The 71,870-nt window shown below is 47.2% G+C and overlaps 1 protein-coding gene across 1 annotated transcript; it reads left to right on the top strand.

Moving 5' to 3' along the window:
* The first annotated feature begins 12,911 nt into the window (after nt 1–12,911).
* NGFR (nerve growth factor receptor) lies at nt 12,912–66,050 on the top strand. The gene is made up of 7 exons (XM_035135948.3): nt 12,912–13,176; nt 33,198–33,336; nt 53,068–53,427; nt 56,285–56,362; nt 58,007–58,223; nt 60,575–60,735; nt 64,592–66,050. Exons 1-7 carry the CDS (start codon nt 13,117–13,119, stop codon nt 64,891–64,893), a joined length of 1,317 nt encoding a protein of 438 aa, XP_034991839.2. The 5' UTR covers nt 12,912–13,116; the 3' UTR covers nt 64,894–66,050.
* Nucleotides 66,051–71,870: the final 5,820 nt, after the last annotated feature.

Raw genomic sequence — 71,870 nt, 5'->3', positions numbered from 1 at the left:
ATGACCTCATGCTTTGAGGTATGCAGACATGGAAACGACGGCTGTAGTTGAGCTAGGATGGCAAATCTATCTCGCCACCGAGATGGTGAACAGATGAGCTGTGCGCCTGGTCGATCTGCTGTCCAGGTGCTGACTGTTGATGGGCATCCAAGATCCCTTCACTTCCTTCTCGTGGTTCTTCATCTTCAAACCGGCCTTGGACTGGACAGCTCTCCCAAGAGAGGATTCGTGTCTATGTAAAGACATGTAGCCACCCTCATTCAGGTGTGCATTAAAAATGTGACCCACGCGAAGTGTGCGTGGATATTGCCTACTGAAAATGAAATAGAGGCCCACCCTCTATGAAGTAGGACACCTGCCCACTTTAGGAAAAATGAGCAGACGCATGAAACTCCTGACTCCACACCAGAAGACAACCAAGTTCAGCGCCACCTAGTGGCATAACAATATAATAGCACGGTCCGCCCAACATCTCCCACCCCACATCACACTGCCAGTTCCCCAAGTAACTCAAAGCCTTGAAGTCTGGCGCAGGGATGTTAATGTACAGTTATCATACCTGAATGCTTTCTCCCATGGGGTAAATAGAAGGTTTTTGTAAAAGGTAAAGGTAAAGGGACCCCTGACCATTAGGTCCAGTCGTGACCGACTCTGGGGTTGCGCGCTCATCTCGCATTATTGGCCGAGGGAGCCGGCGTATAGCTTCCAGGTCATGTGGCCAGCATGACAAAGCCGCTTCTGGCGAACCAGAGCAGTGCATGGAAACGCCGTTTACCTTCCCGCTGTAGCGGTTCCTATTTATCTACTTCTACTTGCATTTTGACGTGCATTTTGACTTGCATTTTGACGTGCTTTCGAACTGCTAGGTTGGCAGGAGCTGGGACCAAGCAACAGGAGCTCACCCCGTCACAGGGATTCGAACTGCCAACCTTCTGATCGGCAAGCCCTAGGCTCAGTGGTTTAACCCACAGCGCCACCTGGGTCCCAGGTTTTGGGGGAGGCCTTAATGAAGAAACTAGCATCATACCATAGGTTTGGGAGGCCAGCTGCCTGGAGGACTGTCTTGTGATGACCTGCAAGAACCCAAGCAAGGAAGCTTAGTGGCTGAGCATGGGTTCGAGCCAAATTTTAAGCCTGACACTCTAACCACTCCACCACACTGCCTAGCATTGGTCTGCACTGCTGCTGCTGCTGCTACCAATCCTGTTTCTACATGTGAAGCATTTCGTGACGACCGCAGACCTTTCATCCAGCATGCTTTCCTTCCCTCGTTTTTACAAAACAACAACAACAAGCAACGTGGGAACAGTTTTAAATTATCAAGCTCCGAAGGGACTTCATTCCGTACTAAGCTATACATAAACATGTAGTTTAAACCTCGTGACTGGAGCGGGGTATGTGTCCTGTGTTTGAATGTTTGTGTGTGTTTGTGTTTGTGTGTGACAGAGAGTGAGAGAAAGAGAGAGATGGAGAGAAAGGATGAAGGTGATTCGCAGTCTCTTTGCTCTCAATCGACCCTGCAAGCTGCTTTTTGAAAAATAATAACGGCTCTTGGGCTCTAATATGTGCTTTTGTGCATTTAGGCCCTAAATCTCCCAGGGGTCGAACCAGACATCCACAGAGGTTTGCTGCACATTCCAGGAAATACAGACGCAGCGGGAAAGGGAGGGGGCAGGGGAAGAGGTCTGAGATCAGTTTAGCTTCACCCTGTTCCCTGTATTCAGGCACTTCCTTGGCCCAGCTGGGTCCCCCGAGCACCTGAGTTTGGGCTGCCGCAGAGGAACCCCACGTCCTTTAAGCTACAGAACTCCAGAATCTAAGGCATGTCTCTGCTAACTGGATGCCGGTCTCTGAGCTCCCCCTACCCGCCTCTTTCACACCTAAGGAGGCGCTTGATCTAAGCCAGCCACCTCCAACTCAATTTCCAAAGAGGCATGACCATGTGGGAAGCACATGTATGCGTAGCTTAGGAGCGGCTACAAGACTTGCGTTTTAGGTGAGTTTTTCATTCTTTCCAGGACTATAACTAGGATCCTGGTGTTGATGTGCAGGTGGGAGGATGAAGTGATACCTGGTTTCAGAAATCGCAGGACTTGGAGATGCCCCAAGGTCTTCTGCTGATCCCAGTCTGTGCCATGTGTTAAAGGCGAACTGAATTTGCTCAGTTGGAAATCCAATCTCCCAGTCCCAGATTTGTGGGAGCCACTAGTGATTATTCTACATCAGGCATCCCCAAGCTTTGGCCCTCCAGATGTTTTGGACTACAATTCCCATCATCCCTGACCACTGATCCTATTAGCTAGGGATCATGGGAGTTGTAGCCCAAAATATCTGGAGGGCCGCAGTTTGGGGATGCCTGTTCTACATGTAGTGAGGGCCGGCGTGCCAACGCTAGGGGGTCTTTGGCCCCCTCAATATTTGTTGGAAGGGGGCAGACGTAGCCCTAGGCATAAACAGAGTTTAGATCAGCAAGTTATAGAACAAACTCATTCATTTAAATATTGGGGTGTTTTTTTTCAGTGAACTCCTTTCGTGGAAATGGCATACCGAGGCAGTGAAATCTAAAGCACAGAAAACTATTGGCGCATTGATGACGTTTTATCCTAATAAGGGAAGGCAGCTGATCAAACCCACTGTATTTTCTTTTGAAAATAGAGAATTTCAGAGCTAGTCATCTGACTAAAGGCATGCTTGTTTCCTCCCAAAAGTGCTTTTATTGAGTTGTAATTTCAAGTGATGCCAACTGCAATCCAGGATAGCTGCTATAACAGATTCTGTGTTTGTGGCCAATATCAGGGGGAAGACATTATTCCCTATCTATTAATCCGCCCTTTATATAGCAATCCAAGAGAGATTTCTGGAACCTTTGTCGACATATGGAAGCAGGAATACCTTGTTAGAAACAGTACAATTTCTTTTGAGTGACACTAATGGCTTTGTGACACATAAAATGGCTCTCTTTGCCTGCAAAATAAAAAGATTAAAAAGAAGGAGTTTGATAATATTGCGGTGAATTGTTTTGGAGACTCTGAGACTTCCATCTGATGTTGAGTTACCTAACTCATGGTACCTCTAGTTTTTCTTCTGTTATGTTATCACTATGGTTACAGACCCCCCCTAATCCCCAGGAGCAGCGCAAGATACCAGGGGCTGCAGGACCTCTTACCACAGTCTGTGTTCCCTTTTGGACAATGAAGCACAGTGGAGCCCTTATGATACAGTGGAACCTCAGTTGTCGAACGCTTCAGAAGTGAATGCATCCGTTTTCAAAAGTGCCTCAGAAGTCGAATGGCTGGTAATAGCCAGAAATTCCATCAAAGCTGGGAGAAATTCGGGGATTACATGAAGAGACATTGTCCCACATTAAAAACCTGGATCTATTTCTAATATTCTGTACTGTTTGGAAAAATTATATTTATATGATGAAGCACTTGAGAAGCATTTTATGATAATGGAAGCAGTAAAAATTTAAAATTTAGTTAACCCGAAATGAAGATAAGTGGAATAATAATAATAATAATAATAATAATAATAATAATAATAATAATTTACTATTTATACCCCACCCATCTGGCTGGGCTTCCCCTGCCACTCTGGGCAGCTTCCAACAAACATTAAAATACATCAAATATCACAGATTAAAAACTTCTCTAAACAAGGCTGCCTTTAGGTATTTTCTAAATGTCAGATAGTTGTTTATGTCTCTGACCTCTGACCTCTTATGGAGGGAGAAGGTGAGTGTTTGTTTGTTTGGTATGTTATGTTATGTTCTATTTTTGTACTTTTTATGAATGGTTTAATATGATTTAATATAATCTACAACGAGTAAATGCATAGATAGGAATATATAATGGATTTGTGTATTAGATGGTATTTACAATTTTATTTGTAAATTTGTAGGTTTTATAATTTGTGAGATTATGTGTATTGATTTGAAATTTAATAAAGTTAATTAAAAAAAGAAAGAAGTCGAACAGCTTCTGAGGCGCTTTTCTCCATTTTCCCAATGGATTTTGCCGACCGGCAATCGCGCCTTCGTTGTCAAATGTTTCAGAAGTTGAACAGTCTTCGAGAACGGATTACGTTCGGCAAACCGAGGTTCCGCTGTATATGGTTTGTTTGTGGGATATTTACAATGCAATTGAACCAACAATTCATGCCTTGCTAGATGGGCAGATGCTAGGAGCTGAAGCTCACAGTTTTCCTGTTAAGTCTGCTAGAGAGAACTTCGTGAGAGACACTCCCACTGTGTCCTGACAGGGGAAGGCGATAGCCTAATAATAATAATAATAATAATAATAATAATAATAATAATAATAATATACCTCGCCCATATGGCTTCTGGACGGCTCCGAACAGAATTTTAAAAACACAATAAAACATCATACTTTAAAAACTTCCCCAAACAGGGCTGCCTTCAGATGTCCTCTAAAAGTCAGATAGTTGTTTATTTCTTTGTTGGACGTTACATGCAACTAATTTTGCCAGCCTGAGATCAACCCAGGTATACAGGTGTACAGGGATTGTACACTTGTTGAATCAGGTGTCTTCTAAAAGTCAGATAGTTGTTTATTTCCTTGACATCTGATGGGAGGGCATTCCACAGGGAGGGTGCCACTACCGAGAAGGCCCTCTGCCTGGTTCCCTGTGACCTCACTTCTCACAGTGAGGGAATGGCCAGAAGGCCCTCAGAGCTGGACCTCATTGTCTGGGCTGAACGATGGGGTTGGAGACGCTCCTTCAGGGAGCTGTCTGGGCACTTTCTCTCTTGCTTCTCTTGCTTCTCTTACTCTTCCACCATCATCAAGCCAGAAATGTGAGAACAACTGCTAAGTCTGAGCTACAGCTAAACAGGGCTGCCTTCAGATGTCTTCTAAAAGTCTGGTAGATGTTTTTCTCTTTGACATCTGGTGGGAGGGCGTTGCACAGGGCGGGTGCCACTACCGAGAAGGCCCTCTGCCTGGTTCCCTGTTACTTGGCTTCTCTCAGCGAGGGAACCGCCAGAAGGCCCTCGGCGCTGGACCTCAGTGTCCATGAATGAATGAATGAATGAATAAGTCTCATAAGCACTCTCAACAAACTACACTTCCCAGGATTCTTTGGGGGAAGCCATGGCTGGTTAAAATGGTATGACACCCCTTTGAATGTATAGTGCTGAAAGGGTCCGTATCGGGTAGTTGTGACCCAAATATGGTTTTTATATTGTGATTTTTGCAATGTTTTGCTTTTAACTTTCCTAATACGGTACCCTGCTTCGAGGGCAGATCCAGCCAGGCTATTTTGCTATCTCAGCCAGAGCAGCAGATCAATCCCAGCCCAGGCAAGTCGAAGTGTGCGTTACCCACAGCCAGCCAGGCTATTTTAGCACCTCGGGTAGGAAATCCCAGAAGTACCTTTCTCCTTCCCTGGCAGTAAGAATACAATAACAATGCAATTAATGGATTAACCAAGAATGCCTGCCTTTTCATGACATCCAGAACTCGCTGCCTGAGGTTACTCTTCCTGATGTCAGGGCTGCCCAATGCTGGGGGAAATCGTTTGGGAATGACATTTCAGGATATTAAATATTGCAAATAAATGCATTTCGTCTGTGGGTGGAAGGACTGCACTTTCCTGGTCATGAGGGGAATGAACTCTGCGTATGCTCAAGAGCCATATCATTTAACACAGGCATAGGCAAACTCGGCCCTCCAGATGTTTGGGGACTACAGCTCCCATCATCCCTGACCACTGGTCCTGTTAGCTAGGGATGATGGGAGTTGTAGTCCCAAAGCATCTGGAGGGCCGAGTTTGCCTGTGCCTGGTTTAACATGTTCCAAAACCAAGTCCAGACACTGGAAGCAGGCTTGGGTGCTCAGGTACTCTCTCTCTAGCCTTTGACCTCTTTGTAATTAATTTTATGCAGCCCGAATAATCGGCATCATGTTGTAGTCTCTAATGTTTTGAAATTTCTTAATATTATAACCAGTTTATTGAGTAAAGCGCTGTAGCCAGAATTGGAAGCCCTCCTAACACTGTGAAAGGGGGAAATTGTGGAATACGCCACAAAGCTCTGCGGAATGAGACGTTGGCAACACCCTTGGTCTCTCGCACCACCACTAAAGCCCTTTTGTCGTTGCTAATCAGAGCGGACAGATCTATAAAAAATATATAATAATGACAGCAGAACAACTGCCCGGTCAGACCGATAACCCCACAAGCCTCAGCGGGTCGATCGTTCCTGCTTTTCAGAGGAAACGCCGTATGAAGCAATCGATAGGACAGAAGCCCTTATTCCAGAGAAGGATGTCAACTCTGGCGAGAAGGCAGGCAAAAGCTGCCACTTTCCAGCAGTGAGAAAAAGAGATACATATTGCACACGGACCGTCACCCCGTCTGTGCCCTCTCTGGTTTTTCTCCTGCTCCTTTCCTTTTCTTCTCCGCAAACGCTGAGAGGCTATACTATATACTGTTTGCTGGCAGCAAGGCCCGGACGGTAAGGAGGGTTATAAAAAAGTGTTTTTTTTACGACCGGCATCTGAATAAAAACACACCCACCCTTCATGCCGCTGCAGTTGGTTTGGGCCACCTCATTACTCGGAAGATATTGGCTAGCTGGAGAGAGTTGAGAGGAAAGAGAATCAAAGAAAGGTTGAGGAGGGCACAGGGAGGAGGGTCTGATTTTGTGAAGGGGGTTGGGGGGGAGAAATAAAAAGGACAAAGAACAGAACTTCTGGGAAGGAGAAGACGAGTTCAGCCACATATTGTGAAACGCTCAAGCGGGGATTGGAGGGTTGTTTTATCTACACCATTGTCTGGTTTTCGAGTCAACTCTTGGCTCTCCTATTGCCACCTGACTTTCCACTAACTGATCCCTAGTATTGCTGTCAGGTAATGGAATCACATGCCCCGCATTACAGAGGAGAGTCTTCTATTTGAAGGTCTGTGTGGTCTGAGTCTGGTTTAAAGACAGAGGAAGGGCCGGCCCTAACATTTGGCAGAGGGAGACGGCTGCCTCGGGTGGCAGGTGCTTGGGTGGGGTAGTGAAGTGTTGGAAGACAGAGCTGTGTAGGCCATGGAGTCTGCTCTGCATCTCCTAAGCTAGCGTGCTGCCGTCAAGTGTGATGGAGGATAGTGTCCCATTGCCGGTGTTGATGAATGTGGACTTGGGTTAAGTATTGCAGTTCAATCACTTCTAGATCTGGATCTGAATATTCTGACAGCCATTGCCAAATCCACTCTGCTTCTTCTTACATTGCAGGCTTACAGAGCCAGCACAACATTTTATTGCCTTTATGCAATTGAATTATATTTTAACCAGGTGCCTTATAGTGCCTTTTAAATCATTTGCATCACTGTTATATCCTGTTGCTGCTTTTATTTGGTTTGATGCTGTTTTGGTCTTTTTTTAGACTCCATATTTCTAATTTTACTTCTTCCTTGTCATTTTTTTTTACAGTATTCATAACATTAAAGTTATGTTATGACAAACCTAGACAACATCTTAAAAAGAAGAGACATCACCTTGCCTACAAAGGTCCGTATAGTTAAAGCTATGGTTTTCCCAGTAGTGATGTATGGAAGTGAGAGCTGGACCATAAAGAAGGCTGATCGCCGAAGAATTGATGCTTTTGAATTATGGTGCTGGAGGAGACTCTTGAGAGTCCCATGGACTGCAAGAAGATCAAACCTATCCATTCTGAAGGAAATCAACCCTGAGTGCTCACTGGAAGGACAGATTGTGAAGCTGAGGCTCCAATACTTTGGCCACCTCATGAGAAGAGAAGACTCCCTGGAAAAGACCCTGATGTTGAGAAATATTGAGGGCACTAGGAGAAGGGGACGACAGAGGACGAGATGGTTGGACAGTGTTCTCGAAGCTACGAACATGAGTTTGACCAGTGGAAGACAGGAGTGCCTGGCGTGCAATGGTCCATGGGGTCACGAAGAGTCGGACACGACTAAACGACTAAACAACAACAACAACAACATTAAAGTATGCATACTCAAGAAGGCTAGTTGTATATATAAACTGTGGGAAGATTTCAGTGATCCATTTAGCAGTTTTTATTATGATATTAAATGGCACAATGTTTCGAAATAAATAAATAAATGGTAGTATATAATGGAAATGTAAGGATGCCATCAAGCTGCAGTTCACATGGCTGTCAACAGGTGGCCACACAAACTGCAGGGCGGTGACAGAACAGCAGGCAAACAAGCAGGTAGTGAATGAGCAGGCAGAATGAGCAGTGTGATTTACGAATAAAAGAATGTGATTTCGACCGGAGGAAAGCTTGATTTAGTTTGCATTTAAAGACACACCTCTCTAATCTGCACTTTCCTAAACGACATGTGAACCGAAACACAACCACACTTTAATGAATTTCTCAGCACAGTTCTCCAGCCAATGCAGATTGCAGCAGTTGAGGGGGGCATATAATAATAATAATAATAATAATAATTATTATTATTATTATTATTCTTTAATAAATTTTATTCATATCCCGCCCTTCCCGGCCAAGACTGGGCTCAGGGCAGCTAACATCAAATATATAATATGGTACATTAAAACATAAGATCAAACAATCGGTTGAAATGCAGCTTAAAATCAGAATAAAATCCAATGGCAACCCACAAATTATAAATATAACTATGGGGTTGGGAACATTAAGTGCTCACCAGGCCCGGCTATTTGTGCTGGTCTCATATGAGCTATGCTGGCGTGCTATGGTCCATAGGGTTCACGAAGAGTCGGACATGACTAAACGACTAAACAACAACAACATATGAGCCAGTGAGAAGGGTTAGAGGGGCCCCTTACATGCAAGGTCTTGTAAAAAAAAGAGGGAGGGTCAGACTGGACCCAGACCATAGGCCTGGCAGAACAGCTCCGTCTTGCAGGCCCTGTGTAAAGATGTCAAATCCCGCAGGCCCCTGGTCTATTGCAACAGAGCGTTCCACGAGGCTGAGCATTCCACAAATTGCTCAATAGTTTACACAATATTATTTTCTCCTGTACACCACTTCCAAACTAGATACTGAAGTGTTTCATAAAAAGGTTAAGTATCAGACCTGTGGAATATCTTTACAGTAAATGATTTTAAATATTTTTGTATTTACGTTTTGTAGGGGAGAACGTTTTTCTCCATTGTTTCCATTGGTTGCAATTCTTTTAAAAAAACCAAAACAAAATAGCGTGTATCTGGGGTAAGGCGACCCCACGAGTAAATGCAGAGCTGAAATTCCCGACGATACAGCTTAGGTTGGAAGCCAGCCTTGTATCTCTCTCGACAACATCATTCAAATGTGAGAGGTGCATCCCCGAAGAAGCCATTTTAGGTGATGTTGTGTAGCTAGCCTATCAATTTTTAAAAACGGCTCTCTCATTTCCTCTCTGCTAAAGCCCAGTTTTTTAGGGAGTGTTTTCCAAGAAAGCAGAGCGCCTTCTGAGTTGGCGTTCAAACGGGCATTCATTATTAAAGCCACAAGAAAAGCCACAAAATGCCTGATGAGCAACCGGAGAGGTTGTTCGAGCCGACTGTTCATGCTCCAATGTGCTGCTGCTGCTACTACACCCAGGATCCCTCCTCCCCAGAAATGCTTTGTTGAGAGAGATGGAAGGGTGACGGCGGTCTGAAATGTCTGTCTTTAAACAAGTGGGTAATTTAGCCATTCAAGGCTGAGTGATTGGATCTGAGAAGGCCGGGCCTTTCATGAATGAAAGAGACAAGGCAGAGCAGACAAGATCCAGTTTGAGCCTGCGCACGGAAGAGGGACGATTTTTGTCGAGTCAGACAATTGGATCCTTGTTTCTGTTATTATTGATCATACAATGGATTCAGAAAGGAGTTGTCTGAGATTGAGAAAGGGAAAACGTATTTCAAGATGGTGTGTTGTTTTTTAAACCAACAACCAGGGCTGGTCTTTTTTTTTTTAATAAACTTTATTTCATTAAAAAAACATAAAAACAAAACAGAACAAAACACACAAATAACATATCATCAAAATCAAATAATATCAAACTAATAATATCAAATCATAATACATCATAACAAATCATCCTCAAATCAAATATAAATTAAATCAAATTTAAATCATATATCAAACTAAATTTAACTCATTCAAACAAAATTAGCAATACTAAACAAAAATAACACTGGACAAAAATAAAGACCCGCGACCTTTAAATTGAAATATATAAACAAAAATATCTAAATCAAAACATAAATGGCTTACAAATAATAGGTGAATAAATCATATATAAATCATAACTTAATGCAAATTAACCTAATAGACATACTCATTCTATAGAAAATTAAAACAAGAGAGAGAAAAAAGACCAGGGCTCTTAAACCCTCTACTTCCCCCAACCAGGGCTGGTCTTACCATGAACCATCATGAAGCAGTGGCTTCGGGCAATATATTACAGAAGGAGACCCCTTAGCCTGCATTCATGCTCAGGGTACATCGCTTAAATAAAGGAGCACCACTTCTGAGCATGGTGAGGTTGCATTTCAACGTTTTCTGATCAAATGCAACAACAACAACAACAACAACAACAACATAAACACCCCTCTGTTTTCCTGCACGTTTCTTAGATATATTTCACCAGCGTTTATAGCATCTTTCCTGCATGTTGTGGAACATGCTGGAGGCAGAAATCCTAAATGACATTCCCCTTCCACTAATTGACTGGGGTGGGGCACAGAGCGTCTCGTTGAAGCGGGTATGAAAGTGCCATTGGAGATGAAAGGGAACTGCGCAGAGCTTGCGCAGGAGAAATGGATGTCTTGTGGCCTAGATTTCAGGGTTTCCCAAGCGGGTCACCAGATGTCTTTTTTTTTTTTTACTACAAATCACAGAATGGCAGTGCTCCCAATTAAGGCTCAACCCCCCCTCCGTCCCTGTTAATCTATGTCACTCCTACGTCTTGTAATATGAGCTTGTACCCTCTATGCTTTCTGTTCTGAGACTTTCTGAGCTCTTCTCGACTTGGGGAAGGTGCTGGAGGAATGCTGTCCAAGGACTGTGAATCTGTTAACCCTCTCTCTCCCAGTGTTTCTTCTCCTAGCTGTTCCCCATCCAGTATTTCCCAGCTTCTGCTTTCTGAACTATGTCCCTCTGCAAACCACTGTTCCAAATCTATACTGTCCTCCTGCTCCTGGGAAGATTCGGGATCAGGGTCAGGGGAGGGTGTGGCTCCCACTATTCCTCCTCAACATGGTCCCTGATGGGAGAGGAGAGTGCTCTTGTGCTCAGGTCCCGCTTGCAGGTTCCCGCAGGTATCCTGTGAGAGCAGGAAGCTCAACTAGGTACACCACTGACCTGATCCAGCAGGCTCTTCTTGTACACAATAAGCCCGTTTCATGCACACTCACACACCCCACACTCTATCCTCCATCCCGCAAAGCAGGGGACATTGGGGGCAGAGTTCAAAGACACATACCCAAAACACTCAAGGAGGCTACGTAGCAGAATTAGCGAGGGGTGTGACCTGGGGAGAGGGGAAGTTGCTAAGGAGTGATTGCAGATTGAAAAGAATCTAACGCAGGGGTCAGCAACCTTTTTCAGCCATCCCTCAGACTATGTGGTGGGCCGGACTATATTTTGGGGAAAAATATGAATGAATTCCTATGCCCCACAAATAACCCAGAGATGCATTTTAAATAAAAGGACACATTCTACTCATGTAAAAATACGCCGATTCCCGGACCGTCCGCAGGCCGCATTGAGAAGGCAATTGGGCCGCATCCGGCCCACGGGCCTTAGGTTGCCTACCCCTGATCTGAGGGCCAGATAATAACAATATTTTAAATAATTTTATCATTTATACTCTACCAATCTGGCAGCCACTCGGGGGGTTGGGGGGGGGGTTGCAACACATATAAAAACACAACAAAACATCAAACATTAAAAACTTCCTGAAACAGGGTCGCCTTCAGATGTCTTTGGAAAGTCAGATAGTTGTTTATTTCCTTGACATCAGATGGGAGGGAGTTCCACAGGGCAGGCACCACTGCCGAGAAGGCCCTCTGCCTGGTTCCCTCGGAGCGGGATCTCAGGTTCTGGGCTGAACGATGAGGGTGGAGACGCTCCTTCAGGTATACTGGGCAGGATATTTGAATAAATATACACAACAGAGCTTGAAAGGTCAGCACCAACACTTTGAGCTGTGCTCAGAAACGTACTGGGAACCAATGTAGAGACTGATACAGGAGAGACATGTTTTGTTGCAGCTGGGGCAGATGAAGGTGTCTGGCTTGGCTATTACAGACGCACTGTGGTGTTTCTCCTCTCTGCTCTCTTCTCAGCGATCACTTCTCCTCTGGTCATTGCTGTGGATACATTGTCTGCCTGTCTGTCTGTCTCCAGGCACTGCGGTCGTCTGCAAGGGATTCTGACACGGCAGGGTTAATGTTGCTATCTTTCAGGACTGGTGTTATATGGTCTCGGGGCTGCTCCGTCACCACTCCGGCAGCTGGATTAGTTGTAGTTTCCGAGTCACCTTCAAAGGTAGCCCCATGTAGAGCTTATTGCAGTAGCGGGGTGGGGTGGGGGACATTTCCCCACCCCAAATCCCCCTTCCCCACTGTACCAGGTGGCTGCCAAGGCAACCCACTCTGTCTTCCACTCTTCCAAAGCAACTTTGGGAAAGCTGCCGGGGCGTGCCCGATGTGAATCTCTCCCCACCTTCGGAAGAAATCAAAGCCAGCTCTATAAAATGAAGAGATGGAATAAGGAACGCAATGAAACCAATTCATGTTCTCCCCTGTCAGTTCTTCAGCTCTTGCTGGGAGCCTGAAAGCGGGCGGCACCCTGATGCCACTGTTGTGTGCGCGCGCCTCCCCCCCCCAAAAGCCACCCAGCCAGTGGGCTGAGCGCGCCGCTCGTTTTAATAGTAATGAGGGGGAAGGGGGGCGGAGCTTCCCAGTTACAGAAAGCAGGTGCTGCCCCGGCTGCAGCTCAGTCGCCCGCTTCCTACAGGGGACGCCGCCGCCGCGGCATCTGCATCGCGCTCCCTCTCTCGACCTGAGACGCGCGCGCGATCCGCCCGAGGAGTACCGGGAAGGGGATGTGGAATAAGCTTCCCGCCTGTCCCCCGCTTGCCTCTGCTTTCCTGCAGCTCTGACGGTCATGGAGAAGAAGGCGAAGAGGCTGGCGCTCCTGCTGGGATCGCTGCTGCTTCTTTCCGGGGTGAGTGGGTTCGCCCTGTAGATCAACTTAGAGACGGGGTGGGGTGGGTGCGGTGGGGTGGGGTGGGGAAGAGGCTCGGCGACTCACTCCCATCTTAGAGGGCAGGGATGGGGAGAAGATCGCCATTGACAGTGCGCACGGATTGAGACGGGGCGTCGATCGGATCTGCCACCCATGGGTGCTGTGTGTGTGTCCAGTCTGGGGTGCAGAGATGGGATGGGGCGGGTGGTAGCGGTTCTCCTTCGGGTCCGCTGGACACCAGGATGCTCTGTCTCAGGCATAGGAGCCAACTCCTTAGGACCAAGGTCCCTTCGCCCCACCTAAAATATTTGAGGGGGCCAGGCCCTCCGACAGTTGATGGATACTGCCATTCAAATAGTGTGTGTGTGCACTATGTCATGTGATCAATTATCACCTCCCCCCATATTTAATTCAAGTTGGCACCCCTAGCCACTGGGGTTTAAGTTTTTCCTTTTGGGGGGGGGAGGTGGACCTGCTGGGAGGCGCCCACCCCTCAGTTCGGTCCTTAGGGGTAGGGGTGGGGGGTGGGTTGCTAATCAGCCGGGAATGAACTTTTGCGCGCGCCCAAACCGATAGCGGGCTGCTGTCCTCTGCGCGCTTCCTCGCTAGTAATGCTGCGATCCCGGGTGTCTGGCGCCCACGGAGTTCCAGAGGAGGCGCGGCGAGGATTGCGCTGTGAAGTCAGGGAGAGTTGCTTTCTCTGCGTAGACACGTGCAGAGGATCGGGCCGGATGGAAACGCAGGGCAGGGCAGCGCCGGGCTCCCTGGCCCCACCCTAACCACACCCCACGTCGGTTTGGTGGACCCCCCCCCCCAAGCAGAGATTTGTCTGCTGGAGGAGAACATTTGGGGCGACTATGAGAGTCGCGGGAGTAGGGGTGGGGCAGAAGAAGAGGATGAAAAGTCCTAATTTGACGTTTCAAAGGGGGGTGGGGCGGCGGCGAGGATGCGATCTATCACTTACAGTGTCCGGAATGATAGATCTTGTTTTATATTGTCCTCTCCGGGACGTATTAAATGGTTTTGTGCGCGCAGGGGGCGCAGCAGGGAAACGAAAAAGAGCGGCGCCGAGAGAGAGAGAGGGGGGGGGAGAGAGATTGAGGCACGGTTCCGCCTTTTATGAGACGTCTAAGGAGCTCTGACTAGATTCCAGTTGGGGGGTGATAAAAAGAGGAAGCGCGTTTGCGTGCTCGAAAGTGCTTCCAAGAAATCATAGCGACAATGTAGGCATCTCGCTGCGCTTTTCCTGCTTCTGGAGACCCCTCTGTAACCTCAAACCTCGGTGATCATGATGGGGGGTGTGCGATCAAAGATGGGCATCCTTTGTCCGGAAGCACAAAGGTGCCCTGGACCATAACTGCAAGGGGGGTAACAAATCCTTACCCACCCACCCTCCAAGGAGCTGCCAGGGTCATTTCAGTCTCGCAACAACCTTGTCAGGTAGGGAAAGTTGTGAGATGAAGCCTTGCTCAAGGATATCCACCTCTTGCAACACATTAATAATAGCCGTAGTAGCCCTGAGGTTGATTTTACATTGGGACCACCGTCATCTTGTTTCCCTGAATCGCTCTCCTTCACTTTTGGGTGTAGTTCTGCACAGGCTGGGTGTCTGTCTGCCAAGCACAATGTCGATCCCTACATTGGGTTGGGCTCGATGACCTCTGAGGCCCTCACCCATCTCTAAAATACTGTGATTCTCTCACCCTCCAGCTGCTGTTTGCCCCACGAGGCTAAACACGGCGGGAATTGCAGGATACCTGCTATTCTTTACTCCACAGGGGAAATGACAACTTCCACTCCCAAGCCCATCCACCAACCTTCCCTGTTATTACTTTAAAAAACAACAACTATGGGAACAGGGATCCTATTCCGGGATCTCCCCTGTCACGCCAGTGTTAGCCTGCAGGCAAGGAAGCTAAGTTACCCAGGTCCCCTCAAAGCCAAATCACATACATTGATTAGAAAACGCATCAGCTTTTAAGCTTTGAGTGGTCATTTCTGCCTGCAGCCCTTCAGTTAGTGTGGATGCGCCAAATGACAGGGAGCTGGCATGAGAGAGAGTAGGGGGAAAGATCACAGAAGGAAGAGGGACGATTTTTAAAATTAATATTATTTTGCAGAGGGGAGATTTAGGATGAGTAGCCAGATGGAGGGAGAGGCTCGCTGGTTTAGAGAGTTTGGTTGCAATAGGGACTTAGGAAGCTGCCTGCCTTATCCCCAGTCAGACCCATTGGTCCATCTAGCTTGGTACCGTCAACACTGGTTGGCAGCAGCTCTCCAGGGTTTCTAAGAAGTGACATTCCTACCCTTATCTGGAGATGCCAGGGATCCAATCTTCTGCATGCAGAGCTGAAGTTCTACCCCTGAGCTCCAACCCTCTCGAATCGTATAGTGTTTAGCTAGGAAAATGGGGTGGAGGGAGGCTGAACAGGCGTGGCTTTTGGATCTCAAGGTCCTTGTTTCCCACAAATCTCAAATCTGTGCCCATAACTCTTTGAGTATGCAAGGTGGAGATAAGGTTCTTCAGTGAAGAAGGAGCCCTGCATATGCTCAGAGGCAAATCTTTCCTTTGCTTTATTGCCTTGCTCATTTCTGGACAGGAAACAGTTAATAATAATGATGTCTAGGGTTGAATCGCACTAGCTCTTAGGAGGAAAGGAGACAGTGGACGGCTGGTGCAGTAAAAAACTAATATCTTAGGGGGCGTGGGGTTGGCAGGTTGAGCTTTGGGGGTGATTGACATTTAAGGTTAGGTGGTTGACTGGGAGAGGCAGATGGCAGAACTGTAAGACATAAATTCAGCAGAGGCTGAAACAGGGGCCATGGGGGCATCATAGTACTGTATAGCATTTTTCTTGACACTGGCTTAACTTGAAACAGGATCCAGCTCTGCTACCCATTTCTAATCAATGCTTGGGCTCCCCCACTTCTTTTGCCCTGGAATAGAAATCAATGTACACCTGCCCCCTGACCTTTGCAGTTTGAGTATAAAACACAAACATATACAGATGATTAGAATCCCCAAACTAAATTGAAACGCTGGCAAGGAATATCACCAAGTCCAAAGCAAATCAAAACACCAGCAGTTGCCATTATTGCACAAAACACAAATGCAAGAAATTATGCCAAACAGGTAAAATGAGCAAAATGAATGAGACTTTAAGAATGATGCAATTGAGGAGATAACACACCCCAGAGTGCCCCTGAGCATGTGAAAAGAAACGGGAGCTTTATACATGCCACCACTTAATCCAGGCATAGGCAAACTTGGCCCTCCATATGTTTTGGGACTACAACTCCCATCACCCCTTAGCTAACAGGACCAGTGGTCATGGATGGTGGGAGTTGTAGTCTCTAAACATCTGGAGGGGCGAGTTTGCCTATGCCTGACTTAATCTCATCCTAGCCTGAACAGGAAGAACTTCCGAGGAACATGATTAGAAGGTAGCAAGGGCACTGCACAGCCTCAGCGAAAAAGGAAAAATAAGTAGATTTCTTCCCCAGAGAGCTTACAGACCAGTGGAAGGAGATCAGAGGGCAGGGAGGCAAGGAAGAGGCAGGAGTAGAATCATAGACTTGGAAGGGACCAATATGCAGCTACCCCATACGGGGGTTGAACCTGCAACCTTGGCACTATCAGCACCACGCTCTAACCAACTGAGCTATCCAGGCTTGGCTAGGAAGGACCATAGATGCAGAAATGCAGTTGACACACACTTTTGAGCCTTGGGGTACAGATTTGGTGCTTGGGCAGTGTGGGAAAGGAGTTTGGGTTTATTATCCTTGGAGGAGGGAACTGAAGAGGGCGAGGGAGGTGGCATTCTGTAGGTATTATGAGTGATGTCCCAGGCATGACAGTTACAAAGGCAGAGAGTGTGCGGGTTTCCTGTTTTGCTTAAACCCTGGAATCTCGGGATGTTTTAAAAAACGAGTTAAGCATCAATCTACACACCTTCTCCTCGTCTTTCTCCCAGGCAGTCTCTGGCTGTGGACAGCTGAGTACAATCCATTTCTTTCAGTGCCGAGTCTACGAGATGCCATCCTGTTCCCCTATAAGTAGGGGGAAGTTCACTGTGTGCGTTGAGAGACACACCTTCTGCAACTTAAAAGGCTGCAAAAGCCAGGGAGAAAGATCCCAGGACTTAAAATAAATGCAATTAAAAAGAAAGTTGCACAACATGTTTGTTCGCAAGTAAGCTTTGCTTAATTTAGGGGGAGGGGGAGGGGGTGTCAGTGAAGCCTAACGTGCCTAGTTTCCGGATTCGCCCTCATGCCCGAGGGGGCTAGGGATGATATGAGAAGAAGAAGAAGAAGAAGAAGAAGAAGAAGAAGAAGAAGAAGAAGAAGAAGAAGAAGAAGAAGAAGAAGAAGAAGAAGAAGAAGAAGAAGAGAAAAACAGAGGAAAAATGAAAGGATGGCTGTTATTGGATCATGTGTTTAGTTTAGTTTTTCCCCAAAATGATGGGCAATCTTTTGAGCTACACAGAATGCTTCCCCCCCAAGGCTGTTCATGAAAAAGAAAATAAGAGGCCTGCAGAGGATGATGTCTTATGAGGTCCTCAAGACTACCCTGTTTCACTGAGAATCCATACTGGGCTGTTTGCACAAGGCTTTTTGCAGAGATTAGGGATGACAAGACTCCACCATTTCTTTTCTCTCGGTTTCTTACTTTCCCAATCTTAAATTCGCTCCTCTGCATTTTGCAGCAATTTGTGACTATTTATTATTATTATTATTATCATTATTATTATTAAAGAAATCCTGATGAAAACACACCAGCGTTTTATTGTGAAAGTCTCCTAATAAACAAACACATTTTTAAAAAGCAGGTTTGACCAATATACACATTTTTGCGTGCAGTTTCTCCTAATAAATGCAAAAAAAAAACTTTGTATGCCGTTTTCACTATGTCTCCATCCTTATTGCACACTTTTACATCATATATGCATTTTGGGAAATGTTGTTTGGTTGCAGAACTGCATTGCAAAATTCAGATACGTGTGGATTTTGAAGGCTGCCCCTGCCCCCGTTCTCGTATTGGTTCAGAAACTGGAAGTTTGATGGGTCAACTTTAAACGTGGGCTGCATGCAGCTTCTCCTCCCTCCCTTAAGTCTATGTCTGGTCTTACTGAGCATCCATCCCAATCTGATCCCAGAGTAAACCTTCCTCTGCATCTTTTGTCCCCCCCCCCTTCCCAAAGCACTTCCTTCTGGCTTCCTAAACACAAAAAGCCCATTTTTCTTTTTTTTTTAAAAAATGGGTTCGTTGTGCTAGGGCGGCAGATGGCTTTTGTCCACTCCGTGCAAACCTAAATATCCCTGCAAGCATGGTGGGTTTGCAGTCTGGAGGTGCCTTATGACAGCTTAGCAGGGATCATGGGAGGAGGGGGAGGGAGAAAGGACTTGCACGTTAATGACAACCTCTCCCACGCACTAATTTGGCAGCTAGGGATGCCCCTGAATCTATGGGAGATGGCCACAGTCCATCTAGCAGTTCATGGGAAAGACCCTGGAGTAAGACCCTGGAGAGCAGATGATTTTGGGCTGGAGGAGAAATAGAAATCATGGAATCACAAAATTGTAGAGTTGGGAAGGGACCCTGAGGGTCACCAACCGCCTGCAAGGCAGGAATATGCAGCTGTCCCATCTGGGGATCGAACCTGCAACCTTGGCGTTATCAGCACCACGTTCTACCCAGGCATAGGCAAACTTGGCCCTCCAGATGTTTTGGGACTACAATTCCCATCATCCCTGACAACTGGTCCTGTTAGCTAGGGATGATGGGAGTTGTAGTCCCAAAACATCCGGAGGGCCGAGTTTGGCTATGCCTGCTCAAACTGACTGAAATAGTCTGAGCCTGCTTCAAGGCACAGGTTTGGTTTGCAACATCCGCCAAATTAAAGGTGAGACACCTCAAGCGAGCCTACCTTTTCTTTGAAAGGAATAAGGATTTTGGGGGTGGGGAAGTACTTCAAAGCAGGTGCCATGGAGCATGCATGCAGAGAAGAAGAAGGGGGGGGAGCATGGATGCCATTATTATTATTATTATTATTATTATTATTATTATTATTATTATTATTATTTATTATTATCTTGCTGAACACAGGCACAAGCTGCCTCTGCCCATGGACAAGTGTTTGTGTGAAAGAGGGTACACTTGTTTATTTGTACAGCTTAGCTATTGTGTACACAGGTATGCAGGGTACCCCTTTGTGGGACGTTACATGCAACTAATTTTGCCAGCGTGAGATCAACCCAGGTATACAGGTGTACAGGGATTGTACACTTGTTGAATCAGGTGTCTTCTAAAAGTCAGATAGTTGTTTATTTCCTTGACATCTGATGGGAGGGCATTCCACAGGGTGGGCGCCACTACCGAGAAGGCCCTCTGCCTGGTTCCCTGTAACCTCACTTCTCGCAACGAGGGAACCGCCAGAAGGCCCTCGGAGCTGGATCTCAGTGTCCAGGCTGAACAATAGGAGTGGAGATGCTCCTTCAGGTATACTGGGCCGAGGCTCTTTAGGGCTTTAAAGGTCAGCACCAACGCTTTGAATTGTGCTTGGAAACGTACTGGGAGCCAGTGTAGGTCTTTCAGGACTGGTGTTATACGGTATCGGCAATTTATGCACTGCCTTTTTAAAAAGGAAAACATCAAAGCAGTTTAAAAACTTTATCTACTATATGACAGTGTCCCCGATATGCAAGGTGAGTCTGCTTACCTGTTCGCTAGGCCGTGCTCCATCTTCTCTCAGTTTTGGACCACGGAGGACGAGCTTTGTTTGACAACACCGAGGCCGCAACAGACACAGCTCCTGGTGCCCCCTGACACCTCTGGTTTAATTTATGGCACCTCCGAGGCTAATTGATGTATTGTGGCCAGAGCTGTCACAGGCAAACACTTCCCTTCATCTGAAGCATGGGGCTGAGAGGGTGCTGGATGTATAATTCACAGGGCCTGCGGTGCAAGGGAGACAAAGTGATTAGTGGGATGAGACCCAGCGGAGGCAGAGAAAGAGAAGTGTGACACATTAGCCAGAGTGCTAAAAGCCACAGAGGTATAACTTAAGTATAGTGGAACCTCGGTTTACGAATTTTCGGTTTACGAACGCTGCGGACCCATCTGGAACGGTTTAATTCACTTACCATTACTTTCAATGGGAAAGTTCGCTTCAGTTTATGAACGCTTCAGTTTATGAACAGACTTCCGGAACCAATTACACCCATGCTTCGGGTTAAGTATGCTTCAGGTTGAGTACTCTGCGGACCCGTCTGGAACGGATTAATCCACTTTCCATTACTTTCAATGGGAAAGTTCGCTTCAATTTATGAATGCTTCAGTTTATGAACAGACTTCCGGAACCAATTACACCCATGCTTCGGGTTAAGTACGCTTCAGGCTGAGTACTCCGCAGACCTGTCTGGAACGGATTAATCCACTTTTTATTACTTTCAATGGAAAAGTTCACTTCAGTTTATGAACGCTTCGGTTTAAGTACTCTGCGGACCGTCTGGAACAGATTAATCCACTTTCCATTACTTTCATGAACGCTTCAGTTTATGAACAGACTTCCGGAACCAATTGTGTTCATAAACAGAGGTACCACTGTATTCTCCTGAGCACACAAGGACACAGATTTGAATGAAATTCACATTTTCATTTTATTTCATTTATATCCCCATCTTTCCTCAAGTGAGCTCAAGGCAGCATGCCTGGCTATCCCCCTTCCTTGTTTTTTTTTTGTGTTTTAATATTTTGTTGGAAGCTGCCCAGTCAGATGGGCAACATATCCTCATCACCATCACCATCACCATCGTTACCTCCCTACTAATTTGATCCTCAGAACAACCCTGTGTGGTAGGTCAGGCTGAGAGACAGTAACTGGCCCAAGGTCACTCAGTGAGCTTTGTGGTCAAGTGGGGATTTGAACCCTGGTCCACCAGGTCCAGGTCCAACTCTTTAACCGCTACGCTACACCAGCTATGCACAGATGGATATTTGGAGCATGGTGCTGATAACGCCAAGGTTGCAGGTTCGATCCCCACATGGGACAGCTGCATATTCCTGCATTGAAGGGGGTTGGACTAGATGACCCTCGGGGTCCCTTCCAACCCTATGATTCTATGATACAGTGTCTCTAGGATTACCTTCATTTAAATAAATGCATCTCAACATAGTGAAGAAAGCCTGAGACCCGGTGACCTGTCTGCTTGCCTGCTCAGTCTGCTTTAAGACCCCTGTTGTTCTTGACTTTTGTTTTCTTTTTATAAATTTTCAAAATAACCTTCATTATACATCAATTAACATTAATTGACACAAAACTTAGGCAGTACATACAATACAAACAATACCCATTTCATCCATTACAACATAAACACACCTTTGACCAGGCATCCCCAAACTGCGGCCCTCCAGATGTGTTGGCCTATAACTCCCATGATCCCTAGCTAACAGGACCAGTGGACAGGGATGATGGGAATTGTAGTCCAAAACATCTGGAGGGCCGAAGTTTGGGGGTGCCTGCCTTAGACACTAACTTCAAATTCTTCTCATTGTACTGTTTTGCATTTTGTTATCCTATGCACAGTTCATTATTGTTTTTTAGTTTCCCCATTTCTTATCAAGGATATTCTATTCTACACTGTCTTTACGTTTCAACATTCATTCTAGATCTGCCAGGAGTTACCGTTATCACAATACCGTGTTTCTCATATTATAAGTCATGTCTTATAATCTTTTTTTCTCAAGAAAATAAGCCTATGGCTTATTTTCGGGGGGTGTCTTATTATTTTTTTAAAAAATTACAGTATGGTACCTCCCCTGTCCGGCGCCCGGAACTGGCTGCTGCTGCGCTGCTGGGCGCGTTGTCGGCGCTTCAGCAGGGCACGCTGCTGGGTCCTGCCGGGTCGGGGCTTCACGCGGCGCGCGCTGAGGCTCTTGCCGGATCCCGGCTCAGAGCAGCGCGCGCTGCGGCTCTTGCTGCGTCCCGCCGCCGGGTTGGGGCTTGGAGCAGCACCAGCGCCAAGCGCCAACCCAGCAGCGGGACCGGCGGGACCTGCAGCGCGCGCGCGACAGGAAGAGGAGGGACCAGCGAGTGGCAGCCGCGGCGGCCAATGAAGGCTCGGCCGGGTGTTTTTTGTCGTTGTTGCTGCGTCCCGCTGCGTCCCTCCTCTTCCTGTCGCGGCTCGGCGCCCGGAACTGGCTGCTGCTGCGCGCATTGTCGGCGCTTCAGCAGGGCATGCTGCTGGGTCCTGCCGGGTCGGGGCTCCACGCGGCGCGCGCTGAGGCTCTTGCCGGGTCTCGCCGCCGGGTTGGGGCTCGGAGCAGCGCGCGCTGCGGCTCTTGCTGCGTCCTGCCGCCGGGTCGGGCTTGGAGCAGCACGCACTGCGGCTCTTGCCAGTCCCGCCGCCGGGTCAGCGCTTGGCGCGGTGCATGCTGCTGGACATTTTGGAGGGGCAGCAGCAGCCGGTTCCGGGCGCTGACAGGCATCTTCCTCTTCCATGGCGCCATCCAGACCTGCTCCCACCACTACGGCTTATTTTTGGGGTATGTCTTATATTTCTTCAACTCAGGAAAATCCTGCCATGGCTTATTTTGTAGGGATGACTTAAAATATGAGAAACACGGTAGTTTTAAAGATATTTTTTAAACATTATCCACTCTTTATTAAATTTCTGTATCGACTTTCCTCTTAATCTCCCCGTCATCTTTGCGAGTTGTAAATATTCTATCATTTTTGCTTGCCAGTCAGTTTTTGTGGGGATGTTATCGCTTTTCCAATTCTTTGCTATCAAAATCCTAGCTGCTGTGGTCGCGTACATGAATAGAGGTCTATGATTTTTCTTAATTTCCATGGACATTATTGCTAATGGGAAGGCCTCGGGTTTTTTGATGAATGAGAATTTGAATATCTTTTAAAGTTCATTATATATGGTGTCTCCAAATTCTCTTATTTTCTTACAACCTCCGCCACATGTGCATAAATGTGCCTTACCCCATTTTTACACCTCCAACAAACCTCTGAACTGTTTTTATACATTTTTGCCAGTTTGGCTGGGCTTAGGTACCACCTTGAATAGCATCTTCATTACATTTTCTCTGAGATTGTAACATGCAGTGAATCTAATACAGTATCCTCCTTCCACAGCCTTTCCCACTCGTTCATGTATATATTGTGTCCGATATCTTGGGCCCACTGTTGTTCTTGACCTTTCAACTGGACTCTTGCAAAGAGAGGAGTGCCCTTTGTAAAGCAGGGGCACATGGCCACAACACAGAAATGCAGTAGCAGCGTATCCCAAATAGGACAAACACCCTAAGTCTTCATCCCGAGCCTGAGAAATGTAATCAAACTGGGGGATGTGCTCCAGCTCTGCAGGTCCTCTTTTCCAACCTTGAGAATTTTTGTTGCTCAAGTAGAACGACCCTAAGGTCAGAAATCGCACATCCAGGGAAAACCAAAACCTAAGTTATGTTAAGCTGTGGTCTCTAAACCACAGAGCCTAGGGCTTGCTGATCAGAAGGTTGGCGGTTCGGATCCCCGCGACGGGGTGAGCTCCCGCTGCTCTGTCCCAGCTCCTGCCCACCTAGCAGTTCGAAAGCACGTCAAAGTGCAAGTAGATAAATAGGTACTGCTCTGGCAGGAAGGTAAACGGTGTTTCCGTGCACTGCTCTGGTTCGCCAGAAGCGGCTTAGTCATGCTGGCCACATGACCTGGAAGCTGTCTGCGGACAAATGCCAGCTCCCTAAGCCTATAGAGCGAGATGAGCGCCGCAACCCCAGAGCCATCCGCGACTGGACCTAACGGTGACTGAAGTGGCAAGGGAAAGAAAATAAAGAGATGAATCAATTGACAAGGAGTTAGTTATGGCCTCAGAAACACCCTCAGCTTCCTATGTAGGGGGATAAAAGCAAAGCCTTTCTCCCCGACAACCACCCCACATTGCAGCTGTTACTGGTACTTATTGTTTGGAGAAAAACATTAAATAATTTGGCGAAACAGCACTTGCCTGGATATTACAATTGCTGGGTGGTATTTACTGTATATTCCTGCGTATAAGACTACTTTTAAACCCAGGAAAATCTTCTCAAAAGTCAGGGGTCGTTTTATATGCCAGGTCGTATTTCTTATACAGCGAGTATATCCCAAAGTCTATATTTTAACTGGAAAAGTTGGGGGTCGTCTTATACGCCCAGTCGTCTTATACGCCGTCCCTCAGACCATGTGGTGGGCTGGACTATATTTTGAAGAAAAAAATGAATGAATTCCTATGCCCCACAAATAACCCAGAGATGCATTTTAAATAAAAGGACACATTCTACTTATGTAAAAACACGCTGATTCCTGGACCCTCCATGGGCCGGATTGAGAAGGCGATTGGGCCGCATCCAGCCCCCAGGTCTTAGGTTGCCTACCCCTGGTCTGAGGGGGTCAGAGAGGGAGACATTTGCCGCCCACTAGCCTAACCCTGGTTATCCATTCCTCCCCTGGGTGTAGCTCCCATTGAACATGGCCAGGCTTACTTCTGAGCAGCCATGACTGCAGGCTCCCCGACCAAAGGTGGTCTGCTACTTGATTCTCACCCAGTGGCCTTCACCAATTCCCTCTTGGTTTCAGCTCCCCATCTGCAATATGGGTATGTGTGTGTGAGATCAGGCAGGCCCACACTACAGGGTTGTCGTACCACCACGGAAAATTATGTAAGCAAGCGTTGAAAGCACATTACATCAGGTAATGTCTGGGAAGGGCTTTTAGCACTCTGTTAAGTATATATACATGCCAAGTATTATTGCCGTGCGCCGTAAAACTCTGGGGGAGGAATGCACTCTGCTGCGTATTACTACCGTAAAGTGCTTATACAGATCATGTAGACCTTTTTGGTTTAAACTGTAGCCAAGCATTTCCCATCACATCCCAGTTCCTTCTATAAATGTTCCTTCTTCTCTCCCTTTCATCTGTCTACCTCTCTGTCCACACAGATAATCTCAGAAAGGCTGAAAGGCAACTGCGCCTGCTTCGATTGTTGGGGTGGGAAGTTAAATGTTTAGAAGTTAACCAGCAACATTCATAGGGGAAATTTCCCCACGTTCTCCCAGAGATAGCTGGCAGTGCAACCCCAGGAGTGGATTTGGGTTTTGACATTTAAATTTAAATTCCGAACAGGGAGGCTGTGGGTTGTAGATAAATCTTAGCCCTTCTCAGAGTAGACCCATTGCAGATAATGGAGGTGAATAACTTAGGTCCACTAATTTCATTGGGTCTCCTCTGAGTATAACTTCGCTAGATACAAACCCATGCATGCATGAGACAGCGAGTTAAGTATACAGTTTACTTTATTTTTATTTATATGTTAGATTCTTATACCGCCCTTCATCACAAGATTTCAGGGTGGTTCGCAAGATTTTAAAAAAAATATACTAAGTAAAAGCACAAATAATTAATTAAAACAAAACCAACAAAATAACAATACCCCCACCTCCCATAGAGTTACCACATGCTTACTCAGGAGCAAGTCCCACTGAGTTTGTGAGATTTACTCCCACCCAGCAAAGGTTGTTTATCACTGCAACCTTCATTTCTAAAACAAGAAGGACCAAGCTTGAAGTCTAACACCCAGTGACTGCTCCCTCTTCCCCCATTTATGTGTTGGCCCAGGCTGTGGGTGCTTAAATGATGACCTGAGAAGCCCGTTGACATTTACCAGCATTTCACAGCTTTCAAGACGGAGCTCTGGCACTGAAAACAACCAGACCAAGTTCAAGGTGTGGCCATTAGCATCTAAAGCCCTAACCAGCTTGGGACCTGCAAGATTTAACCTGCAAGATCGCCTTTCCTCAAATATGCCCACTTGACCGCTTTAATCTACGGAGCTGGCACTGTTACAGCTGCCACCTAATACTCATCCTGTGTGAGTAAGAAATCAATATTTTAGTGTGGCGGCATCTGTACTTGGGAACTCGCTGCCACTTGACATCAGGCAGGTCCCTTCGCTATACCCTTTTTGGTGCCTGCTGAAAACATTTTGTTTAGGTCAACCAGACATGTAGGGTGTTGACATGTGTTTTAATTGGGTTTTAGTTTATAGTTATTAATATTTCTAACTTGTTGTTTTAAAGCGGATTTGTTTTATTTATTTATTTATTTAAAAAACCATTATTTGATTTTCAAAAATAAAAAAGAAAGAAGAAAATAAACATACATCAAAATATCATACAAAATCCACATATCGAGATTGCTCTGAATCTCCTGACTCTCCCCCCCATCCATTGGTCCTCTTCATTCTGTTTTCAACTGCATATCAATACTTCTCCAGTTTTTCATCTTCCAAAGTTATCTGTACTTTCTGTTACATTACGAGTGTGTTTAGAATCCTGCTAATGTTTTAACCTATTTGAAATAATTTTTTATATACTGTACAGTACTTTAGAAACATTTCCCATTCTTTTAAAAATTCTTGTCTTTTTTTTATTTAAAACCCTCAATCATTTAATTGTTTCATTCATTTTGTAAAGTGTGTTGAGGGTCGTTGTAGTTTTACAATTGAGCAGTATAGAAAATTGTTAGGGAGTGAAAAGATCCTACTCTTAAACATGATTACTTTATTGGAAGCCAATAGCACTTTAAATCAACCAGGTTTCTCTTTGAGGAAACAGATTCAGGTTGGGGCTGTGTAAACCCTCTGTGTGAGCTCGCACTTAGATTATTGCGTTTTTACTGCTGGGGTGGGGAAAGCTCATTTTTGTGGGTTTTCTGCCTCAGGTGCCACAATAGCTTGGCTGGCCTTGGATACAGTTTATACCTTGATATAGAGGCTTTTCTGCCTCAGGCGGCAAAATATTTTGGGCCAGCCCTGTTGGCCTAACCCCCCCCCTCCATATAACCACCTTGAAGTGTAGAAAGAACGCTTTCTCTTCTCACTTCATTGTATTTCTTTGCAAAGGAGGAAACCCTCCTGATCCCAAACATGAGCCCGACTTAGAAAGCAATTAAAAGCTCGGCGAAGGTGTCTCTGTCTCCCCCCTCCCCTCCTTGTTTTGTTCCACCTGTCAGAATGCTTTATGGGGTTAATACCTACGGCTGGAACCTATTTTCAATGTGAGAGTCCAGCCCTGGAAAGCATTGAGCCAATCCTTTATTTTTTTAAAAATTATTTGACAGGTGGAGATCTCTCTCTTTCCCCTGGTGTGTGTGTGTGTGTGTGTGTGTGTGTGAGAGAGAGAGAGAGAGAGAGAGAGAGAGAGAAACAGCTGCCATCCAATTGTTGTTGTACTCCAGATCGCATTAGCCCCAGCCATTGTGGCCAGTGGTCAAGGATGATGGGAGTTGTACTTAGGGCTGGGTGAATCCGCCAGTTCTGGTTTCTTGCAGTTTCTCATGTTTTCCAGTCATAAATCCAGCTCCCCACATTTCTACGTCAGTTTCTGATTCCTGCCCCCTTAAGTCCTTGTGAAAGTTCTTCAGCATTTTAAGGCAAATTTCTGCTAAAATACAAGCTTGTGTGCAATTTTGCCTGGTAGACACATGTTTGCACAGCTGTCTTTCCTTAAAACAACAACAACGCATGTCCGTAGATTATTTTCACTTATATGCCTTTTGATGCACACTTCCCCTCAATATCTGCATTTCTGTGGCTATTACTGGGTTGGATTGCAAAATTCGGAAAACTGTGTGTTTTGAAAGGTGGGTGTGTCTTGGTTCGCCCATTGTTTTGGAGAGTGCAAACCAGGTAGGTTTGCCTTTTAATGTGAACTGAACTGAATTCCTCTCCAGCCCCTAGCTGTAGTCCAACAGGATCTGGAGGACAGTAGCCTCCCAACCCTTGATCTCACTGGCCTTTTCTCATAAAGAGATCCAAGACGGCAAACAGAATCATTTCATAGAAGTCAAGATAGAATTAACAAAAAAGTATCAAAACAAATAAAGGACAAAGAACAGAGCTGGTGCCGAGCATGTGCAGAGTGTTCACTCCCTCATTGCTGAGCAACAGCAGCCTGGTCTGGTCTCCCCACCCCACACACCTTGGTGGAGAAGTGATATCTGCCTGATATTCCTGGTTAAGGACCAACCTGGACACAAAATGACGCCTTACCCTAGTTCAGGCATCCCCAAACTTCGGCCCTCCAGATGTTCTAGACTACAATTCCCTTCATCCCTGACCACTGGTCCTGTTAGCTAGGGATCATGGGAGTTGTAGGCCAAAACATCTGGAGGGCCGCAGTTTGGGGATGCCTGCCCTAGTTGGTTCTTAGTTGATCGAGCATGGTGAAGTTGACCACCCACCTGTGTTTTGTAGGCCGTATGTTTTGAAGAGAAGTCATGGGTCAGTGGTAGAGCACACACTTTGCATGCCAGAAGTTCTTTGGTTCAATCCCTAGTACTTCCAGTTAGAAGGGTTCTTCCTTAAGGAACAGTGCTGGAAGAAACCCCTGCCTGGAACCTTGAGAAAGCTTTTGACAGAGTAGACTAGCCTACCCCTGATGTTGCTGGACTACAACTCTCAGCTCCCCTGACCATTAGCTATGCTGTCTGGAGCTGATGGGTGTTGTAGTCCAAATAACTAGAGGGCACTGGCTTGGGGATGGCTGCGTTAGACTATACTCTCAGACTCAGGATAAAACACCTTTCTATATCAACACACCTGAGCTTAGGAGCAGAACACCAGGGTCAAAGGATATGACTTCCAAGCAGGCATAAACTTAAAAAGGAAGCACTGGAGAGTTCCAAATGGAAGAACTGAGTCTGGGCAGGGACTGTAGCCTAGTGCCTGCTTTTATTGACCAAAGAGAGAACAGGTCTGCCATTACTGCTACTCCATGTTTATCTAGCCTCAACAGCATGCTGGCTGCTCATTTTTCAGGACTACTACTGAATCAGCTCAATGTGTATAATGGGGCATATAGTTAGCAAGGAATACAGTGGTGCCTCGCTTAACGAATGCCCTGCTTAACGAAATTTCCGCTTAACGAAAGGTTTTTTTCTAGCGGAGGTTGCCTCGCTAGACGAATTCGTTTTACGAAAAATTCATCTAGCGAATCGCGGTTTCCCATAGGAATGCATTGAAATTCAATTAATGCGTTCCTATGGGCAAAAAAAAAATTCAAGAAAAATTCAATGCATTCCTATGGGATTCGCTAGACGAATTTTTCGTTATAAGAAAAGACCCGTGGAACGAATTAAATTCATCTAGCGAGGCACCACTGTACTGTAGTTTGAGAAATCAGTTGCCTGTCAGGGCTCGTCCAGACTTCCTTTCGTGCACATTTCCAGGTTTTAAAGCTCTGTACCTCAGTGGTTTTGTAAAAAAATAAAATAAAAAAATCCTGGCACTTTCCCCAGGAAAACCCGCACTTTGCCACTGAATTGGAGCAAATGGCAGTCAGATTTCTCACAGATTGCCGTTCGCACTGGTTTAGTGGTAGAGCGCAGCTTTTCCTGGGTAAAGAGCTGGAATAAACAACAACAACAACAACAACACAAACCTCTCAGACACAGAGGATCTGTGCCTGGAAATCACAGTGTAAAAGGAAGCCTGGATGAATACTCAGTTTCAACACAAGGCGAATTATTAGCTACAGTGGTGCTTCGCTAGACGAATTTAATTCGTTCCACGGGTCTTTTCTTATAACGAAAAATTCGTCTAGCGAATCCCATAGGAATGCATTGATTTTTTTTTATTTTATTTTTGCCCATAGGAACGCATTAATTGAATTTCAATGCATTCCTATGGGAAACCGTGATTCGCTAGACGAATTTTTCGTAAAACGAATTCATCTAGCGAGGCAACCTCCACTAGAAAAAACCTTTCGTTAAGCGGAAATTTCGCTAAGCAGGGCATTTGTTAAGCGAGGCACCACTGTAATTCCGTCCCACCTGAAATTTCTGTTTCCCACCTGCCTACCTGGATACAGTACTTACTGTAGCCATTCCCCAAATCGTTAGCGTGCAGAGGGACTTTGGTGCGCCGTGAGATTCCTCTTAGCAAGCTGCCAGAAAAAGAAATACTTAAGTAACTCTTAGTCCTGTCCTCCCCGAGCCCAAAACAACTATCCTGACTTCTGATTGGATCCTGGGATGTCCTGCTTTTTTGGTCCAGCTCTCCGGCACGAGTCAGCTGGTTTGCACCTGAGTACCAAACCCAAAGATGCTAGAGGTTTTTTGTTTTTTTATCTCAAACTTTTACGCCAATCAGCTGGCCCCCACTAGAGTTTGGGAGCGGAAAAACGAGCATCCTGATTTTGATCAATGGCATGTTGGAGGTTATGGAGTTCTAAGAGCGAGACCCTGACCTGACAAGCCGCTGCACTCCGAAAAAGGCAGCAAGCCAATATATAACTAAGCTTTAAAGCACCTGCTCTTCTCCCGAAAGAATTAACTCAGCTCTGCTGCAGACTTTACCTCTGCTCCACCCTAGAGGTTGCCTGCCTAACCACACAGCTCCTTGGACGTATTACTGCCTTGCTTGGAAAAGGGTAATATTTATTCGTAAGCTAACTGCTACTCCCGAGAGGCAGAAGATGCATCTAAACCCTCCCAGCACCAGATTATAAAGCACTTTAAAGTATACATTTTCAATTATTGGGCCTCTGGATTCCTGGGAAGATAATGTCCCTTCTGACGATATGCGCTGTTCCGGAAGAATTGTGGGGAAGCAGGGCTACAGTCAGTAAATCTATTAGTAGCATCGTCTGGCTTTATGACGAGACAAATTGCTTGGGAGATGGTGCATAAATCTTTCTCTTAGGCTGCAGTCCCCCCTCCACTTACCAATTGAATTCAATAGCACTTACTTCAGAGTAGGCAGGACTGTGTTGTCTGTAGACTTGCAAGGCTTACCTCGGCCCATTCAGTTTCAATCCTTTTGACTTCGTGGACCAGCCCTTGCACGTCCAGCTAAAATAATTTTGTTAGGCATCAAGTAGGGAGTTGGACTAGTTGGACTACAATTCTATGAAGCATTTAAGGCTTGAAAATATTCACATGCTTTTTTTTAAAAAAAAAATGTCTAGATACTTACAAAGCTAAACCTTAAGTCTCACGGACAAATCCGAAGGCAATGAAAGCTTGCTGAATTCTATACTTGTTGGTAAAAGGTAAAGGGACCCCTGACCATTAGGTCCAGTCGTGACCGACTCTGGGGTTGCGCGCTCATCTCACATTATTGGCCGAGGGAGCCGGTGTACAGCTTCCAGGTCATGTGGCCAGCATGACAAAGCCACTTCTGGCGAACCAGAGCAGCACATGGGAACGCCGTTTACCTTCCCACTGTAGCGGTTCCTATTTATCTACTTGCATTTTGACGTGCTTTCGAACTGCTAGGTTGGCAGGAGCTGGGACCGAGCAACGGGAGCTCACCCCGTCATAGGGATTCGAACTGCTGACCTTCTGATCAGCAAGCCCTAGGCTCTGTGGTTTAACCCACAGCACCACCTGGGTCCCGCATACTTGTTGGTAAACATGGCCAAATCTGTCAAGTTCAGTTTTTCTGAAAGTGGTTTTCCTGGAGTGGTTTAGCTGTCAATCGCTCTTGCAAGGGAACTCTGAGAACTGTAGCTCTATGAGGGGAATGGGTGGGGAGTTTCCTGCCATAGAACATACAACACCGGTCCTGAAAGACCTACATTGGCTCCCAGTATGTTTCCGAGCACAATTCAAAGTGTTGGTGCTGACCTTTAAAGCTCTAAATGGCCTTGGCCCAGTATACCTGAAGGAGCATCTCCACTCCCATCGTTCAGCCTGGACACTGAGATCCAGCGCTGAGGGCCTTCTGGCGGTTCCCTCACTGCGAGAAGTGATGCTACAGGGAACCAGGCGGAGGGCCTTCTCGGTTGTGGCACCTGCCCTGTGGAACGCCCTCCCATCAGATGTCAAGGAAATAAACAACTATCTGACTTTTAGAAGACATCTGAAGGCAGCCCTGTTTAGGGAAGCTTTTAATGTATGATGTTTTATCGTGTTTTTAATATTCTGTATGGAGCTGCCCTGAGTGGTTGGGGAAACCCAGCCAGATGGGCGGGGTAATAATAATAATAATAATAATAATAATAATAATAATAATAATGCTCAAAACAAGCCACAGTTCCCAGCATTCTCTGGGGAGGGGGAAGCCATGACTGTTTAAAGTGGCATCATCATGCTTTGAATATATGGTGTGGATGTAGCCAATATCTGCCAATAACTGTGCAGGGTGCATGTGACTGGCGTCTAACCTCCCCATAAACAAATCGGGACGAAACTTAATTAACAGGTGGAAGTGACCCATCTCACTGGGCCCTGATCCAGCTTGTCACTATTTGGCCTGCTCTGGTGCCTCATAGGGCTCAGCAAGCATCGCTAGCCATTTCCCCGCCTACAGGAACAAGCATGCCTGTGTTTGTTCATTCATTACATTTATATCCGACCTTTCTTCCCAAAGAGCTCACGGTGGCATAGATAGTTCTCCCTGCTCCATTTTATCACCACAACAACCCTGTGAGGTAGGTGAGGCTGAAACATTGCGAGCGCTCCAAGGTCACCCAGTGAGCTCCGTGGCCAACCACAATCCTGGCTTCCCAGGTTCTAGCCCAGGCACCCCCAAACTGCGGCCCTCCAGATGTTTAGGCCTACAACTCCCATGATCCTTAGCTAACAGGACCAGTGGTCAGGGATGATGGGAATTGTAGTCCAAAACATCTGGAGGGCTGAAGTTTGGGGGTGCCTGTTCTAGCCTGACACTCAAACCACTTCACCACACTGTCTCTGTGCACTGGTGGAGGAAGATGAGTGGGCAGCGTGATCCCAGCAGGGTGCCATTGCGGCTGCCCCCCCCCGTGCTAGGTGCCCCACCCCCAGGACGTGCCCCACACCCCTGTGGGCGTGTGCCAGGACATGCGCCGGCCCCACCCCCACCTGCTCTCCGCCCCCCCTCCCGGTACCAGAGCATGAAGCTCCACCACTGTCTCTGCGTTCATGCATCCCATTTCAGGAAGCGAGTAACACACACCTTCTGCTTGCCTCTCGCCACAGGGCTCTGCGTGGGCCAAGGAGACCTGCCCCTCCGAGAAGTACACCACCAGTGGAGAATGCTGCAAAGCCTGTAACGTCGGGGAAGGCGTTGCCCAGCCCTGCGGGGTGAACCAAACCGTCTGTGAACCATGCCTGGACAGTAAGTAACACATGAGCATCCTTTGCCCATCCCTGAAAAGTGTGCATGACCTCATTGCTTGAAATCGTCGCCCTAAAAGGGTGATCAAGAGGCAGACACAGGAAATTCCATTAATAATTATTTTCTTTATTCAATTTATATACCACTCTTTATCAAAAGATCACAGGGCTGTGTACAACATTAAAAACACATGACAGAACACCAGTAATAAAATAATAAGAAAAAGCATACTGACCAACAAATAATAATATGGTTAATAACATACCCTCCAACTCCCGGATTGAAAAATCCGGGATCAGCACAACCAGAAGTCTCTTCTACGCGGCGACGCGGCACCGGAAGTCGCTTCTACGCATGACATGCGTAGAAGCGACTTCCGGTGCCGCCCGATTTCCGGTGCCCAGACATGGGCAGAGCGGCACTGGAAGTCGCTTCTACGCATGATGTGCAGACATGCGTAGAAGCGACTTCTGGTGCCAGGCTGCCCGTGTCTGCATGTCTGGGCACCAGAAGTCACTTCTACGCATGTCCGGACATGCGCAGACAGCCGGGAGCCGGAACATGGCCGCCGGCAGGAGCTTTACGGGATATTTACAGGATATAATCAGTTTGGGATAACAGCGGGAAACGGTAACAAAATACTGTTCCCGTGAAAAACGGGAGACTTGGCAGCTATGGTTAATAACAGTCCTTTGCTTTAAACAGTAAACGATGAAATTCATGGGAGTGCTACCTGTTCCAGGCAAATTTTGCTTATTAAAAAAATAAATTGAGATGATTCAGGTGCACTGGTGAATGCTGATATTCACTCCCCCCCCCAAAAAAAATTCATCTAGAGTGGATCTGTGTTCACATATTTGAAGAACATTCAAAATCTCAAAGCACCCCAAGTTAAGTATTCCACAGAATTTATCACCTGAGATCAAGTCAGACACGTGCTGTTCTGCACTTATCCTGCTCACGGGTTTCCCACAGGCATCTGGTTGGCCACTGTGAGAACAGGATGTTGGACTAGAAGGGCCACGGGCCGGATCCAGCAGGCTCTCCTTAGGCTCTTCCTTGTTGTCCACCCAGCCGAGTATGGACCACACTGACCAACAGTAACTTCCCAGGCTTTCCCAGATTTACCCGGAAGAGCAAATGAGTAACTTGGCTCCCATGCACCCTTGGCAAGGAGCTGTATTAGCATGTCCAGCATGCGGGGAAGAGGAGGGCTGTAACCCCGGGCACAGAAAGTACCCTTACAACCCAGTGCCCTCACAACAGGTTCCCTCAGCGAGGCCACGTGGCTGTCACCTTCCCAAGCTGCGGGGAAGCAAGCCGCACCCAGGCTGGGCCTTCAGAGCTACAGCAGTGCGTCCTTCTCCTAGTGGCCAGTGAATGGGTGCCTGGCCCTGGGTGGAACTCCTGCCTGGAAGAGCCTGGAATTCTCTCAGCCTGCGCCAGTCCTTCCCGGGGGCCGATCTCCTGGTGTGTGGCCATGGGCGAGGTATGCCTTGTTTGGCAGGAGCACAGAGAAGAGAAGCACCCGCTCGGGCAGGACCAGCTGGTGCCCACCCTTGCCATTGCGCAGCCAAGGAGAGGTGGCCAGGGATGGGCTGCGGTTGCAGTCTCGGCCTGCTCTCTGCCGCCCTCCTCCTAGGCCTGCTGCCAAGCCCACCAAGGAGCACCAGTCGCCGCTCCCACAGGGAGCTCGCCGAGCTGAGAGGGCAAACATGGCAACCTGGAGGCGATCTCTGTGAGGAGCGGCTGCCACGGGGCACAGTGAAGTCTGTCTGTTACCTCTTGTGCGATGCCCACAAGGAGGTTGGGGACACAATCATTGTCCCGGGCACTGCCAACGCACGCTATGCCACTAACAGGAAGCTTATCCTGTGCTTGACCTCACTGTGACACATTTCCACACACATATATATGTCATACACTCCATAGTCTGATAGGGTTTTTTGGGGGGCGTCCCCTTGCTCTAGGCCCGTGCCCCACTGGGGGCTGGTTTCATCAACCCCTACATACGCCTCAGTGGCGGAGATGTTGGGAATTGGACATGGGCTCGTTTGCATGCAAATCAAATGCTCCGCCATTGAGCAACAGCTGTTTGCCACTCGACAGGCTTTTGTGGAAGGAACAATATCTTTGATTAGAGCCCTGAACTGCTGCACCACTTGCTCAGATTTCTTTTTTTAAGGTCGAGAGTAAAGGGGACTCGGCAGCAAGCGGCAGCTTTAAGATGCAAATATTTTTACATTAACAGCTCAGATGGCATTTCACAGAATGAGATTTTGCTGCTGGTAGTAGCTTCTCTTTAAACACTGCGTGCAGATTGCATACCCTCCAACGTTTCTCCAATGAAAATAGGGGTGTGCTATAATAATAATAATAATAATAATAATAATAATAATACCCCGCCCATCTGACTGGGCTGCCCCAGCCACTCTGGGTGGCTTCCAATATACAGAAAAATGTAATAAAACATTAAACATTTAAAAAAAAACACCTTTCCTTGTATAAGGCTGCCTTCAGATGTCTTCTAAAGGTTGTTTCTCGTTGCCTCAGGGATCACATAACTCCATAACCTCCAACATTTCTCTGATGGCAATAGGGACGGTCCCAAGGAGAAGTGGGACATTCCGGGATCAAATCAGAAACTGGGATGGCTTCTGTAAATCCAGGACTGTCCCTGGAAAATAGGGAAACTTGGAGGGTCTGTGATTCCAGGGTGTCTCTGGACAAGAGAGAGAGGAGCTCCTAAGCCCTCGAAAGCACCAAGCACCCCGGGCAGGGGAGGGACACAAAGGTCTGGTTCTGCTCCACACAGCACTGGTTAAAAATAAACTAAAAATAACATCCCCATGCAAAATCAATGGCTGCTACTTAACCTCAGCAGAGAATGGCAGCAGAGAGGCTGGGTATCAAATACCAGGCTGATTATCTGACCTTGGAAGAGTTGCTGCATTGGCATTTGGCAGGGCAAGAAGGAAGGAAGGAAGGAAGGAAGGAAGGAAGGAAGGAAGGAAGGAAGGAAGGAAGGAAGGAAGGAAGGAAGGAAGGAAGGAAGGAAAGCTACTGTGCTGCTTTTCAAAAAAAGGAAGCAAGCTGGCAGACTTTCATTACTGCCCAAGGTGCTCTCAAGGCTCTGGGCCTTGTGAGGAGTCTTGGCCCAGGGCAGGGGGGTCTCCTGCATCTTGCATGCTATCAGATTCATTATCTATAACTATTATCTATCTATCTATCATCTATCTATCTATCTATCTATCTATCTATCTATCATCTATCTATCTATCTATCTATCCGTACATGATTTGCAGGCATGTGCTGGCAGAATTGGATGCAAAGCCAAGAGGGCGGCAGGTCCCCTGTGGGATTTCGGCTGAAAGCGGACACTCTGGATAGGAGAAATCAATAAAGAAGAATAAGCACACAGCTGTGAGAGACCAGAAAAGCCTTCTTCCAGATGAGTCAGTCCTCTGAGCACCAAACCAGGCCCTCAGTGGCATCTGAGACGTATTTGGGGGTGCTTAGGCATACCTCCGGCCTGTTTTCCTGTGTTGCAAGTGCCGCTAGGAAAGGGGGAGAAGTTTGTTCATTCGCACCTCCCGATTCAGTACGACAGGGATGGCAGACCCCCCAAGTACCTCTATTTTCCAGGGACAGTCCCGGATTTGCAGAAGCCATCCTGGTTTCTGATTTGACCCTGGAATGTCCCGCTTTTCCTTAGAACGTCCCTATTTTCCTCAGAGAAATTTTGGAGGGTATGGAACGACACCCCTGTTTTCCAATCTTTAGTAAATGTTGGCAATTATTTTTCTCTGATTAAACATGTCAACTTCGCCATCACAGCTAAGGGGGCGGGACAGGTAGTAGATCTATTATGCTTCAAGTTACAAGAGGATGGGTTTAGGCAGAACATAAGGAGAAATACCTTAATGGAAATAACAGTTCAAACTTGGAATCAATTATTTGTGGGGTGGCAGGAACCCCTTTGCTGCAGACCCTCCAGCTGAGGCCAGACATTCTTGCGCATTCTTTAGCTTTAGCTTTCCTGCCGGGAGTTAGACTTGGTCTCCCACAAGACCTCCTTCAAGTCAATAGTTTTATACGTCACCGTACAGGGTGTCAGCAAAACCAGTATAGAACAAACAAGAAGAAAGTCTGAAGCGTAAAAAATGTGCAACTGCAGGATTCTGGTACAGATAGGGATATAAAAAGACATTATTTTCCACTCTGCCACACACAGAACCATTTCTGTTCTGCTGCACTTCAGCTTCCCCCAAAACAATGCTATTTGGCTCCCTTTTCTCTCTGAACCAGATTTAATAATGTAATTACTTAGGTTTTTGCTACTTGGTTCTACACCCTCCATTACAAGGGGCATGGGGGTAGGAAATATCGTTAATAACATATTGTTTGCCGTTGTACCTTGGATCCCGAACACCTTGCAAATCGAACGTTTTGGCTCCTGAGCGCTGCAAACCCGGAAGTGAGTGTTCCGGTTTGCAAATGTTCTTTGGAACCCTAACGTCTGACGTGACTTTTGCGACTTTTGATTGGCTGCAGGAGCTTCCTGCAGCCAATCAGAAGCCGTGCCTTGGTTTCCAAATGTTTTGGAAGTCAAACGGACTTCCGAGGTACTCCTGTTCTGACAAAGAAATTGTGGACTGGGGTGAACAACAAAAGCAGCAGTAGATACCAAACATATTTGCTTCCCTGATTTCCGTTCCTGTTTGCAGACTGACAAGCCAGAAGTGAAGTTACAGGGAACCAGGCCAAGGGCTTTTTCGGCAGCAGCACCCCCCCTGTGGTACGCCGTCCCGTCAGATGTCAAGGAGATAAAGAACTGCACAACTTTTAGAAGACACCTGAAGGCAGCCCTGTATAGGGATGTTTTTAATGTCTGATGTTTCGCTCTGTTCTGTTAGATTCTGTTGGAAGCTGCCCAGAGAGGCTGGAGCAACTCAGTCAAATAGGCGGGGTAATAAATTATTATTATAAACGAACTTCCACTTCATATCAAAACACAAGAAAATGTCAAACATTACAAACTTCCCCATACAGGGCTGCCTTCAGAGGTCTTCTAAAAGTTGTGTAGTTCTTTATCTCCTTGACATCTGATGGGAGGGTGTTCCACAGGGAGGGTGCCACTACCGAGAAGGCCCTCTGCCTGGTTCTCTGGAACCTCATTTCTCGTAGTGAGGGAACCGCCAGAAGGCCCTCAGCGCTGGATCTCAGTTCCTGGGCTGAGCAATGAGGGTGGAGATGATCCTTCAGGTAGCTACAGTTGCCTCCTTATGCCCTAATCCAGCAAATGAAATGCACACTTAGAAACAAACTCCAGCAGGAGGGGGTTCCCTGGAGTGGGTTTGCAGAAGCCTCTTGCCTTGGGGTGGCAGGTGGCAGCAATGGTGGTGAAATGACTGCAACCCGTCATGGAGTCCCCCACATGCCCAACTTCAGAGGCATTGCTAGGCCTGTCTGGTTTGCATTCTGGGGGGGGGGCACATTCCTTCCTATCCACCCCCAACCTCAAATTCCAGGATGTTGCAGAGTGGAGATGTTTCCTCTCTCATCTGGGATCTCCATTTGGAGAGACGGGAGGGAAGAAGGCTTACAGCAGGCAGATTTACGGTTTGTCTACCTCGTTGAAAACTACCACACTGCGCATATGTGTTTAGCTCCGCTAAGCTGCCTGTGGGTGGTTTGTGGGCATAAACACATGCGCTCCTGTTTTATGTTACCGTGCAGAAGCCTGACCTTGCGACACCCTTGCGCATCTGCGCTGCTCCGCTGAGCCGTTTCCGTTGTCGGGTTGCAAGATCAGAGCCTTTGGCTCGGGTCCCAGTGCTGCAGAGTCCCCTTCCCTTAAAAGAAGAAAACAGATAAAAAGGCAGTGGTAAACTTAAGTGAAGAAATAATTCTCGGGCTTTCCCTGTGTGAGGTCAACATGGGAAAAGAGGGAGCAAAGGGAACTGCGTTGGAGAAGAAGAAGAAGAAGAAGAAGAAGAAGAAGAAGAAGAAGAAGAAGAAGAAGAAGAAGAAGAAGAAGAAGAAGAAGAAGAAGAAGAAGAAGAAGAAGAAGAAATTCATGGTCAGGCAAAATCTTTGTTAGAACCAACCAATAAAATGAAATAAAAATCACAAAATAGTGTTGAAGTTCACCACTACTCTGCTGGCAGAGGTTGGATTTATTAATATGTAGCTGTCTCCTCTTGGGATCCGTCTGCTTTCTGAATGCTTCCCCTCTCGCTCCAGGCTGCCGCTGAGACGGTGCCTATTTGGCCCAGCCACCTCCCTCCTGCAAACCGGCTTGCTTCTCCCCTCCTCTGCACCAGTCTAATGGTCGCCATCAATAATTCAGCCTGATGGAAGGATCCACCTGGGTTAATGGGAGCTGTTTGCTCCAGCCGCTGAGTTGGCGCTGGATGTAAAACCATGGTTCTTCCAGAGACTGGAGCAGGGAGCAGTTCGGCAGGCGACTTCAAGTTCTCGCGTCAAGTTGGTGAGGGGCGGCAGGCAGCGGCCTAAGTGGAGGTTGGCCCATTGGGGCAAATGGTAGAATTGAAGAATTGCAGAGTTGAAAGGGACCCTGAGGACCATGCAGGAATATGCAGCTGTCCCATAGGGGGATGGAACCTGGAACCTTGGCATTGTCGGCACCACACTCTAACCAACTGAGCTATGGGGCACTGTCAAGGCTCTGTCAAGGCTTCGGGAAAGCTGTTCCTACCTTGGTGGGAGCAAGGGAGTCCTTTTTAGTGAGTTCATTCAATCCTAATTGTTGCTGTTTAGTCGTTTCCGGCTCTTCATGACCCCATGGACCATAGCACGCCAGGCACTCCTGTCTTGCACTGCTTCCCGCAGTTTGGTCAAACTCATGTTTGTAGCTTCAAGAACACTGTCCAACCATATGGTCCTCTGTTGTTGCCTTCTCCTTGTGCCCTCAATCTTTCCCAACATTTCAACATCAGGGTCTTTCCCAGGGAGTCTTCTCATGAGGTGTCCAAAGAATTGGAGCCTCAGCTTCAGGATCTGTCCTTCCAGTGAGCACTCAGGGCTGATTTCCTTCAGAATGGAGAGGTTTGATCTTCTTGCAGTCCATGGGACTCTCAAGAGTCTCCTCCAGCACCATAATTCAAAAGCATCAATAGCGAGAGACAAAAGAACGCAACAAGCCTTAATAATGGCGTTGCTCCAAACTGGGCTCCTCCTCCCTCCTTCCTTCCTAGCAACAGCATCTTCCCTTACGGTGGCCGCTCGTGGCCAAATGCCTCTGATAACTTTGTTTCTGCACTGTTCTGGGAGAAGGGGGGGTCAGAAATACTCTCCAGTGACAACGTGTCAACTGGCTGCCCTGCCGCAATTCCCCCCCCCCGCCATCTTACACTTCCCAACTCTTCTGTTCGTCTAACTCTGAGCTGTGACTTCCCTCAACCCCCCCCCCCAAAGCCCTGCTGTAAATAAGTGTTGCCTCCCTCTTCTCCTGCAGCATCAAGAGAAGGGGGCAATGATCTCACCATTCCTCCTCCTCCATCTTGCCCTCTTGAGTCCAATCCCTGAAAGGTTCTGTCCTCTCAAGCACAGTCGGCCCTCAGCCAGGTATCGCCTGCCTGCCTCCGTAAATAAAACCAGTCCTACAGGTGGCGCTGGCCATAGGAGCCAACTCCTAGGGGCCGAGGCGTTTTCGGCCTCCCATAAAATATTTGAGCCTCCCCCCAAGTTGATGGACATTGCCATTCAAATGGTGTGCGTGCACTGCGTCATGTGATTGATTATGCAGGGCGGGACTTACCTAGGTCCCCACCAATATTTTATTCAAGTTGGCACCCCTGGCATTGTCTGCCAGCCTCCTTCTTTTCAGCCTCAGTGTTGCCTTTGTAGAATTCAGCAGGGAGGAGGCTGCTGTTGGCTCTGCCTGTTACTGTCTCTGTCTCAGCCTGCCACTGGCTTTTGCTCCTGCTCCTGTTAGCCTCCATGCCATCCACCTTCCCACTCCCAAATGGGCACATCCTCCACCGGTAATTGTTGTTTGCATGCGTCTGACTCGGGAGACAATGGAAGAGTGCGCTTTCGGAGCTGAAATCCAACCGTTGGAGAGTTACAGCACCTCCTGTGCATGTAGAGATGGGCGATGATTTCATAGAAATCATAGAATTGTAGAGCGAAGTGCCTCCTCTAACATGATAGCACCAGCCATTGACAAACTGACAGCCATTGAGAAATCTAACCCTCGGACCTCCGCAACTTGCCTGGGCTACCAACCTGCCCATACTTCCATTCTCCAGTTCCCTCTTTGCCTCCCCTGCACTGTTTGCCTAGGCCAGGCATAGGCAACCTTGGCTCTCCAGATGTTTTAGAAGTACAACTCCCATGATCCCTTACCACTGGCCCTGTTAGCTAGGGATCATGGGAGTTGTAGTTCCAAAACATCTGGAGAGCCAAGGTTGCCTCTGCCTGGCCTAGGCTGTGTGAGAATGTTGTGGATAGTAGGAGAGAGGATATATTGATGAAAAACTATCCTTCCTCACTCGCTCTAGTGAGTCAGTAGCAGGGTACATTCCCCTGTATATTGCAGGAAGCTAGTTGGTAGATTTGTTAGAATCTCTTGAGTTAAGCCACGGGTAGACAAACTAAGGCCCGGGGGCTGGATCCAGCCCAATCGCCTTCTAAATCTGGCCTGCGGACGGTCCGGGAATCAGCGTGTTTTTACATGAGTAGAATGTGTCCTTTTATTTAAAATGCATCTCTGGGTTATTTGTGGGGCATAGGAATTTGTTCATTCCCCACTTCAAAATATAGTCTCTCCCCCCCCCCCAAGGTCTGAGGGACAGTGGACCGGCTCCCTGCTGAAAAAGTTTGCTGACCCCAGAGTTAAGCAATCCAGTCTGGCTTGTCCAGATTTAGATTCCTGGTAAACCCCCTTTGTTCCTTCTAAAAAAGAATAAAGACACAACAGTCTCCTCTTAAAAGTCATTAGAAGTTTACTTGCATTCAGTTCGCAGTATGATCCTGAAGGTAGGCTTTAGCCTGTAGTTACAGAAGGGAGTGTGGGTTCATCCTAAATGGGGATTGAGCCAGCACAGAGCAAAAGCACCAAGATGATATAAAGCGAAGAAGGGTCAAGAGAGAAGGGAAGGTGACTGCATGACCAGCCCTTTTATAGGGTCCTCCCAGGGTCATGCCCATCTACCTGGTCACACGCAGGGGGAGGATGCTCCAGACCAGGTGTGACAGGAAGTCCTCCTGGCTGGAGTAACGTCCCCCTGTGTGTCCACTCTGGGCAAACAGGAAATGTTGTACTTGACTGCTACAGTGATGTTACATCTCACAGGCTGCTCACCTACCCACATCCCACATCCCATCCCTTAGGGTGGTCCCAGGGCAGGTTACAGCAACTAAAATACAAAAGAGCCTCATATAGAGGGTCAGGTGCTTGGCACCACTAGGCCAGTGTTGCCTCTTCTAGTAGGTAGTGGACTCCCAAGATTACCCGGCAGATGCCTTTCCCAGATTGTGCTATTTGATCCTTGGAGATATCAGGATTTGAACCTGGGGCCTTCAGTTCCACCACCAAGGAATCAGTCCTTCCACAAGAAGTCTCCAATAACATTTCTTTTTTCAGTTACAGGTAGGTAGCCGTGTTGGTCTGAGTCGAAACAAAATATAAAAAATTCCTTCAGTAGCACCTTAAAGACCAACTAAGCTTTTATTTTGGTATGAGCTTTCGTGTGCATGCATGTATCTGACGAAGTGTGCATGCACACGAAAGCTCATACCAAAATAAAAACTTAGTTGGTCTTTAAGGTGCTTCTGAAGGAATTTTTTATATTTTATTTCTTTTTTCAGCGCTCAAGTCTCTTAACGTTTCAAAACATCCCTCCTGCTACAGTATTTAACCTTAATACCCCTTCCTGCAATTTAGATCTATTACTTTTGCTTCCTTCCTGCCCCGCCCCCTGAGTTAACAAGGGGGATTTGGGGAGGCGGGAGTTTGCCCGAGAGGCCGGTGACAAAGGCTACTGCTTCATTGATAGTGACAGCAAAGGGCAAGTTTAAATGAGAGCGTGGTGTGTTTTGATGGAGGCATTCATTCTGAAGAGTGGCTTTTTGCCTCCTGCCATTCAGAAGGAAAATGGCTATTTCCCAAGAATGTCCTCAAGAGATCACACAGCTGATGAAAGATTAATAGGGTGCAATGGGAGGGAGAGGGGCGTGTGTGGAGGAGCTGGACTGCTGCAAAATCACGGCGGGAGGAATCAATGAAAAAAACCCTTTCGTTTGCATTTATCAGCAAACCCACCAATTTTGCACTTTCTGAAACAGTAGGCCTACGCCAGCCGAAATGAGTTTCTGTGAATTTTGCAGTGCAGACCTCCAGCCGCGTAATGGGTAGGAAAAATGCATGTAGCGGGGTAAAGTGGGCATAAAAATGCACATATTCGTGAAAAAAGCATTCGAAAATGGGAATATTGGGCAAAATAGCACACAGGGGTGTGCATATTAGGGGTCTAGACGCTAGGAGAGGATATATTTATTAGTTATTATACTCCCTCCCTCATGTTTGTGAGTTCAGCAGAGTGCATCTCTTTGCAGCTTAAAAGGGAAGCTTAGATAGGCTAGTTTTAGCCTTTTAGTTTAAGTAATCCAGGATGCTTTCAGGCAGACTAGATTCTCCTGGTGTTGCCCCCCCCCTCCTTTCATCCCGTTGAAACACAAATCACACAAACAGTCCTGTAAAAGGTAAGAATAACATTTGCTCCCTCAGAGTTCCTGTTGCAGAATAACAGAGATGGCAGCTTTGTTCAGGCAGGCTTAAAATGGCAATTCTGTTGCAAAGGCATGCTTAAGTCTAGCTTAAGATGGAGTCTGAGCTGTAGCTCAGACTTAGCAGCTGTTCTCACATTTCTGGCTTGGTGATGAGATTAAAAGGTAAGAGTGAAGAGAGGCAAATGAGGATGTGCCCTTGCAGGGAAGGAGAATATCTACTACTAGTGTCATTCAGCCCGTTAAGTAAACGGGCGCTAGCCGGGCGGGAACGGAGGGGAAGCCCTGGGATCGCGCAGGCGTCGCCTCCGTCGCCGCCTCCACCGGCAGGGATGTGCATCGAGGGCCCCAGGCTCCCCCTGGGTGGTTTGCTGTGGCGGCGGGCGGGCGGTTTGTGTGTGTGCGAGAGAGAAGCAATCGGGGCTTCTCCGGGACGCGCTGCCTGTGCGAGGTAAGGGGAAAAGAAGCAGCCGTGAGAGGGGAAAGTTGTGGCTGAGCTTCCCTCCAGTCAAGCGGGGAGTGGCAGCCAGAGCTTGAAGGGCAGGAGGGCGAGGGAGGGAAGGAGGCAGGCATGGGGCAACTTCCCCTCAGAGTCGGACTCTCCCCCCTCCCCAAACCGTCGCCAATTTCCCTCACAATTTTGTCTCCTTTCCTCTTCAGACACTACCCCCCCTTCTCATAACTCCACCTTTCTTTACTTTTTCTTGAGGGGGGAATCCCCAATGGTACCTTCCATTATGTCCTCTCAACACTGTTCAGGGGTGTGGGTGTGGGGAGAGTGTGTGTGTGTGTGCGTCCAGTCTCTGCGTCCAATCCCTGTGTCCGTGGGGCACATGTGCAGTAGCGCAAACCCAGGGACACAGGGACTGGACGCAGAGACACTTGGACTTTATTATATAGGATGGCACGGTGGGAGTGTCTCTCATGGAGTCTCTCTAGCAAACTTACAGGAAAATTCTGTGAGCTTCTGCTCTTATCACTTGCCTATCTAGCAACCAATGAATCGTTGGTTTGACTGCCCTTTGAATACCCCACAAGGAATGTGCAACTAAAATGCTGCTGAATTTTCACGAGGACTAGTTTTGTTTTTCATTTGCAAACTGATGTGGGAATGTGGAGGGCTGGACTCGAGAGTGGGCAAATGAGAAACTGAGAGGAACTGAAATGTGCAGATTTGACTAGTTGCTCAACCTCACAACTGAAGGTAAATCAAGAAATGAATTAAGAGCATTTGGGGGAGGGGGGTGATTTAGGCCTGGCTAGAGTCACTGTGCAGAGGACGTGGGTGGCGCTGTGGTCTAAACCAGAGAGCCTAGGGCTTACCGATCAGAAAGTCAGCGGTTCGAATCAACGAGGTGAGCTCCCTTTGCTCGGTCCCAGCTCCTGCCAACCTAGCAGTTCGAAATCACGTCAAAGTGCAAGTAGATAAATAGATACCACTCCAGCGGGAAGGTAAACAGCGTTTCCATGCGCTGCTCTGGTTCGCCAGAAGCAGCTTAGTCATGCTGGCCACATGACCCAGAAGCTGTCTGCGGACAAACGCTGGCTCCCTCAGGCAATAAAGCGAGATGAGCGCTGCAACCTCAGAGTCGTCCACGACTGGACCTAACGGTCAGGGCTCCCTTTACCTTTAGAGTCACTGTGCAATCTGGTTACACGAAGGGTCATTTCTTTAGACAGCCAGCACTTGTGTGTTCCTGCAACAATCTGAAACAAGTTCTCCTTCTCTAGACACCAATGATGGCGAGGGTGATCCCGCAGAGAAAAAAGCAGGCCAGGAAATTTGGGATGTGAAGTGGGGCACAGAAAGATTGATTTCCACACACTATTTCATTCCCTGCAGAGTTCAGCTGAAACCAGAGAATCAGGAACGAAGATCAGGGTCAGTGGAAAGTCAGCAATTTTGGCATCGTGGTTGAATGTTTACATTGGACACCAGAATCTTAATCCTTTCCCATAGCTAATTGACGGGGAAACAGATGCTTGATCAAACATTGCTCCCTGCATCCCCACTGTGGAACGGAGATGGCAGCGACGTATGGCTGCCAAATCAACATTTATTTACTCGCTTGCAGTATTTATAGGCTGCCCCGTAGCAAAGTTTCCAGGGTGGCTCACAACAGGAAATAAAGTCATGTAAAACTTAATAATAATTGAGTCAGCGATAAACATACGTTTATGCATGTATTGGCTATATATTTTGGAAAGTGGTTGGCCTGTTTGCTATGCATTTGGACATCCTTTAAGACATCATAACCAAATCGTGCATGGTGATTTCGGAGATCAAGGAGTAGGTTGTCTTTGTTGGGGTACAATTAGACACCATTTGGAATCAAGATGGCAGGCTGCACTGATTTTAACCACTGGTTTCAAAACTGCACACACATTTTGGGTTTTGTAGAATTCCCAAGCAATGCTAGGTACACACACACACACACACACACACACACACACACACACTGTCACGGTCCGGTCGGCGGGCGGTTGAAGCCCTGGCTGAGGACGTCAGGACCAGAGGCAAGATGGTGGTGTAGAAGCAGGAACAGGTGCAGGGCTGAGGGTCCAGCAGCAGGCAGTCGCAGGGTCAAGGAGCAAGGCAGAGGCGAAGGTCTGGGAGTCAAGGAGCAAGGCGTCGGCAAGGCAAGGGTCCAAGGAGCACGGAGCAAGAGGCCAGATGCAACCAGGCAGGGATAGCGTTGCTATGGCAAAGAGCTGAAGGGAAAATGCTGAGCTTTTTATCCCTCCCAGCTCCTGCCACCAGGTGCAGTGAGGTATCAAGTGGCCTCACCTGAGTGGCCACTTCTTGCTTCTCCAGCATAAGCTGAGGCCTCACCTGAGTGGCCACTCCTTGCTTCTCCAGCACAAGCTGAGGCAGGCCCCAGTCCTGCAAAGCACTACAGGCCCCAGAGCCTGACTCCTGCCCATACTCCTGACACACACATTTTTATGCACATACTTCATAGCTGCCAAGTTATCCCTTTTTTTAAGGGATTTTCCCTTATGCTGAATAGGCTTCCTCACGAGAAAAGGGAAAACTTGGCAGCTATGACATACTTGCATATTAACAGGGCTGGATTAAGCATTAAGCAAAATAAGCACACGCTTAGGACATCAAGGGAAGGGGAGCACCACAAAAATTTTCCATTGCCAGATTTACCACGGACCATATGATGCAGCTGAACCAGGTTCCACAAAAAAGGCTCCCCTAATATGTGTGTATAATAATAATTTTATTATTTATACACCACCCATCTGACTAAGTTGCCCCAGCAACTCTGAGTGACTCCAAACAAAATATTAAAAACACAATAAAACCTCAAACATTAAAAACACCCCTGTACAAGGCTGCCTTCATATGCCTTCTAAAAGTCTGATAATTGTTTCACACCTGACAGGAGGCTGTTCCACAGGGCAGGGGCAACTACCGAGAAGGCCCTCTGCCTGGTTCCCTGTAACTTCACTTCTCAAAGTGAGGGAGCTGCCAGAAGGCCCTCGGAGCTGGATCTCCATGTCCAGGCTGAATGATTGGAGTGGAGACGCTCCGTCATGTATACAGGGCCAAGGCTGTTTAGGAATAATAATTTTATTATTTCATAAGTTCAGTGCAACAACAACAAAAAGAGTAAAAACAAGATTCAGTCATGCTGAACTTTATAAAATAATTGCAGAAGACAATATTTTACGGTTTATTATTGTTTACATTTTGAATTAGATACATACGGGGGCACCAAAATCTTTTAATTGCCGAGGGCTTCTAAAAGTCTTAATCCAGCCCTGCCTATAAATACCTGAAAACACAAATCATAGAGAGTAAAAAGAGCTTAAAACCAAAATGCATTCAAAGGTCTGGGGAAATAAAAGGAAAGGAAATTAAATTAGATGTTAGGTGGTTTTCTTTTTGAGGGTGGGGGCATTCCGCAGCTGGGGTGACCCCCCCCCCCATAGGATAGACCCTCTCCTCCAAGGCTTCCCTTCTGTTCAACACATCTCAATAAGTAGTGGCACTTGGAGAAAGGAAATCTCAGAGTCCAAGCAGGTATACGGGGAAAGAGGTATAGAGCAGTTCCCACAGTTCCAGCCTCACTGACCAGCTCTTCCCTGTTGGCTGAGACTGAGCCAATCCCTTCATTTCTTCCTCCATCCTGTGGAAGAGGAAGTTGTCAACAAGGTGTGCCTGAAATTGGTTGGAGATTCCATGCTTAGTGGAGTTTGTTTCCAAGCAAACATCATGGTTCTGACAGTTGCTCATTACCAAGGATTCCTGCTTCCCTGAAAACATCTGTAATTTGTTTCAGCAAAGCATCATCCACATGTGAATTAATTTTGTTTCAGTTTGCATCTTAATGGGGAATTACCCAATACCAGAAACAATACACAAAAGCAACGGGTAGCTAGCCTTCGAAAGTTATCCTTCTCTGAATTTTGTAATGCGGTTCTCCAACCAAATAAGGTGTACCAAAAATGTGTACATTAGAGGAAAGTGTGTATAGAAACGACCATTGGCTATGGTGGTTGAGGCTGACGGGAGTTGTAGTTGGGTCCTGGTGAGTCTAGACTGAGGGAAGCCTTCTCTCGTTTAGTGATACAGTCCCCAGATACAGGATGCATTGGGAAGTTTTTAACATTTGACGCTTTATTATGTTTTTATATTCCGCTGGAAGCTGCCCAGAGTGGCTGGGGAAACCCTACCAGATGGGTGGGGTATAAAGTTGATGGTGGCGATGATTATGATGAACTTAAATCTCTAGTTAAAGCAAGAGACAAGGCAGCCCATGCTTCATTCCCAGTCCAGGTCCTAAAATCATCTATCAACTGCTGTGCAAAGAACCTGGGCCTTGTATGGCATAGCAGTTGTGCTGGGGGAGGCCAATAGCACTAGAAAAGAAGTGTGTGTGTCTGTGTGTCTGTGTGTGTTAGTTTTGGGAGCCAGTGTGGTGTAGTGGTTAACAGCGGTAGACTCGTATTCTGGGGAACTGGGTTCGCGTCTCCGCTCCTCCACATGCAGCTGCTGGGTGATCTTGGGCTAGTCACACTTCTCTGAAGTCTCCCAGCCCCACTCACCTCACAGAGTGTTTGTTGTGGGGGAGGAAGGGAAAGGAGAATGTTAGCCGCTTTGAAAAGCGGGATATCAAATCCAAACTCCTCCTCCTCCTCCTCTTCCTCCTCCTCCCCCTCCTCTTCTTCTTCTTCGTTTTAAGGAAGGGCAAATCTGTCCATTTCAGTTTCTCTGCTTTTCTCGTTTCCACAGTTCTCATAAACATCAATCCGCATTTTTGTGCGGCTTCATATGCACATTTTCGTATGCAATTTTTGCCTAACGCACACTTTATTGCCAAGGAATTCCCCTTAATACAGTGCACTCCCCCCCCCCACGCTTTACTGTAGCACACACCTTTTCGTATACATTATGCGGCTGGAGAAGCGCATTGCAAAATTCAGAGAATTTTCGAGGACGGCTGTGTTTCAGTTTGTGAATTCAAAAGAATGAATCAAATCACTCCCTGGAAATTCCATACCTTCTGTGCCATGCTGAAAGGTACAGGGGCTATTTGAGGGGATGAACCTGGCAATGTTGCCCTCTGGGTACTGATCCTTTGCCGGTTGCCGGCACCCCTTCCACGGCTCGCACGAAACTCGATATCTTCAGTGCTGGCTCCTCAGCTAGGAAGGCCCACTGGAGCCAGGGCTAAATCGAAATAAACTATTTTAACTCGAAGTCAGTGTGTTTGTATAGCTCCTACTGCTGGTTTAACTCCCCCATTAAATCATAATATATTGCCTCTTTAGGCATCACGGCGCACTTTATAATACTCACTGGTGTGTGATTCATCCTATGTGATCTTTGTAACAGAGTTGGGTCAATTTTATTGTTACGAGCCAATTATAACTACGCAGCAATGAACGGCGGGCGAATGTTGCCTTCAGGCACAGTTATGCGAACTCTAAACAGGCTCCCCCCACCCCACGATCCTTCAGGAGCCATATTGGCATCGCTTAATATGGAGAGGAAATGAGGGTGGGGAGCAAGGACCGTAATTAGGAGGGTTGGTATATTGCTACGCTTGCTTCACCAAAAGGCCCCGCAGCCAGAGCTGGCAGGTGGCTTGAATCTGGGGTTGCGATTGAGCTTGTTTTATCAACCTGCACACCCACCTACACTGTTAGTCCCTATATTCGAGGTCAGGGGTTGGGAACTTGTGGCCCTCTGGATGTGGTGGGGCTCCAACTCCCATCAGCGCTGGTCAATAGTCAGGGATGGTGGGAGTCAGGGCCGGCCCACCTATGAGACAAGCTGAGGCAGTTCCCTCAGGTGGCAGATCTGGCTTCCAAGGAATGTGACGCTTGCCACCGCTGCTGCTCCCTCCTCTACCACCTGCCACTGCCTGCTCCTCTTTGGCCTCCTTTTACTCCCCTGCTGCCCTATTCCTTAATGTATAAGGATTTATGCATGCAGAGAAAAAGGACAGGCCTAGGGACCTGCATTTGGCCTCTAGGCCTCTCTCTATGAGCCCTGGGACTCTTCCCAGGTCACATTGGCCCTCATGGAATGCAGGTGGTGCTGTGGTCTAAACCACTGAGCCTCTTGGGCTTGCCGATTGGAAGGTCGACGGTTTGAATCCCTGTGATGGGGTGAGCTCCCATTGCTCTGTTCCAGCTCCTGCCAACCTAGCAGTCCGAAAGCACACCAGTGCAAGCAGATAAATAGGTACCGCTGCAGCGGGGAGGTAAACAGCATTTCCGTGTGCTCTGGTTTCCGTCACGGTGCTCTGTTGTGCCAGAAGCAGTTTAGTTATGCTGGCCACACGACCTGGAAATGTACATGAAGAAACCTCTGGCTTCTATGTGGCTGGGCTGTAGCCTTCTGATAAAGGCAAGAGTAACAACTGTGGCCCTGCTCACCTCTGGCACGTGGTCATCAGAAGGCTGCATACTAGGCTATTGCGGCACTCGGGCTGCAAAGGTTTGCCTGCCCTGGTTGGAGATCAACTAAAAGGCCAGGGAGAATAGAATGTTTTTGCCTGGTGCCTTAAGGGTAGCAGAGAAGGTGTCCGGCGAGCCTCTCTGGGAAGGGAGATGCACACACTTGAAATGAACAAAATCACAGTCAATACAATTTTTAAAAAGTAAAACAGTCACGAGGCAAGCAAAACCCAAAGAATGAAGATCGAGCTATTTCCGAAAGTAACTATATCAAATTTCTGCAAAGCATCTGGACTTATTCAAATCTGTATTGCAGCCCTGTTTACGAAAATTAATAAAAGGCAACCGGCCTAATCCAAAATTCTGCTTTGTATTTCTTCCTTTTATCGCACATGTTCGGTAAATTAATTTTGACATCTCACATTTTTTCTGCACTCGACACGCCCATTCTTCAGTTGAAAGGACTGAAGGCATCCAGCATTTAAGTGTTCCAAAAACAAGGCATGTTCCTCAACCCCAGTTCTCAGTTGTCAACATGGAAGTGACCTGGAAGGAACCTTGTTTCCAGCCACCAGGGAGGTCAAGAGACTTTAAAAGACTGGCAATTCAGAGGTATACTACCTCTGAACATTGAGGTTCTATTAATTTTCATGGGTAATAGCCACTGATCGGCCTGTTCTCTAGGGATGAGTCTAAAACCAGGCATCCCTAAATTTCAGCCCCCCCCAGATGTTTTGGACTACAATTCCCATCTTCCCCGACCACTGGTCCTGTAAGCTAGGGATCATGGGAGTTGTAGGCCAAAACATCTGGAGGGGATGCCTGGTCTAAAACCCTCTTGAAACCATTTGAGCAAGTAGGCAGTGTTCCATAGGTAAATTTTAGTGAATGGAACTAGAGAAATGGGAACTATGGAACTCACTCCCACAGGAGGCAGTGATGGCCATCAACTTGGAAGGTTTTCAAAGAAGATGGGGCAAGTTCATGGAGGCTGAGGCTATCAGTGGCTACTAGCCAAGCCAGATGTGTCCTCCAAATACCAGCTGTTGGGAAACGCAGATGTGCAGAGTGTGGTTATTCTCAGGTTCTGCTTGCAAGTGTTCCATCAGCATCTCGTTGGCCAGGATGCTAGGCTAGATGGGCCATCTTAAGTCGCTCCCCAGTCCCTTTTGACACCCAAGTCAATGGGCTCTTTATTCATTGAGAGACTGTTGGGTTTTTAAAAATCTTGGTTATTAATTTTTCACAAGGAAAAAAAAACTTTGCAAATTTTAACATAAACCATAAAGTACATTATCAATCGACTTCCTGTCCTCCACTTCTATGGTTTCCATATCTACCCTTAAATGCTGCATATTTCACCTATACTATTCAATACATTCAATTTCACCTATTTATTTTAATAATTCACATTGTTGCTCATATTTCAAGTCCTGCTCATATTTTCATCTCCCTATAATAGTTCTTTAAATACTCAGTAAATAAGTTTCCAGTCCTCAATGAATTTACCGTCGTTTTGGTGTCTAATCTTTGGTGTTAATCTTGCCCGTTCTGCATACTCCATCATTTTCAAAAACCAATCTTCCTTTGTTGGGACCTCTCCTTTCTATCTTTGGTCGTACAATATTCGTGCCGCCGACATCATGTACATAAATAAGCTAGCCAGCTGTTTTGGAACATCATTATCTATAATTCCTAAAAGAAAAGCTTCGGGTTTCTTGGGAAACATCAACTACAACATATTTTTAATCAATCTCATTATATGTCATTTCCCAATAGCCCTTAGCATTTTTTGCAACTCCACCACATATGGAAGAATGTTCCTTCTGTCATTTTGCAATTCCAACACATACTTGACTTAGCTTTATACATTTTGCTTGCTTACTTGGTGTTAAATACAATCCATAAATCGTCTTCATATAATTTTATTTTAAAGTATAGCAGGCAGTAAATCTTAGATTACTCTGCCACAACTTCTCCCATGAAGACGGTTCTATATGATGTCTCACATCTCTCGCCCAATGGATGACTGTTGCTTCCTCTCGTTCTTTCCAGGCGTCACCTATTCTGATGCAGTGAGCGCCACGGAACCTTGCAAGCCTTGCAAGGAATGTGTGGGCCTGGAAGGCATGTTAGCACCCTGCGTGGAGTCGGACAACACTGTCTGCAAATGCATCTATGGCTACTATCGGGATGAGAGGAGCGACACTTGCAGGAAGTGCCGGATCTGCGAAGTGGGCTATGGCCTCGTGTACCCCTGCGGGGAAAATCAAAACACATGGTGTGAGAAGTGCCCCCTAGGGACGTACTCTGACGAAGCGAACCACGTGGACCCCTGTTTTCCTTGCACCGTGTGCGAAGAGGACGAGATCACCGTCAAGGAGTGCACCGCCACATCAGATGCAAGATGTAGAGGTAAGGGCCACTGAGAAAGGCTAAAAATGTGGATTGAACAGGAAGGGTAGAGCACGCTTACAATGCGTAAACATTCCTTTCCAGACCTTCACTGCTGTTTGTGGAGGTAATGAAGTGGGGTGAGTGGGATGCAATGGCATTGGGATCAGGGTCAGTGGGGTGGTGTCAGGCTTCGGGGAATCAGATCCCTTCCCCAGTGGCAGAAATTAGCAGATCAAACAAAAGGAGCATTTGTACCAGACAAGTTCTTTAATGATCACAGCGAGAGACAAGGAATGCATATCTCTAAAAGAAATGGCGTTGCTCACCCCTCCGTGCCCATTAATCTACGTCACTCCTACATCGGGTAATCTGAGCTTGTTGCCGTTGCGCTTCCTGTTCTAACACTTTCCAAGCCCTTCTAGTCTTGGGCGAAGGGGGAGGTCCAGGAATGCTGTCCAAGGACACTGCATCTGCCAGCTGTCCCTCTCTTGGCCTTTCCTCTTCTAGCTGTTCCTCACCCAGTACTTCCCAGCTTTCCCCCTCTGGAATATGCCCTTCTGCAAACCACCGTTCTAAATCAATACTGTCCTCCTGCCCTTGGGAAGGTGCAGAAAAAGGGGGTAGCAGCTCCCACCATTCCTCCTCAGCCCAGCCCCTGACATCTGATCCTGCTTCTCTCCGGGCATTCGCTCTACATGTGGTCTGAAAACTAGGCCTCGTGCATTGCCGCAGAGCTCTATTCAGAAGCTAGTTGTGAAGCTGTATAACTGTTCTCTGAGGTGTGTGGCCCATGCCATGCCCAGCCCAACGCCCTACAGCTGGTGGGTGGCAGGAGGGGCTATGATTACAGACTTTCCATCTACAGATGTTCCTTCTTCAACTTGCATGTGGAGACAGAGCAGTAGAGAACCGCCCACACGGCAATGCACTCCATCCCCCAGTGGTCTCATCTTCCCCTTCTTTCAACCACCAAAGATGAGAAAACAGAAACTCTGACTGTGTGCCCTATTTCTCTTCCTGGCACCTTCCATTCTCTTGTCCATCCCTAACCTGAACCAGGCCAGGCCAATGTACACGATACCCTCCGTTTAGCTCAGAAAAAGGTAAATAATAATAATAATAATAATAATAATAATAATAATAATAATAATTTATTATTTATACCCCGCCCATCTGGCCGGGTCTCCCCAGCCACTCTGGGCTGCTTCCAACAGAAGAATAAAACACAATAATCTATTAAACATTAAAAGCCTCCCTGAACAGGGCTGCCTTCAGATGTCTTCTAAAACTCTGGTAGTTGTTTTTCTTTTTGACATCTGTTGAGAGGGCGTTCCACAGGGTAGGCGCCACCACCGAGAAGGCCCTCTGCCTAGTTCCTTGCAACTTGGCTTCTTGCAACGAGGGAACCGCCAGAAGGCCCTCGGTGCTGGACCTCAGTGTCCGGGCAGAATGATGGAGGTGGAGACTACATAAAAACAACTATTATTAATTAACTTAAACAAATAAACTGATAAAAGGTGTATGAGGAAGAGTGGGAACTGTAGATCTGAGAAAGGCAGGGTTCTTGTTCTATTCTGTGTCCAAGATCTAGGGAGCAGAGAAACATCTGGATCAAAGAGAGTCAGAAGGTGTACTTTTGTAACCCAATGAAATCTTAATTAAAAACAATAAATTATAAAAGAAGCTTCCCAGCAAAGGCGGCACCAAATTTAGCACTCAGGGTCACTGGAACCAGGACACAAATCAAGTCACGGCAAACAGCTCTTCATTTTCACCGTGTATATTTGAACGAAGATGGAAAATGGTTGGGATGTGTGGACACTCCATGAACCTTTGCCAGGAATTCCCTTGACAATGGGGTGGAGTTAATGCGATCAGCAAATTGGCATTCCCCTGACGATGAGTAAGCAACTGTTGTGATGTAACAGGGCTTCAGGTGTGTGTGTGGGGGGAGGGGAGTCAAGGCTGCAGAGAGCAGAAGGAACAGCTGTTCCCTTAGGCACTGCCAAATTCCGTAAAGCTAAGCAGGGATGAGTCAAGTCCAAGGCTGGATGGGAAGCCCTAAATGAGTATTGCCTTCTTATATGGGGTAGCTTGACTCAGTGTCTTGAAATAAAGCAAATCCAAAGGGCTAGAGTACCAAGCTTGTCAATAATGCTATGTGGGACAAATGTGTCAGAACTCAGATGGCAGTAAATATTTATTATTATTATTATTATTATTATTATTATTATTATTATTTGGGGGGACCACAAGTTGTTGTTGTTGTTGTTGTTGCAGACCTGTAAATGACCTGCACCATGCACTGATATTTGATATCGGTGACATAATTTGATAGATAACCTGAAACGGTACCTGTGAGTTTGACGGATCAACAGGTTTCTTTCTCCAGGCCTGCCAAAAAAAATCGAAGTAGCCGAGAGATGTCAACAAGCTGAAATAATTTAAATGTTGAAGATGGAAACCCGTTCGAAATGCAAATCCAGGCTTAACATTTGAAATGTCCCAAATTGACTTCATTTCAGCTTTAAAAAATGAAACGCCAGCAGCTCAGATCCCTGATCTCCCGGCGTGAGTGTCAGTTTGGTCCTGGGACTTGTTGAAGGCTGTAAAGTAATCTTTGTGGCAGGGCAGTGGTTTAAATCAGGTCTCCCGCACCCAGACCAAACCCTTCAGTGGTCCAGTCCACTACTTCTGCATCTCCTGTGAAATGGCTCCACAGGCCTGGCTACCCCCCACCTCCCCACAAGCCTTCTCTTGTTGGAATAAGTGAGCTTAAGCAAATGGGGGGGGAGAGAGAGACTTTTGATGATGGTCACACCTTCTTGAAGATTTCTTTACTCCTCTGATAAGCTCTTCTCTGTTTTATTGGCAGCGCTTAACCCACGGTTTACCACAGCTGCACCAACACAGGAGTCCAACACTACGAGTGCAGTCACACCTCCTCAACACGGTACCTTTGATGTTTGTTTGTTACATTTTATTTATTTGTTTTGTTGTTGTTGTTGTTTAGTCGTGTCCGACTCTTCGTGACCCCATGGACCATAGCACGCCAGGCACTCCTGTCTTCCACTGCCTCCCGCAGTTTGGTCAAACTCATGTTTGTAGCTTCGAGAACACTGTCCAACCACCTCATCCTCTGTCGTCCCCTTCTCCTTGTGCCCTCCATCTTTCCCAACATCAGGGTCTTTTCCAGGGAGTCTTCTCTTCTCATGAGGTGGCCAAAGTATTGGAGCCTCAGCTTCAGGATTTGTCCTTCCAGTGAGCATTCAGTCCTTCCAATGTCCTCCATGGACAAAGACAACATTTATTTGTTTAGATTAGAGTTATATACCGCCCTATATCATAAGATCTCGGGGCAGTTCACAAAATAAAACACAGGGTAAAAACAAGTAAATAAACAAAACAGCAAAACAATACCCCCTCCTTCCCACAGACACATTTAAAAGGCTGTAGAATATTAATCAGCCCAAAGCCTGGAATGTTTTTGCCTGGAGCTTAAAATATATATAATGAAAGCGCCAGGTGAACTTCCCTCGGGAGAGCATTCGACAAATGGGGAGCCACTACAGAGAAGGCCCCGTTCTTGTGTTGCCACCCTCCGGACCTCACATGCAGGAGGCACACGAGGAAGGACCTCAGATGATGAATGCAGAGACCAGGATGGTTTATATGGGCAGGGGTGGTCCTTGAGGTATTTATATACCACCTTTCTTCCAAGGAGCCTTCCATGGTTCCCCATCTCATTTCACCATTGCAACAATCCTGCAAGGTAGGCTAGGCTGAGAGAGAGTGACTGGCCCAACATCATCCACGGAACTTCACAGCCAAATGGGGATTTGAACCTTGCTCTCCCAGGGTTGTAGTCCAAGTTTCTGACCATCACACCACAATGGCTCTTTGCACCTTTCTTCTAACGTGGTTGAACCAGTTCCTCATTTACTTGGTGGGCATAACTCCAAACATGGAAGGACTCCATTGGAAATATGAACTGTGTGAAATAGTTCAGGTCACTAAAGCAGAATTTTTGACACACACTGGAAGCTACAATTCCTGAGGTTTTCTGAAGGGAGGTAGAACACCATAGAGGTCAAAGCAGCTAAAAGTCATGACTATGAGTTCTGGTTTGTATACATTCAGTAGAATGTGGTCGCAGGTACCAACAGAACCACTTATGCCAGTAGAAGCCTGCAAGACAACCATTTCCTTGATCCCACTCTCAATCTCCCCTCTCTGTTAGCAAAGTCACTTAAATAACACAGATGGAGTCCAGAGAGAAAAGAAATCCTGGCAACACTTTACTGAGGAATCTGAACAAAACCGTGTATGATTTGAGGAGAAATCTGCTTATGACAGATACATTTTAGAGAGCGTTCCAGGTGTGATTTGACTTCCAAAGCCTTCTTCAGTGGCCTATAGTTAAAAGGGGGCATCGCCTCGTGCAAGGGCTCAGAGAGCAAATTTATATAGTATATTTTGCTATGGAAAAAGGAGTCCCTTCCAGCGACGCACATTTTGAAAGCTATGGTTCTGAAATGCAGCCTCCCATTTCCCACACTAGTGACTCATTTGCTATTTTGCTCCCTTGTCTTTGCAGATTTTCCGCCTGGGAGTCCTGAAGGCCCCTTTCAGGTCACAGATGACCCAGATACCATGGATGTTTCTGGTAGCACTGTGGCTGGTACAGCAACCACAGTCATGGGTAGCTCCCAGCCTGTGGTCCCAAGTGGCACAGCAGACAACCTCATTCCTGTGTACTGCTCCATTTTGGCAGCCGTGGTGGTGGGGCTGGTGGCATACATTGCTTTCAAGAGGTAAGCATGCTCCCAAGGTTCAGAAATGAGAGGGTTATCTGTGCAGAAGAAGGACATCATCAACGTTCATTAGGGTCACTCACAAAGGCCGATCCTACTTACACCCTAAGCCTAAGCCCACCCCATTCTTACAAGCTGCTCCCATCATTGTTTAAGCATTAAACAACTTCCCTATACAGGGCTGCCTTCAGGGTGTTCTAGAGGTTATATAGTAACTTATCTCCTTGGCTTGGGGGCTCACATAACTCCATACCCTCCAACATTTCTCTGATAAAATGAGGACATCCTACCACACCCTCCAACCTTTTTCTGATGAAAATAAAGATGTCCTAAGGAAAAGTGGGACATTTTGGGATCAAATCAGAAACTGGGATGGCTTCTGTAAATCTGGGACCGTCCCCGGATAATGGGTACACTTGGAGGGTGTGCAATGAGATTAGAAAAGGCAAGGGTTAAAGTGATAGAGTTGATTGGTAGACAGGAGAGGCAGACCATAGAGAAGGAAATGTCTTGAGTAATCTATACAGGCCATAGCCAGCCAATCTATGTACTGAACAGCTGCACAACATATCACCTACACCTGGGGATACTGCACAGCTGTTCCATTGTGTGTGTGTTTAAAAAAAGCTTGGCTTTTCTATGCTCCAAGGGCTGGGGAGGGGAAGAAATGCTGAACAGGGAAACATTGGAGGAGGATGTTTTGCTGGAAATGCCATTGAAATGCCTTGTTAAAAAGTGAGTGAACAAGGCTTGGCTATTCCGTAGTAAGTGCATAGTTAAGTTACGGAATTTGCTACCACAAGATGTAGGGAACGCAACCAAGTCGGACAGCTTCAGAAGGGAGTTAGCTACACGCTTGGGGGATAACGCCAGCCATGACGGCTTTATTATGTCCGGTATCAGAGGAGGTATGCCTCTTAATGCCGGTTGTTTGGGATTATGTGTGAAAAAGAACTGTGGCACTCAGCTCCTGCTTTCCTGGTTTCCCACAGGCAACTGTTTGGCTGCTGTGAGAACGGGATGTTCTCACAGCAACCAACTAGATTGGCTTATGCACGCTGCTCTGAGACGCACGCGGGGGTCAGGAACGTAACCCCTGCACAAATCAGCCGTTGCCTATATATATAATATCCACCAGCGTATTTATGGGCTTCATTTCCATTTGCTTGCTGTTTCAGGAAAGGCACATTAGGTAGAGTCAGGTTTAAACAGACACTTTCTCCCCCCATCCTTTAGGCCCACCAAAATCCAGAGCTGGCTAGTGATGAGCTACAGATTTGTAGATTTGTAGGCAGCCCTGGAATAATGATGATAATAATTTATTATTTATACCCTGCCCATCTGGCTGGGTTTCCCCAGCTACTCTGGGCGGCTCCCAACAGAATATTAAAAACACGATAAAACATCAAACATTAAAAACTTCCCTAAACAGGGCTGTCTTCAGATGTCTTATAAAACTCAGATAGTTGTTTATTTCCTTGACATTGGATGGGAGGGTGCCACTACCGAGAAGGCCCTCTGCCTGGTTCCCTGTAATCTCACTTCTCACTAGGAGGGAACCACCAGAAGGCCCTCGGAGCTGGACCTCAGCGTCCGGGCAGAACGATGGGGGTGGAGACGCTCCTTCAGATATACTGGGCCGAGGCCATTTAGGGCATTAAAGGTCAGCATCAACACTTTGAATTGTGCTTGGAAACATACTGGGAGCCAATGTAGGTCTTTCAGGACCGGTGTTGTATGGTCTTGGTGGCCATTCTCAGTCACCAGTCTAGCTGCCGAATGGCTGGGGTGGGGTTGCAACCAGCCTGCTGGGCTACTTGATGGCTGAACCCCCATCCTTAGAAGGTTCATCCCGAGCAGGTGTGAGAGACCTTTGGCCATCTGCTGATGTTGCAGAACTCTAACTCCCAGCATGCATGGCCAATGACCAGCAATGGTGGGAGTTGTGGTTCAGTGACAACTGGAGGGCCAAAGGTGCCCCCGCTCACCTGATCCAGAGGACGGCTTCATGGTCTTCTGGTTTGGCACGGGAAGCGTCCTAGGGAGAAAGATGCAGGCTCCGTTCCTTCCATAGGAGCCTTTGTGGACTCCCACAACAACTTTGGTTGCTGAGGATCAAGGAGCTGGTGCAGACAAATGCAGCCTCATGCCTGGACTGGAGAAACAGTCCCTGCCGCGAGGTTTGCCTGAGCAAGCCCTGAGAAGATTGGGCTCGCCACACCCAAAGCATTGTGATCCGCAGGGAGCAATCTACCGTGTTGGCAACCGCGCCAAGTTTGTGGTGTACCTTGATCTGGGGAAGGAGGCGTGAGCATCTGAGGCTCAGCTGCTCCCTGATTTTTCACCTCTAGGTGGAACAGCTGCAAGCAGAACAAGCAAGGTGCCAACAACCGCCCCGTCAACCAGACACCTTCGCCGGAAGGGGAGAAGCTCCACAGCGATAGCGGCATCTCGGTCGACAGCCAAAGCCTCCACGACCAGCAGCCGCAAACGCAGACGGCATCCATGCAAGGCAAGGGGGGGAGTGGGCTGCTGGGTGAATGGGGAGGAAGGCCTAGGGGGTGCCAGCCAGCTTCAGGGACAAGGGGGCAGCAGCTGCCAAGCGTGTTCAGCCTGTCACCTGCAAATCATAGAACTGTAGAATTGGAAGGGACCGCGAAGATCATCCAGGCCAACCCCTTGCAATGCGGGAACCTTTTGCCCAACGTGGGGCTCAAACTCATGACCCTGAGATTAAGAGCTTCATGCTCTACTGCAGAGGTAGGCAACCTAAGGCCCGTGGGCCGGATGGTCTGGGAATTAGTGTGTTTTTACATGAGTAGAATGTGTCCTTTTATTTAAAATACATCTCTGGGTTATTTGTGGGGCATAGGAATTCGTTCATTCCCTCCCAAAAAAATATCGTCCGGCCCACCACATGATTTGAGGGACGGTGGACCGGCCCACGGCTGGAAAAGGTTGCCGATCCCTGCTCTACTGACTGAATTGTAGGAGCCAACTCCTAGGGCCAAGTTTCCTTTGGCCCCCCAATAAAATATTTAAGGGGGCATTGCCATTCAAATGGTATTGTGATCAATTAGCTGCCCCCCCCCCAATATTTTATTCAAGTTGGCACCCTTGGACTGAGCTACTCTAGTTGCAACTGGCAGAAGCTGGTGAACCAAGCCAACCACAATGGGAGAAAATGCAAGGGGAGATGGTCAGTCCTCTTTTTCCATCGCCTCACAGAGTCCCTAGTGCCCCATTCAAATGATGGGGAATTCCATCTTGATTTCCAAACTGAAGGGGAGCATTGTAGGACAGGGCCGTTTGAGCAATCAGACTTCCGTAGTGGAAAGCAAAATACATAATAAGTACAGTGGTACCTTGGAACTCGAACGGCTTGGCTCCCGGACAAATTGACTCCCGAACGCTGCAAATCCGGAAGTAAGTGTTCCAATTTGCAGATGGTTTTTTTGGGAAGCTGAACATCCGACGCGGCTTCCGCGGCTTCGGGTTGAGTGCAGGAAGCTCCTGCAGCCAATCAGAAGCTGTGCCTTGGTTTTCGAACGGTTTGGGGAGTTGAACGGACTCCCGGAACAGATCAGTTCAAGAACCAAGGTACCACTGTATTCAGTGAGCAAATATGGATCTATCCATCCATCCATCTCTCTGTGTGTGTATTGCATAGAGTCCCAAAATATTCATTTTGTAGGGTTGTTTTTTTAAAACCAAGGTATTTTGGGTTACAGAACTGAAATGATAGGCCCCCTAAATCTATTTCCCCCCCCAATGTTCTTTATTTAGATCTGGTGAGTTTAAACGCCTATTTTGTTTGCAAAGCTTTAAATTGCAGGGGTTGGACCAGAAGACCCTCAGGGCTCCTTCCGACTCTACAATTCTATGAAAACAAGTAGGCAAAAGGGTGTATATTTCTCACTTCTTCCTTTGGAAATTGAGATTACCTTTCACTCAAGATCGATGGATATAGTCAGGGATGTACAGCAGGACCGATCTACCATTAAGCAAATATGTATCATCACTGGAATGATGCTGGTGGGAGGCGGAAACTTTTATTCAAATATCAAGACGAGTTGAAACAAAACTGTACAATGATTTCTTTACCAAATTTGTCACGTCCCCTAAAACAAAACAAAAAAAATTTGGTTAAAAAATATATAGTACGGAACAGAACTAATCCTGTATACTCGCCTCTCACATGGCCACTTCATTATAAATAGATTGTGTTGCATACAAATTAATACAATAATTCAATACTATCCATGTATGGTGCTGGACACATTTCAGCTTAGCGTTCTTCAGTAAATTAGTAAATCTGATTATGATTATTATTGAAAATTAGTGGGCGTAGCAGATTTATTTAAAAATAAATGCTTGTCTCTATCTATCTATCCATCCATCCATCTTTCTATCTATATTTGGAAGAGAAGTACCCCCCCCCTTTCCAGGTTAAGACTCATTTTCACTTTGGCTGGGGCACTTGTATTCGATATACGTTGCCTTCCATTGTAATTCTCCCACCATCAAGTATGCCCCCCCCTCTCCATTCTACCCCCTACTGCCACATTCCATATCCCAACAGACCCTTTTCTGGCGCCAGCATCGCTCTGTTGGCATTTGCTCAAATGGGAGCAGTTTGCTAAACTGGTCTCTGAAACAGCCCCCTCTCAAATTTTACAGATGGGGGGGGGGCGGGGAAATCCCACTTCAGAGAGCAGCTCGGCTTAGGGCCTTCCTACACCATAACTGCTGCTGTGGCCAGAGAGAGAGAGAGAGAGAGAGAGAGAGAGAGAGAGAGAGAGAGAGAGAGAGAGAGAGAGAGAGAAGCCTGTGCTTCAAAATGCAGAAACTCCCTCCATATTTCTCCTTTAAAACTCCAAGGCAGTTTAAAGAGGAATGGCGGGGTGGGGGTGGGGGGCTAGACATCTCATGCCATTGGCTGTTGGGCACTAGGAGCAGCCCCTGCTCAAGGTTTTCAAATGCTTCCCTTCTGCGTTTTGGAGGGTGGGGGGGTGTTGAAAAGCCATTTGTAAACATCCCCATGTGAAGATGCTTACAAAGGGCTGTTTGAAAAACCCTGCAGTGTGCTTTGAAGTCCTGACAATCAGAGCAGCACCAGATTTAGGGTGGCGCAGACTGTCCCCCTGCACTGGGTGCCGAGATGAGAGGATGAATAATAATAATAATAATAATAATAATAATAATAATAATAATAATAATAATAATAATATCTGATTGGGTTGTGCCAGCCACTCTGGGCAGCTTCCGACATATTTAAAACCTTAATAAAATATTAGACATTAAAAAGGCTTCCCTATACAGGGCTGCCTTCAGGTATATTCTAAAGGTAGTAATAATGATGATGGTAGTAATCATAGCTGCCAAGTCTCCCGTATTCCCCGGGAAATCCCCGTTTTTCCAGCTGTTCCTAGCTGAAAAAATGGATTTTTTTGTTTCCCCCTGGTTTATTCTGGCGCGGCGGCCAATTTGGAACCGGGCGGAGCATGCTCAGAAGCGACTTTTGATGCTGCTCTGCCCAGTTCCAAAATAGCTGCAGTGTGACTTCTGGCACGGCGGCCATTTTGGAACTGGGCAAAGCAGCATCAAAAGTCACTTCTGAGCATGCTCCGCCCAGTTCCAAAATGGCGGCAGCGCTACTTCAGGTCTGCTACTTCCGCCCGGTCCCTTATTTCTCCGACAGCAACTTGGCAGGGATGGTAGTAGTAGTAGTAGTAGTAGTAGTAGTAGTAATAATAATAATAATAATACAGTCATACCTCAGTTTAAGTATGCCTCGGTTTGAGTACTTTAAGTTTAAGTACTCCGCAGACCCGTCTGGAACGGATTAATCCACTTTCCATTACTTTCAATGGGAAAGTTCGCTTCAGGTTAAGTACGCTTCAGGTTAAGTACAGACTTCCAGAACCAATTGTGTACTTAAACCGAGGTACCACTGTACCTACTCAAAGTTAGGGGGCACCCATTCTTGTCCTTGCTCAGGGTGCCATATTACCAAAATCCACCCCTGATTGGAGAAGCAAAACCTGATATCAACGTGATTGATAAGTGACTGACTCCAACCACCAGGCAGCTTTGGCCTGCAATGGGTTGGGGAGGTAAAGATCTGGTCTTTTGGCTCGAAAAGGTTCCCCGCCCTTGGTGTAGAGAACTCTGAGCTGGGCGGGACAATGGCCTGACTCAGGTTAAGGCAGCTTCCTCAGTTCCTAGGGGGACACTGATGGTCAGATGCAGGCCTGCTTTCCCATGGACAGATCCAGGCTTTCTTGGCTTCTGAGGTGGGCCGGATGTTGACTTCATACCTATGTAACCCCTTTTTGTGCTCCCCATCCCTATTTCCCCCACTCCAGGCCTTAAAGGAGACGGGAACCTTTACACCAACCTGCCCGTCAACAAGAGGGAGGAGGTCGAGAAGCTGCTGAACGGTTCCACCGAGGAGACTTGGCGCCACTTGGCTGGGGAGCTGGGCTACAAGGAGGACCACATAGACTCCTTCACTCAGGAGGAGTACCCCGTCCGCGCCCTCCTCTCCGACTGGTCCAGCAAAGACAGCGCCACGATGGACGCCCTTTATACCGCCTTGCGTAAAATCCAACGGGGGGACATTGTGGAAAGCCTCTACAGCGAGTCCACTGCCAGTTCGCCAGTCTGAAGCGGGGGAGGCGGGGCAGAGGTCCGACGGGCCAGCCCCTCTGTGATTCCCCACCCTGCTTTTTCCCTCACCGATGCCTCTCGGGGTGAAGACACATGAAGGAAAAACAAAGGATGGAGCTTAGTCTCCCCGCGGCCACCACCGTTTCTGGGGAGCACCGGACGGAGCAACCCCGTAATGCACTGCAAAGGTTGTGGGTTGTTTTAATCCTCCTCCTCCTCCTCCCCAGTATTTTCACCCAATACCTCTTACCGGTAGCAGACAATAAGATGCTAAAAAAAAGGAGGAAGAAACAGAGGAAGGCAACTGGAACGATTGTTATTGCTTGTGTGTGTGTTTAAAGGAAAATTGGATTGACAGCATTTCGCTGGTTCTGCAGAACTCGCACCCAGTCGATGCTGCTAGTTTGGTCTCACTCTTCCCGGTGCCTCTGAATGCCCATCTTACGTGCCTCTCCACCCTTGTCTCTGTGGATCCTCTATCCTCACTCGCACCTGTCGATCTTCAGCCACTGACTCTTCCTTTCTAAGCACTGTGTCCCCCTAAGCCAAGAAATACAAACAGCAGCCTGGCTTGAATGTGTTGCATGGCCGACAGACTTGAAGGAGGCTGACAGAGGATAAATATATGGATTTGGAGCATGAGGATGTTAAGAGGACACGATGGAGACTTTCATCTTCAGGGAGCATCTCTGGGAGGGGAGGAAGGATGTGATTTCTGGCTTGTCAAAACTGACACTGTGAAGATCAAACCTCGAAGTATATGGACGGAGGCTTAGGAGGAGACCCCCCCACCCATGTGTTGGTGGCAACATCAAGAATGTCTTTGCTCCCTGATCTCTTTTTTTCCTTGCTCAAGATGCATTCCTCGTAGTTCAGTGAAGCTGTCTTGAACCTCGTCCCATAGCTCCCTTGCTGGGTTTGATCAAAGCGAGCCAGTCTCCCCAAATGGGACAGCGCTAGTTTAAAAAAGGGGTTATAAGCCATACTTGAGAGAGCTGAGCTGGCCAAGGCAAACAAACTAACAGTGCAAACATTGTCGTTAATGAGTGGGAATTATATTAATCACTGTGATCCTATAAACCTGGCCTCCGACGTTATCCCAGATGTTGTGTTGGTGGGACATAATTAAAAGCGATGCTCTGCATTCTTCCTCGGACTAGTGAACCAATCACTGTGGGTTACTGAAGCCATTACCTCTGTTGCATTTAAAAGGGGGGTGAGCAAAAGTCCCCCTGGGTGGCCTTAAGACATAAGGTGGAGAGAGGAGGGCTGTTGGTTCTATGCTAAAGACTCAGAGCTAGGTTTGGGTCAGATGCTAAACCTCTATGGTTTGCCGGTGTTCCCCTAGAGCAGGGGTCCCCAAACTACGGCCCCCGGGCCGGATGCGGCCCAATCGGCCTTCCAATCCGGCCCGCGACGACCCCCGCCGCCCGCTGCCGCCGCCCGCTCTCGCGGCGCGCGGCGCAGCGGCGATCTAAAAAATCGGCAAAAAATCGCCGAAAATCCTTTGTGCGCATGCGTACGGGCCTCTCCCGACCCGGAAGAGGTCATTTCTGGTGCACTTCCGGGTCGGGGGAGGCCCATACGCATGCGCACAAGCGATTTTCGGCGATTTTTTCCCCGCCCGTGTGCGTGTGCGCATGCGCACGGGCGCGCCCTCCCCCGCCCTCCGGCCCGCTGCGCGCGCACTCCCCTGCCGTCCGGCCCACCGCGCGGTCGGCGCGGCGGGCACCGGCCCGCCACTCGGTAAGTCTGGGGACCCCTGCCCTAGAGGGTCCCGAAAAGTAACATAAAGGGTTTTTTTGGGGGGGGGGAAGAGAAAACAGTCTCCATAAGTTAAGAGGATCCACCTGAAGTTATTGGGCCAACTAAAGTGGACTGGGATTATCGCTCCCCCCTTGATATATATTACAAGGTATGTGTGGGCCTGGTGGAAAACTTGTGATGTTTGAAAGTTTGCAGCATGTTGAACCACTGCGGAGCCTGCCAAAGGAGATTGTCGCACTGCTCCTGTTGTCTCTCTGAACTGGAATTATGCAGAAAAGGGGATCTTCTTCACCCACCCACCTAAGTACATATAAGGGCTTTAGGAAGCGTTGGGAACCAATACATAAGAAAGCTGGGGTGGAATGCAAGAGAATTTTCCAGCCCTACACTTGGGTGCGATGAGGAGTGTATGGCAGCCCTCCGAGAAAGGTTGCTTTTCTGGTTAAAACACATTTTGCTTCCATCAATAGTTTCTCCAGTGTTTTGCCTGAACTGGAACATCTCAATTTGCCTTGACAATTTGCTCTAGGCAAAACTGAGTGGCATTTCTAGATAGGATGGGATTATTATTATTTTTAAAAAAACCTCTCTCTTGTCATACAACTGGGGCTACCACTTCCTTTACAAGCTGTTGGCATCAGATGGCCAGAATCTCTAAGTAAGAGGTGGACAAAAATCCAGAAGATGTGGCGAACAAGTATGCAAGTCCTGAGTGGTAGAATGTATCGGGAAATCAACACCACGGCTGGTGTGTTACTCCCTTCGAAGTGCCACTCGAGTGATTAATCTCCCTCCTGAGCCACCAGTGTGATAGGTAAACACTTGAATCAGCAGGTATCAGCAGACAGCGAAAGTGAGGCTTGAGGCATGGATACGAAGCACTACGTTTATTATTTACAGGACAGACAGAGGAAAACATGGCTCCTCTTACCTTCTTCGTCAGCAAGAGAAGAGAAGAGCAAAAGCAATATCCCGGAAACAGCATATCTGAACTTCCGTTCCCATGACATCCAACACTGTGGAATGCAAACACAGGAGCGTGACAACAGAAATCACATACCTGCAGCACGGAGGAATGGAATTCCCAACAGAATGGACTACACAAGAAAAGCATGAAACGGCCATTGGCCTATCCATCTCAATATTGTCCACTCTGGCAGGTTACAGCCCCCCAATGGTTCAGATAGAGGCCTACCAGATTTTTTTTATGGGTAGAGGCATCAGGAATTGGGGTGTTCTACGTGCAAGGCTTTACCACTGAGCTATAGCTCACCCGAATCTTAACCTTGGTCAGAAGGTCTCTTGGGTGGTGCTTCAACCGTCAACCACCATGCTCCCCCCCCCTCACACCGTTTCTTCTTCTGTGGAGAAATGTGCCCTATATTTCAGTGGCTACCCAAGAGAAGCAAGAAGATAATGCAAAACAATCTGACTCTTCTTGACCGGCCACGACTGTTGAGCCATTCTGTCCCCTTGAGGCACACTGCAGCCAAGCATGCCCCGTATTTTATTTTTTTGTGGGGGCACCATCCTATCTTCATGCAGGATAAAAGCACCAGTGAAATTTGCACCATTGTGGACAATCCTGTGTAGAATTAACCCCCCCCCCATTTCGGTGGGTCTATTTCTGCATGCAAATAAAATAAAAATAAAAATCATTTCAACCTCATTTTTTTTGGCCAACTTTGATCGTAGTTCTAACACTGGTGGGACAAAACTGGTGGCAGTAACTCCTAGCCAGAGTGTGTGCACAGCTCTGTAGTAGCTACTATCTATGAACAGAACAACAGAGAATGTTTGACGACTCTTGTGGAGAGCATAGTGCCATATATTCAAGCTAAACTAACAGCTTTGATGTCAAACTCTTCAAAATAGAGATGGCGGATCCATTGACCGCCAATTCCAGAAAGCTTCGTTAGAAACATTTTGTCCCTTGAAAGGCGGTGGACTCTCCTTGGAGGGTTTTAAGCAGAGGTTGGATGGCCATCTGTCACGGGTGCTTTAAGCTGAGATTCCTGCATTGCAGGGGGTTGGACTAGAAGACCCTTGGGCGTATTTTCCAACTCCACTGTCCCATGAGTCTGTGGTTCTGTTCCTTCTGGTCCACATTCTAGAATGCAATCGTGGAATTCCAGACTGGCTGAATGACCTCCATGTACATGTGGAAAACGCCACATGCTTGATGAAATCAGTGATTGTATAGCACACCAAAGACCTCTGCAGATGAGCATAGAGGCTTGGAGGATGTCTCTGAGCCACATTAGGCCTCCCTGCACTTCCGCAGAATCCCTGACATTGCCTTATTGCCAGAGATAGTGGACTGTGCACAGGAGCCTGGGAAGGTTTCAAAGACTTGCCAGAACTTAACAGAAGCTGCTGCATTAGCTGAGAGATTCTAGGAAGTCCTGCTTTCCTTCTGGGACCCATTCCACCCTGGCCGGAAGAACAGTACGCTCCACTGTAGGCTGTGCTTGTAGCAAAATCGGGTAGTGTTCTTATCTGATAGGACAGAGGCCACGGATAGCACCTCTAATTAATAAATGAGCATGGTAATAAATGACCATGGGAAAGGTCCAGCTGTAACACCCCAGTTTACTACCTCTGGAAGATCACAGAGTTGTAGAATGGAAAGAGGAATCTCACGTTTTATCAAGGCTGCCTCCAGACCGTCTCTATTTTGAGCAAGGGATCCCATCTCATACTGGAAATTTAGCTTTGCCCAGCTAAGCTAGATGAACAGATAAATGCTATGGTAACGTGGCACAGCAAATCCACCTTTAAAAACACGCACCTTGGGCTGTTAGGAAAGCGATGGGAATAAATGGAATGAAACGCGTGGGGTAATGGACCGATGGATGGAGAGCAGCCTAACCTCTCAGCAAATAAATCAGAACGATTGCCTCATAAAGAGCAGGCATCGTTCATAAGTTCTGTGAAACCTTTGTGCGAGCAGCTCGGGATGGCTACTCGGCTGAACGTGGCAGAAAGATACTGAGCATCTTTTTTTGCTGTTGTTGATAGAAATCACAAGATGGCCACCAAGTTGGATGGCTTTAAAAGAGGATTAGACAAATGCCTGCCGGTTAAGGCTCTTGATGGCTACTTGCCCAGCCATGTTCTGTCTCCAGTATCGGAGGCAGATTGCTCCTGTATACCTGTACCAGGAATTCTGTATATTGCTGGAAAGCACATGAGAGGAGAGTGCTGTTTTCATGCTTGCAGGCTTCCCATGGGCTGTGAGAGCAGGAGGCTGGACTAGGTCCTCCCCAATCTTAAATTCATGAGAACATGTGTGCCTTTGGAGAAGAAAGCCAAATGTGTGTGCCCCCCCCCCCAAATAAGTCAACAGATGGTAAATTCTTAAGCTAAGAACCAACTATGGAGAGAAGAGAGACAGAGGAAGATGGGGAGTGGCGGGTAAATGCAGAACGTGGTTGCAAAACAGACAATGATGCCGAATAAGCTGATTCCACATGGAGAAGAATCTTCTATCTCAGATCCATGCTTAAGTTTCTAAAGGTATTTTGCATGAAAGAAAGAGAGAGAGAAACGTTGGAAAGCTACATTTCCCCACAAAACTTGGCTGGCATCTTTCTAAATCTGATTCAGAATTTCACAGCTAGAAAGAAAGCAAGAGAGAGAGAGAGAGAAGTATTATAAAAGAAAAAGAAAATAGCCAAAGTTAGTACCTTAAAAAATAAATAAATCGCTGCCTATATTTTACATTTCTTTGTTGCGATGCGTGGGGTTTCTGTTTTGTTAATACTCTTGTTCCCCTGTCCCGTGGTTTGCTTGTAATACAAATGCCAGTTTATTAGAACAGTCTTTACCAATTATAAACATTTCTGTAATAGAAGCAATTGGATTGGTCAGTACGTTTCACTGTGGTTGTCCGAATGGGCCATTTTCCCCTGACTTTTCAGTTTGCATGGGTGGATGACTCAAGGGGGACGGCAGGGGAGAGGGCGAAAGGTGACTTTAGATGATGTTGTAGTGGCTGCGTGGACAACTGTAACTGTGTACTGTTCAGATGTGAATAAATATGCGTACCTGTGTCCATTTGTGTCTCACGTGTCTTCCAGCAATCGAGCAGAGGAAGAGGCAGGATTTATATTTTCAGCTCGGACAGGTCTCAGCCTGTTACTCTCCTTTTCCCTGGCTGCATCCGCGGCTCTCCAAACAGCTTACAATTTCACATTCCTCTCCCTCGTTGTACAAAACTGACAACACCCCCCCCCCAAAAAAATGCCTACCAAATTCTGCAGCCCCCTCCGAGTTTACTTTGCAATCAAAATAAACAAACTGAGCAGATTTAGGTAAACATAGTCAATGTGCATAAATCTCTTCTAGATGGTCCAGTTCAGACACAGATGTTTGCTCTTAGGGATAGACGATCTGGACGCCCTTTTGCTTGCATTGACTAATAGACATGTTCAAGCACATTTGCGATAATTGATGAATTTCCCCAGGACTGGCGTATGGCTGGCTGGAGGTCAGTCTCTCCAAGGGCAAGCCCCTTTGCAGTTTCGTACAATAACATAATAGTCATTTTATTCTTTGCATCTGTCTCCTTCTCTTTGTCCAAAGAGCTCAGCGTCATGTGGGCAGAGTTTGCACTGCTTGGGTGGTCCAGTCTCTCATCCCATCGCTGATCGGGTCCAAATCTGCTCAGTTTCGGAGGCTGGATGGCAGCAGGTGCTCTTTGGACTTTTATCCAAGGCCCAGAGCTGGAAATAGTTCCTTCCTGAACAAGGAGCAAGCGACGACGGGGCATGGCATAAACTCCCCTTGTGTGCAGGCATCACCTGTGTGCTTGGCTGTTGTGTCACTGGGGCTGCCATGGGGCTAGCTGGAGGATGAACATTGCAGGTGCCACTTGTAAAAAAGCAATTCACAAAGCCAACCTCTGAGTCACCAAACCTTTAAAGCACATTGCTTACCCCAAGGAATTCTGGGAATTGTAGTTCTGTGAGGGGAAAACTACAGTTCTCAGGGTTCTTTGTGTGCTTTCAAGGTACAGTGTGGTTGTGCTGTAGGCATGGGCAGGGTCTGACTATTTCCAGTCCATAACTATTTCATATATATCTTTTAGGCGCCAGGGGGAAACTTCACTCTACAACAGGCATCCCCAAACTTCGGCCCTCCAGATGTTTTGAACTACAGTTCCCATCATCCCTGACCACTGGTCCTCTTAGCTAGGGATCATGG

This window comes from Zootoca vivipara, chromosome 12 (genome assembly GCF_965207765.1).
Source record: "Zootoca vivipara chromosome 12, rZooViv2.hap1.1, whole genome shotgun sequence".
In the NCBI taxonomy this organism is placed as follows: Eukaryota; Metazoa; Chordata; class Lepidosauria; order Squamata; family Lacertidae; genus Zootoca; species Zootoca vivipara.
This window is presented reverse-complemented; position numbering and strand designations above follow the sequence as displayed.

Excerpts from the sequence above, each read along its gene's own strand:
- NGFR (XM_035135948.3), top strand. The coding sequence starts at position 13,117 with ATGGAGAAGAAGGCGAAGAGGCTGGCGCTCCTGCTGGGATCGCTGCTG. Across the intron at positions 53,428-56,284 it reads ATCAGATGCAAGATGTAGAG|CGCTTAACCCACGGTTTACC; the intron begins GTAAGGGCCACT and ends TTTTATTGGCAG. Across the intron at positions 58,224-60,574 it reads GCATACATTGCTTTCAAGAG|GTGGAACAGCTGCAAGCAGA; the intron begins GTAAGCATGCTC and ends TTTCACCTCTAG.